Source organism: Emys orbicularis, chromosome 3 (genome assembly GCF_028017835.1).
Source record: "Emys orbicularis isolate rEmyOrb1 chromosome 3, rEmyOrb1.hap1, whole genome shotgun sequence".
NCBI lineage: Eukaryota > Metazoa > Chordata > Testudines > Emydidae > Emys > Emys orbicularis.
This window is the reverse complement of record NC_088685.1, coordinates 70,730,809-70,802,897: the sequence shown is the minus strand read 5'-3', so window position 1 is coordinate 70,802,897 and position 72,089 is coordinate 70,730,809. Positions and strand designations below refer to the sequence as shown.

The 72,089-nt window shown below is 42.1% G+C and overlaps 2 protein-coding genes across 2 annotated transcripts; one reads left to right on the top strand and one right to left on the bottom strand.

The window, feature by feature from the left end:
- Positions 1 to 3,766: 3,766 nt before the first annotated feature.
- Positions 3,767 to 5,188, top strand: CNR1 (cannabinoid receptor 1). Its single transcript, XM_065401972.1, has 2 exons — positions 3,767 to 3,852; positions 3,928 to 5,188. The coding sequence occupies exons 1-2, from the start codon at positions 3,767 to 3,769 to the stop codon at positions 5,186 to 5,188; spliced, it is 1,347 nt and encodes a 448-aa protein (XP_065258044.1).
- A 36,761-nt stretch (positions 5,189 to 41,949) lies between these two features.
- Positions 41,950 to 69,579, bottom strand: SPACA1 (sperm acrosome associated 1). Its single transcript, XM_065400330.1, has 7 exons — positions 69,423 to 69,579; positions 63,535 to 63,591; positions 59,335 to 59,436; positions 58,834 to 58,940; positions 57,284 to 57,419; positions 42,531 to 42,651; positions 41,950 to 42,232 (listed from the first exon to the last, which is right to left on the bottom strand). The coding sequence occupies exons 1-7, from the start codon at positions 69,577 to 69,579 to the stop codon at positions 41,950 to 41,952; spliced, it is 963 nt and encodes a 320-aa protein (XP_065256402.1).
- Between the last annotated feature and the right edge of the window lie 2,510 nt (positions 69,580 to 72,089).

Genomic DNA, 72,089 nt, shown 5'->3' with positions numbered 1-72,089 from the left:
GCTGAGCTCGCCACGATGTCCAAACAGGAAATGAGATTCAAACTGCCCAGACAGGAAAAGGAATTCAAATTTTCGCGGGGCTTTTCCTGTGTGGCTGGTCAGAGCATCCGAGCTCGGACTGCTGTCCAGAGCGTCAAGAGAGTGGTGCACTGTGGGATAGCTCCCGGAGCTATTAGCGTCGATTTCCATCCACACCTAGCCTAATTCGACATGGCCATGTAGAATTTAGCGCTACTCCCCTCGTTGGGGAGGAGTACAGAAGTCAAATTTAAGAGACCTCTATGTCGAACTAAATAGCTTTGTTGTGTGGACGGGTGCAGGGTTAATTCGATTTAACGCTGCTAAATTCGACATAACTTCCTAGTGTAGACCAGGCCTAGGATTTGCCTCTCATGCTTCCATTAACCATCTTGTTAGCTTAGTGTCTGCATACATAGTGGTATTGTAACATACTCCTTCTAAAACCTTGAATGCGCCCACACAAATTCATGTTTTTCATTTGTATTTTAAACAAAGGTAGGATTTGAACCAGGGCTCGTACTTCATTAAGAGAAAATACATACTTAATGTGACTCTAGCAGAAACTATCTCCTTCCCAGTAATTTGTCTTTCTAGTAGATGTACTCAGTTGCATAACAATTTGCAGTCTTGATTCAAATACAGTCTTCTTGACATTGAGTTATAGCTTTAATGATTAAAACAGCTGTCTTTCCTATGGCAGAAGTAAGTTCTAAGACACTTGAATATTTAAATACTACCATCATCTTTATATGTGTATAGAGTTAATTGATTTTTTTGTAGTTTGAAATTAATGAAGTGTTTTTCACATACTGCTATAAGCTGTGTTCTGTTAGAAAGTTGCCCAATTCACCTTAGAGTTGGTTACAAGTCAGTTGACAGCAAAATCATTGTTATAATGTATACAATCTATAAAATCCACTATAAACATTTATAAAGTACCTTCTGGATGAAAAGTGCATTAAATGTAAGATTATTATAATCCATTTTCAATATGTTCTTCAGGAAAGTTGTCTTTCATCACCATTCAGACTGTAAGAATTAAATTACCTAATCCATTTTAAGACTGTCTGTCTGTTTTATAATGAAGATTTTGTTGCTTTGCCCGTTATGAACCCTATACACGATGACAAAACTCACACAGCCATTCTGTTACATATTAGACTCTCCGGTTATTACATATACTTTTTCACCATTTTTTACAACATTGATGTTGCAGTGTCCTCTTGAGGTATAGCTTTATATCCTACCTTTAACGCTAGCTGTCTAGGAGCTTTATCCAAAATGCATTGAAGTCAGAGGGAAAGCCTCTGATTGATATCAATGGATTTTAGACAAGAGCATAGGTGCTCAGATACCAAAGCATAAGTACAGTATAAATATCTAGCTAGACAGATAATCTCTGCTTCTTTCTGGAAATACCGATGATAGCCTCCATTTTGAAATGTTTCTGTTGTCATGAGAGAGGAAACTAATACTTTTTACTATATATTTTTTTATATTCAGTAATACTGAGCAGATGTATTTTCTTATAAATGTGGAACTCCTCTCTTTACTCCAAGGATTGGGGCAGTCAGGTTCTCTGGATTTTGCCAGCTAATCTCTTGTGTGTTCTCTAACATTTATAGCCAGCTATACCAACTGATCAGGTGAAGTCAGTATGTGGTTTTATGCAATACTAGTACCGTATATACTCAATCATAAGCCAGTTCGTTTATAAGCTGACCCCTTCCCCCCCCCCCCCAAGATGGATAAGTAAAAATGGAAAAATGTTCTGACCCATTCATAAATCGACCCTATAATTCAGGGGTCAGCAAACTTTGGTTCCCGGGCCATGAGGATAAGCCGCTGGTGGGCCGAGATGGTTTGTTTACCTCGAGCGTCTGCAGGCACGGAGGTAAACCTAAGTAAACAAAGTGTCCCAGCGCGCCAGCTGCTTACCCTGATGGGCCGGGACAGCAACTGGTGAGGAAATTTTTTGGGGAGGAGAAGTTGGGGGTCAGGGGAGTAACCCCTGTAACCATCCCCCACATGACCCCACCCCTAGCCGGGGACCCCCACACTCTCCCCTTCCCATCCCTTCCCACCTTATCTGGGGAGCATGTCTCTGGCCTGGCTGGAGCTGCTCCGGCAGGCTGGGCAGTGCGGCCGCAGCCTGCTCCGGCGGGCCAGACCAGGCGGCGCAGCCGCAGCATGTTCCAGCGGGCTGGGCCGCGTGCTCCAGCATCTGGGCGGCACAGCCACAGCCTGCTCTGGGGGGTGGGGCCAAGCGGCATGGCTTCGGAGGCTGGGGGAAGAGCAGCGTGGCCAGAAGCGGAGAGACTCTGGCCCTGCCTCTTCCCTTCTGACTGTGCTGCCTCTCCTTGCTCCCTCTGTTTGGGAGAGGGGTTGTGTCCCACCTCTCCCTCTCTATACCCGTTCATAAGCCGACCCCCTTCTCTGGTGCTTCCCTTTTTTACTAAAAAAATTTGGCTTATGAACAAGTATATACGGTAATTTGCTGGTGACCCCATCAGTTTCTCCAGAGTTTAAGCTTCCATTTTAACACAAACAAAACAAACAAAATAATTTTCTAGCACTTATAGTTGCTGATATAACCTTCTGAATGTCTGATTAAGGCTTAATATAAACAGAAACAATGGGTCTGCTTCTCACTTGCACTATGACCCTTTTACACCACTCTGGCAATATAAAGTGGCTTTAAGGTAGATATTTAAGGTCCTTTTATACTGCCAGAGTAGTGTAAAGAGGCCTTAGTGCAGATGAGAATCAGGCCTGATAGGTTTAGAGCAAAAATGAACTGCCCCTATTCATCTCTATGGGGTGTTAACTCTGAAGTTTATTGATCCAAATTAAAATGTCAATATTGACTATTTCACTACTGTTTATTTTATCAGAAACATTCTGGAATTGTGGGCACAGCTTGAGTAGAATACCACCACTTTTCCCTTGCATTCTGCTATACCAATTTCCTTGGTGCACTTAGCAGAAGTAATTAACAGAATAAGGATGCTCATTATCCTCCAAATGCATATAAAACAATTTAATAATTAATTTTCAATAATTATTATATATCCAGTATCCTCGTACTAGGCCTTTGATATGTAGCTCAGATTACTGCAACACAGAGCTAGACACACATACAGGAATACGGACAGGGTGAAGAGAGAAATCTATGTTTGTATATCAGTCTCTGTTGATAGGCTCCTTCAGTGTTCTTTCCTTGCAGTTAGATTTACAACACCCTCAATACCTTTCAAAATACAAACAATGATTGTTCACTTTAAAGTGATCTCTGCACTGGCAATTGTTTCTAAATGGAAAAAGTCAGAAAATGTTGTTCCACAAGGTTCTTTGAAATCAGACATCTCAGTTCAATTCTAGAGTAATTGTAATATCTTTCTGGTGGAGCTGCTCAGAAAATTTTGATGAAAAATGAAAACAATTTTCTATGCAATATCTTTCCCCATTTTCCAGCTTTTTTCTTGTGGGTAGCCATTTAATAGATTTCAGATGTTTTGCTTCTAAATTGATCAACTCTTCTGACTATAGCAGGTGACAAAGGCTAGACCTATAGTTCAGTATAAGGAAAGATGGAATGTTATTTGACATGACTGAGCTAAGTTGTTTGTAAACTTTATCTCCCCATTTATCTTAATTATTTGATCTTTTTCCCCCTTCCCAGGATTTCCTCACATGTATTTTTTCCCAAGTCTCTTTGAATCCTACATAATACAAGACTGGGGTTATGAAGTCAATCCTAGATGGCCTCGCAGACACAACTTTCCGAACAATTACAACAGATCTTCTTTACATGGGTTCCAACGATATCCAGTACGAAGATATTAAAAGTGACATGGCCTCCAAACTAGGATACTACCCACAGAAATTCCCATTATCTTCCTTCAGGGGTGATCCTTTCCAAGAAAAAATGACTGCAGGAGATGATCCCCTATTAAGTATCATTCCATCGGATCAGATCAATATTACAGATTTTTACAACAAGTCCCTATCCACTTTCAAGGATAATGAGGAGAATCTACAATGTGGGGAGAACTTCATGGATATGGAGTGCTTTATGATTCTAAACCCCACCCAGCAGCTGGCCATTGCAGTGCTGTCCCTTACCCTGGGCACCTTCACCGTTCTGGAGAACCTTCTAGTGCTGTGTGTTATCCTGCACTCTCGAAGCCTCCGGTGCAGGCCTTCCTACCATTTCATTGGCAGCTTGGCAGTGGCTGACCTCCTGGGCAGTGTAATTTTCGTCTACAGTTTTGTTGATTTCCATGTTTTCCATCGGAAAGACAGTCCTAATGTGTTTCTGTTCAAGTTGGGTGGAGTTACAGCCTCATTCACTGCCTCAGTAGGCAGCCTTTTCCTTACTGCAATAGACAGGTACATATCTATACACAGGCCACTAGCTTACAAAAGAATTGTTACCAGGCCAAAGGCTGTCGTAGCATTCTGTGTGATGTGGACCATAGCTATCGTAATAGCTGTTCTTCCTCTGCTCGGCTGGAACTGCAAAAAACTCAATTCTGTTTGTTCAGACATCTTCCCTCTCATTGATGAGACCTATCTAATGTTCTGGATTGGGGTCACCACTGTACTCCTGCTGTTTATTGTATATGCCTATATGTACATATTGTGGAAAGCTCATAGTCATGCTGTTAGAATGATTCAGCGTGGCACTCAAAAAAGCATAATAATTCATACCACCGAGGATGGTAAAGTACATATTACTAGACCTGATCAAACTCGTATGGACATCAGGTTAGCCAAAACCTTGGTCCTTATTCTGGTGGTTTTAATCATATGCTGGGGCCCTCTACTTGCAATTATGGTGTATGATGTCTTTGGGAAAATGAACAAGCTCATCAAGACTGTCTTTGCATTCTGTAGCATGCTCTGTTTGATGAATTCAACAGTGAATCCCATCATCTATGCTCTAAGAAGCAAGGACTTGAGACATGCTTTTCGGAGCATGTTTCCAACCTGTGAAGGGACTACGCAGCCTCTTGATAACAGTATGGAGTCTGACTGCCAGCACAAACATGCTAACAATGCAGGTAATGTTCACAGGGCAGCTGAAAGCTGTATTAAGAGCACAGTTAAGATCGCCAAAGTGACCATGTCTGTCTCCACAGACACAACTGCAGAGGCATTGTAAATCAAAGCCCTCTCAACATTGTGAGAATAGAAGTTAGTTTAAAACAAACAAAAAATACATGACCTAAAGCTTTTGTTCCCTCACCTGTAACATTTTTAAGTTTGTCATAATAAGCTATACAATGATTGTTTTAAGAATCATTGCCATCAGCCAATCCTCCAAGTTTAACAATTAGGGATTCAAACTATTTTAAAAAAGAAAAGTTTTCAATTAAAGAAAGTGCTCATTGAATAATAAAGTATAAAACTCTGGCAGAATGTACAGAAAATGTCAAACTAGCAACAATTCCTTCAGAAGTTACTGGGGATGGAGTGGAGGGGAATCTGAAAACTTGTGAAACCTAATTGAAAACTAAAACATCATAAAGCCATGTCATCAAATAAGAAAGCCTTGTAATCATAATGTTCATTCCATTGTGAAATGTATTAAATGTCTATAAGTCATAGAAGTTTTCATTTCTTTCCAAAAAGCGGCAGTACTAAGTTTTAGAGGTTCTGTAAAATGTGTTGTGTCCTGTGAAATGTATACTGTTTTATTACTTGTTACTGATATTTGTCTAACTAAACCAAGTGATAACGTAAACTTGTGTGGAAATAATGTGAAATATGTGTTATGTAAACCCCATTGAAAATACCTTCTGTATTTGAAGAACTCCTATGAGCTATTTTGGAAATTTTACACGTTTAGTAGGCTTCTGTGGATTTAGAGGAAAGGCATTGTATTTCTTCAACTAAAATTATTTGACATTTGAAATCCCCATTAATTTTAACTTTCATCTGTGTACAAGAATAACAGCAACAAGGGAATATAGACTAGCACTGCAGAGAAAGGAATGCACTGGTTCAGACTTTTAAATACCACTGCGTTTATACATAAGGACATTTATTGCCTTACGGACTATGCCTTTCTGGTGGGCATTATGTAAATATGAACAGTAAAAAGAAAAGGTACTGGATACTGGCTTCTTTAATTGGCAACTGCTAGCACTGGACCTCTGAAAACAGCATGTGTCAGATTCAGTGTATAATGTTATCACTGTGGCGTTGATATATACTTGAACTGTGCTGCATTCCTATATCCCAGGATTAAACAGATTTAAAGCCTGAGATGCCAAACTCCAGTCTTCACTAAACAAGGAGCAAGTATTGTCAAAATTAGACATTTTTTATGTTTGAGCGTGTATATAAATAAATATCTGTGTGTGTGTGTGCTCACGCGTGTGTGTACGTATACTAAGTAAACGTGGGTCACAGTAATATTACTAAGATAGGAAACTGTGACCAAATGTAAACTATTTCCTGTTGCACTCTTTGCACATGAATTCTGTTCCTAAAATTGAGTTCTTCCAGCTGACGTGATGAACATACTAATTGTAAGATTCAGAACATACTTGTAGATCCACACTGAGAGACTTATCCATGTATTAGAGAAACTAACCTTTTAGTTTTACTTGAGAACAAGGCAAAAAAACAATCAGGAGGAAAGGGCAGGAGGCAAAATATGCTGTGAACAAAAATAGACAACAGAAAATCAGTATTTACAGTGTTAAAAAAATTGAGAATGTTGGAGATAAGACTTTTTTTCCCCCCAAAAAAGTCCTTGAGTATTAAATCTATTTGCTTGAAATCAGATGTGTCTCACTGTAAAAACAGGGTATCAATGATGATAGAAACCAGAAACCATCATTATTAAGGCAAAGAAAGAGTTTTTAGATCCAAAGGTGCCATTCCATTTTATAATGGAAATTTTTAAAACCTTGGATTTTTTTTTAGTAAAGAATGTAATTAAATCGCCTTCCTGACATGGATATTCTCTAAATCTCATTCTGAATAAGAGCCATTGAGCCTTATTCTCCACTGCCTGGTACATTAGGTTATATTCTGTCTCCTGCTCTGGCTGCTTTATGCTAAAGCAGCTTCAAAGCCAAGCTAGCCAACTAGCTAGCCAAGGATTCCCCCAAGACAGGGGAATCCCTCAGTGGCACAGGGCTTGTGTAGCCAACTCGACACCACCTCTTCATGCTCTATGGGGAGTGGCTTAGGGAAAGGAAGCATGGCTGGATCACTGATGATCCATGGCTGCCAGAATGACCTCTTGGGCACTGTGGTAGCTGCTCACAAGTCAGAGCAGCCGGTAGCACCAAACACCAGACAGCACCAGGATTGCGGGGAGGGAGCAAAGGAGTGTCATATAGTCATCTTTGCTCCCCACCCTATCTAGGGTACTGTGCTGAGCAGAACTTGACTGGATCTAGCTCCATGTTTAGTCATTTACATCTGTGCTATCTGAGTCCAAATCAGAGCAGTTGCATTTTACTGCTACTGTGCACTGGTGTAAATGATTCCACAAGTTACAAAGTAGTGAAGATTCAGGTCCATTGCCTAAAGACTGGTCATAGCACGGTGCTTTGTAAGAGCCCAGTCCTGCAAGGTTCTTAGTAATTCCTGACAGATACTGAGTTCCTGCCACTCATGCTTACTTGGGTGGGAGGGCAGGGTGCCTAGAACCCTGCGAGGAGGTACACTGTACCTTGTAAGAGTAGGCCCATGGGATGAGTAAAGGATGAGGTTTCTCAGAGTATTGCTCTACTGCTGGTGAAATCTAACAATGAAAGAGCTTTCTTTCCTTTCAAATATACATTGTTTTTCATGCAGCAGTCTGGGAGGAAAGAACACAGTGTCAAATGAAAAGATATTTTAAGAGCCATTTTTTGAAACTGTCTTCTTGTGAATTCAATGCAAATTTTATAGATTTGTTGTTGCGGATTCAAGTTCTAAATTTTATGTGATAAATCATGGGACAATGGGGCTGTCATGGCACTAAACTTGGTGCTTATTGATATAAGAAATCACATCCTGTGAAATATTCATATATCAAGATCTTCATTTACATATGAGTTTTTAAAAAGGTTTGTGGATTATATTTCATCTTAACATCATTTCTCAACTGAGGTGGCAAAAAAGTCCCTACAAAATGTAAACTAAATAATTATTATTTAATTAGAAAATCAATTCCTGTTCCTAGATTAGCTGAATTTAAACTTCTGCTTGAGGTAATCCTATTTTGCAATTGCCCACCTTCCTTTGGTGATGGCACAACTAACCTAAATAGCATTCCACAACCACCCCCACTCTCATAAAATGAATAACTCTGTAGTTACAGTTCAGTGTATTTATCAACTTTAAGTGTTGTATATCTATAAAAGAGACCATCTGTATCATGTGCAAAGTTAGATTCTCAACAATCTAATTGTATATTTGTATAATATTGTATCTCCTCGATGCTGTGCAATCACTGTCAACATTTTTTTGCACTGGCCTTCTGATGAAAATGTTAAGATGCCTATTGTAAGATAAGCAGAACATTTTACCTGCTGTCATTGGGCTGAATGTATGTAAATAAAGTCATCTGTACAAGCAGTGGCCTAAAAAGTCTGTAATTTTAGGATAGGACAATTATTGAAGTTGCTGTGACATCTGAAAAGCTACCTATGAATAAACTATTTACATGGCCTCTTGGGATGCAGTGTCATAGAGAAAGGAAAGTCTTTCTTTGTGACAATATGACTTAGAGAAATTGGATTACCAGAGCTTTTATTTCCAATGTTTCAAAGTGGAGCACATAACTCTTTATTGTCTGTAAATCTAACATTATTACTTCCTCTTAGAAGAATATTGTATTGTTAGATGTTTGTTTGAGCTGGTAACATCCTTGCAACTGCTGCAATATCTTTCTGTTAGCAACCTGTATGATACTTTGTACACAAGTACTGGTAAGATTGTCATTAACAGTAGCTTCGACCATTTAACTACCTATAGCAGAATAGTATTTCTGTAATATTTCCAATGTATTACTACCATGCCATATTTTATTTCTATAATGTAATTAAACTGTTATTTATTCAAAGAGAAAGTATTCCATTATGTTTGTTTTCCAAAAGTCAAAGTTACTGAGTGTATTCCAGAAGATGCCACTTCATCCCACAATCTGGGGCTGTAGATTTTATTTATAAGGGTTTTTTTCCCTTGTCAAATGTGTAAACTGGTTATATACAACAGTTATCAAGCTTCATGGGTCTTCATTGTATTTGCGTTTCTTTGAGGGTCGAGGGTAGATATATATACTGTGATGGAGACAAAGGTGTGATGACATGGATAAGACTGAATCCCTTATGTCATTATATAGCCAAATGTTTCCCTTCCTCGAACTGCAAAAGCGTAACTAAGGAACCTGGTATGCCAATATTCAGAAGACTCTCTCAAAGTGGAGTTTTTCTGGAAAGTTTGAGGGAAATCAGACACAGCATTTCCAAGAGTTATTTAAAATCCAAGGAAATTCTTATACAAGAAAATTGATTAAGATGAGGTTAAGGATGAAAATCAACTTTGATACCAACACACAACCTTTGAAATTTCACTAGCATTATCTTACGCCTGAGGCAGACTTTTTCTGAAAAGTGTGTTGCAAATCAGATGAAGGCTTTGTATTTTCTAATTAATTTTCCTATGTTTTCTTTTGAGTGTAACTTTGACTTAGAATTTCCAGCCTTACTAATGTTTGTTCTTTTCAGAAAAGAACAATTTTATTTTAAGGATTTCCCCCCCTAAGTATTTAGTTGCCAGCCAAGCTCCAGCACAAGGAAGTTATGAAATACTATTATTAGTTTTAATTTTTTGCCTCTGTCAGAAGCTTATGTATGCATGAAGATGTAATCATATTAAGAAAGAAACTGTACCGTACAATAAAGATAAACAAAAAATAAAAGGTCAGAAGAGGGGAATAAATGTCTCATCTGCCAAGTGCATCAAAAAACAAAGCCCTGAATTAGTTACTGGTAAGTATAAAAATAATAAGAGCAGCGAGTTAAACATGATGGGTTAGACTGTCCCCAGGTTTGGCCACTATTAACTAGTACACAGGGCCATTAGAGGAGGAAACTCTATAAAAGGAGAGGGTGTAATGGCACAAGGCTGTGGCAACCTATTTGCTGCTCAGGACTCACAGGAGCTAGTGCAACCCAAAAAGTGGCTAGTGCTTATCAGTGAAGAAGTATAGACAGGACGTTTAGACGACATGCTGATAAAAAATATCCTGAAGCACACACTAGTAGTGGGGCTTTTTTATGGTGCTTCCAGCAAAAACTAAAACTCCTGCCCTAACACCTGATGAGGATGAAATTCCTCTTAGGGCACAAGAGAAATATTGCTGGCTGGCACAAGAAAAACGCAATTTGTGTCTCTCTGCACCATTCAGGGTGACCTAACCCACTAACTGTGGTATTCACACTGAAGTAGGGCCTAGTCTCCCACACCCTCACTCCTGTGTGTAAACCCATTAACTCCAATGGGACTATTTAAGAATGTGCAGGTTAGGAACCTACATGAAGAAATATTCTCAATGGCATTTAAGTAAAATTGTAACCTTATAAAATGGCAACAAGGAGAACTTGAAAGCTATCCCACTTGTTTAGACTAGATTTATTCACAGATGTTTTCCACTTTTCAGTTGAATACCCAAAATACCAGTGGGACCCAAGCATCTTAATGAAGTGCAGCCACAGTGGAGTGAAACTTGACTAAAGTTTGATACAAAGCCATTAATAGTACTTGGTACTAAGCACTTTTACAAAGGTGGTCAGTATGATTATCCCTATTTTACAGATGGGGAAATGAGGCGCAGAGCGTTAAAGTGACTTGTCCAGTGTCACCCAGCAAAACAGCGGCAGAGCCAAGAGTAGAACCCCGATCTCCTGGTCCAGTGTCTTCTGTTAGGGGGAAATCAGTCACACTGGGAAAGTTCATGGTAGGAGCTGATATATTATTTGACCAAATAAATGGGTTCCATAGTCATAAATAAACCTCCATTTATGCTTACATCCTTTCCATTACCAGATAAAACAAATCAAAGTCTTGTTTATCTAATCTAATCTCTGTTGTTTATAATTCCACAAAGGTCTGATCCAAAGAATCCCATTGACTTCAGTCACCTTAGGATTAGGTCTCTATAGGAACTGGTAGTATATCTTAGATCCAAGGAAGTTGAGCAACTTTCTCTTTCCACCTTTAAGCTTCCAAGGCTACTAAGATCTTCATATTGAGGTCACCCCTGGACTGAGCAGGGGACAGGGACTTGTTGTTGATTTGTTGTTGTTGCTTTGATAAATTATTTATATTTTAGAAAATATTAGATCATTAATCATTGAGAAATAATTGACAAGATGAAAGCAAAGAAAAATTAAGATCTGAGTATCTCAGGCAAAAACTGTCACTATCAAGACAACTAGGAAAATATTCACATTTTGTTAGCATGCCATATAATGTTTCATTGGTAAATACTAGCCATACTGCCACAAATCAACAACATTTCCTCTTGAAAATACTACATAACCAAATTGTATGTCTGTTTTTAACAAAACAAGAGGAAATAATGACAAATACCCAAGCAACTGTATTTCCAAACTATTCTTATTCAGGAAATATGCAGTCAGATATACCATCATCATTTGGGCCATTCAAGTTAACATCAAACCCATCATCATTCCTATTCTTCTGATGTTCTTTTTAACAAGTCACAGCATCATCCCACTCACAATAATACATATTTTTCATCTCCAGTGAAAACAGAATTTGACCAGATTAAGTGCTGAAGTCTTGATACCCAATGAAAGAATGATAAGTGCAGAAACAAAAAATATATTTTCCAGCATAATTAAATAAGATTTGGCCCAGTAAAAAAAATGGATTTTTCCCTTCAGATGTTAGAATACCTTTCCACCTCCCCATTGCTAGCATACCTCAACCTCTTTCAGAAATGGACATAAAAGGTCTACTTAAAACAGCAGAGCTGGGTATGGCAATAGGTGGTTGTTCTTTAATGGGATTTTACCAACCTTAATCTGGAATAAATTCATTATCTTTTATTGTGATGCTTCTCTTGGGATACCCAGAACTGAGAGCCACTCTGTTACCCCTCTCAGCCTCAGCAAGTGCGAGTTTTGCTGCCGCTAAGCTATGTGTCAGCTCCCTGTCACATCAACTTCTCTGCCTTGTCAGCAAATTCGACAGGACTCTGCCAGACCAAACCTTGCCTTCCAGGCAACAACCAGTGAACCCCAATTCCTAAAAGCCCTCGCTCTGCAGTATCCAGTCCCTCTCACTGGACACTCATAGAAGTTATGAAGTTTGCTACCTCCAAAGAGACAGTATGCACCACAGCCTGTTGGGTTAGCTCAGGACTCGCTTGCCAGTTTAATACGCAGCACTGAGATGGTTTTGTAATAAAACATGAATATGTTTATTAACAAAGAAAGAGACTTAAGTGAGAATAAGTAAGAATGAAAGTGATGGGTATGGCAGAGTAAAACAAAACAAAGCGCGTCCTAGCAACTAAAACGTAATTTCAGCAAGTTACAATCTTTGTCTAAGCAGCTTTCGCACCTACAGTCAGTTTCCAGGTACTCTTGCCTCCCAGGTCAAGAGGATCCACTTTTCATGAACTCAAAGGGTGCTGTACCCCTTTGTCTCCTGGGTGATGGTTGACTACAATGTCTCTTTTCCCCCCTTATATTATCTCAAAGTTCATTGTTGCTGTTTCAGGAGCCAGGAAGGCTTCCGTGGGGGAGGGGGACAATGCAGACTTTATTCCCCATTGTGATCGTTAAGTGGGCATCTCTTCTACTTGCTAGCTTGATGGCTTTGTTGTACTTTTCATTGTCCTCTGCAATCAAATTTGGCAAACAGCACATAAAGCCTAGCCTGCCCTAGACAAAGGAATGTGTATTTGCTTGTCTGACCAACACTCTAAGAAGGAGGAGGGATAGCTCAGTGGTTTGAGCATTGGCCTGCTAAACCCAGGGTTGTGTGTTCAATCCTTGAGGGGGCCATTTAGGGATCTAGGGCAAAAAAAATAGTTGGGGATTGGTCCTGTTTTGAGCAGCGGATTGGATTAGATGACCTCCTGAGGTCCCTTCCAACCCTAATATTAAAACAAAAAACAAAAAACCACATTTCCAGCATACCTTTATAGGGAGGAAAAAAGGATTGTCAATAAAAGATATTGACCCAGATCCTTAGCTGGTGTAAATCAGGACACTGCCACTGAAATCAATGGAACTATGCCAATTTACACACGCTGAGCCTCTGGTCCATTACTGGAGTAACACTATACATGACTTGCATGCCATGGAACAATTCCAAACTATTAAGCACTAGTCGGGGCAAGGGCTTAAAATCATAATTTTATCTAAAAATGCATAGCAGAATAGGATTAGTGAGTATCAATTCAGTCTAATCAGACAATTATAGAGAAGGATGCATTAACTCACACACCATATTATATGTAGTCAAATCAGGAAATGCCAGTCCATCCTCTGTGCAACCTTTTTTATTTTTAGTTTAGCCCACTTTGTTTTTAGGCTTTCTACTAAGTGAATAGCAACAAAAATCTCAACCTCGTGCAGTCTTTAATTTACAGAAATCTGGGCAAAGGGATTATTTTGCACAGAAAACCATACAAATAACAACAGAAAATAAATGCCCCACTTCCAACAACCCCACAATATTCTCCAATTAGTGGGGTTAAAGGAGACCTTTATGGGACCTCTAAGTACAGGGGGATAAACTAAATCTCCAGTAGGTACAACCTTGTTGCCCTCCTTCTTCCACAGGAAAGTCCAGGAAGCACTTAGTAGAAAAACTGAAAGGATTAAGTAAACACTGGGATTTTACTAAATTAATACTGAATTCTGTGTAAAAAGAAGCAAATTAATATAGAATCAAAGTTATTAAAGGGACAGAGCCTTGGGTTAAGATATAAAACATAGCAGACAGTTTCTGTATAATACTGTTTTAATAACAATAATAGACCCCAGTGTAATTCTAGAAAAATCCCAGTGGTCCCTCAGTACATTAGCTAAGGATAGCAATTAAAAAAGCAAAGCAAAATGGAGCCTGTGAACATCCCTGATGTGTCCTGTTTTCTATCTTAAAGAATGAGGATTAGGGTGTATTATTAATAACAGAGGCACACAGAGAATCATACAGGGTTATCCACTCAGCAAATACTTCTTCCAGACCAAACCTTCTCAAACAATAAAATTGACAATCTGATCCTATAAAATGCCTCATCATCAGTCCAAGAAGCAATGCAGTCATTGCCTCCAGAGCTCATAGCACATAATCTAATATGCCATAATTGTCACATTATATACGTAACACCTACCTGCTACAAATCCAGTTTGATCAGGCAAAAACTAATAATAGAGGCATTTTCTCTAAATCTTTAAAGCTTTAACCAGAATTTTAATATGTAGCTTGAGTAACACAGTCAGCCTATGAGCATTACAATGATCTGCCTCCTCCTCTTTTCATATTTATTTTGCATTATTTTAGTGCTTTCAAAAGATGCTGACAGAATTCAACCCAGGGAGTGGGAAAGGACTCTGGGAAAGAGGACGACTATTTTTTTCAAAGAAGGATTATTATTATCGTGCTCTGGGGAGACCTCACCAAAGACCACAGCCTGATTGTGCTAGACCCCACACAAACACATATTAAGAAATGCAAGTGAAGTGACTGGCACAAGTTTAAACAGCAGGTCGGTAATAGAGCTGGAAAAAAAGAAATTGGCTCTCCTGATTTGCATTCCAGTTTGACCATGCTGCCTCTCAGCTAAGCACAGCCAAGACATAGGTTGGATTGGTGTCTGCCTTCATTGCCAGTTTTGGGAAAGGAGGTCTGGGACATCTTGACTCTGGGAGGAATTCCACTGCAGGAAGAAGACATCTAGTCAGAAAATCCACCTCTGTAAGTAGTGAGGAGATGGAGGCAGGCTGACCAGAAGACAAAGTCCCCACCCTAGTGAGGAGGAGTCAAGGAGAGATGGAGCGGTAAGGGGGGTAAAAAAGACATGAAAAGTCTGGGGTGAAAGAGAGGGGGAGTTGAATGATGAAAGGGAAAGAGATGAGTGGACATCCGTCGGTTGACTCTGTGCTTGGAAGGCACATTCAAGAGGGGAAGGATTCTCCTGTGGTTAGGGCACTAGCCGAGGACTCAGGAGACCTGGGGTGAGATCTGCCATAGACTTTCTGTGCACCATTTGGCAAGTCACTTAGCCTCTCTATGCCTCAGTTCCCCATCTATAATATGGGGATCATAGTATTTCCCTACCTCACGGACATGGTGTGAGGTTAAATACATTCAGGACTGTGTAGTGCTCATGTAATCCACTCCTTGATTTGTGTTATCTGTCCCTCTGTGTCTGATCTACAGAGGATCTAGGTCATTTATACCTTGCAAGCCTAGGTCTTTAGCTCATGCTGTAGCAACTCATCCTCTTAACTATGGAGGGCTCTAGTTCAAGCCCTATAATGACAGTGGCCACAATCAGAGGTTACAATAATAGGAGCATGTGCTGGCCATTTAAGAGAACTGTAGACACAGCAAGGTATGCTGGGAAAGTTAGTTACCAGGGGGGCAGAAGCAGCTTTCCCTGAGAGCAGTGAGAAACTGGTGTTGGGTATCTCAACGGGAATTTTGGAAGAGTCCTAGAGAAATAACCAAGAGGCTGAGGAAAGGGTGGTGGTTGGGCCAGAGCCTAGAGGAGACCTGAAGAGAGTCTCTGCCAAAAGGCTGTGGAAGAGTCCCAGTGCAAAAGGATGGCTTATGAGTCCTGGACTCAAGGAGAGATTAGGCCTCAACTGGAGTATTGTGTCCAGTTCTGGGTGCCACATTTCAGGAAGGATGTGGACAAATTGGAGAAAGTCCAGAGAAGAGCAACCAAAATGATTAAAAAACATGACCTATGAGGGAAGATTGAAAAAATTGGGTATGTTTAGTCTGGAGAAGAGAAGACTGAGGGGGGACATGATAACAGTTTTCAAGTACATAAAAGGTTTTTACAAGGAGGAGGAAGAAAAATTGTTCTTAACCTCTGAGGAGAGGAAAAGAAGCAATGGGCTTAAATTGCAGCAAGGGCGGTTTAGGTTGGACATTAGGAAAAACTTCCTAACTGTCTGAGTGGTTAAACACTGGAATAAATTGCCTAGGGAGGTGGTGGAATCTCCATCATTGGGGATTTTTAAGAGCAGGTTGGACAAACACCTGTCAGGGATGGTCTAGATAATACTTAGTCCTGCTTTGAGTGCAAGGGACTGGACTAGATGACCTCCCGAGGTCCCTTCCAGTTCTATGATTCTATGATTTCTATGAAAGGAGGCCTGAGGAGGGAAGATGTGGAATGTTTTGTTTGACTTTCCTGGCCCCTGGAAAGGGGAGGAATCTTTGAGTTTAGCTGGAGGGCTAAATTACCCTAGTAAGAAGAGGGAAATGGAGGCAACGACTGCACTTGGTGCTGGAGAGGTAAGTTACTGCCACAGACCCCTATAGGTGCCTCCTTTAAAAAAAAAAAAACAAAAACACAAAGGGTGGGACCCATGAAGGGACTTAGGTGTTCCAATGCTGAGCATCACAGCACCTGGATTCACAGATTCTAAGGCTAAAAGGGAGCAATGTGATTATCTAGACTGACTTCCTGTCTAGCACTGGCCATAGAACTTCCCCAAAATAACTCCTAAATAGGGTGACCAGACAGCAAATGTGAAAAATCAGGACAGGGGGTGGGGGGTAATCGGAGCCTAGATAAGAAAAAGACGCAAAAATCGGGACTGTCCCTATAAAATCAGGACATCTGGTCACCCTACTCCTAAAGCACATCTTTTAGAAAAGATCCAATCACAGGAACAGCACTGCGATTCACGAAGACCCATGCTCAGGGTGACCCTAAACTTCTGACTATCAGAAGCAGAAAATAGGGGTGGATCACTCCATAACTACTTTGTTCTGTAGATTCTCCCTGAAGCTCTGGTATGGGCCACTGTCAGAGACAGGATACTGGGCAAGCAGAACCATGGTCTGACAGTATGACAGCTTTTATGTTAGAACTCCTGGTATAGTGAAAGGGGATAGAGACGCACTTTAGACTGCAGTCCACAAAATCCAGCATGCAAGGTGGGCCTAAACTAGCCAATGGGAGATGCTGAGGTGAGGGTGTGTGTGCTGAACCTTGCCCCTCTCACAGAGATAGGTGCCAAAGTCTGGGCTGCAGTGAGGTGCCTATTGCTGCTTGTGATCCACAAATGGGACTTCACTGCCTGGAATCAAGTGCCTTAGGCACCTAAGCTGCTGCTTGTGGGAATGAGTTAGGTGCCTGCCTTGCGCCAACCAAAACAGCCAGAGGAGGAGGTGGTGCTGCTACTGCCATCCACCTTATCACTTTTAGTCTGAGCACTTGCCTGGGAGGTGGGAAACCCAGGTTCAATCTCCCACTCTCTGCCAGAATGGGGGGGAAAGGATTTGAAAAAGGATCTTCCACCTGTTAGTAGAGTGCTCCAAACACTGAGCTATGGGCTATTCTGATGTGGGCCTTTCCTGTTGAACCTGTTCCACCATGGATAAATAATGAAAGAGTAGTTGGAGCAGGGGGACTAGACCTGGAGGGTCTCCCAAGCATTAGGCTGCAGAATCATTCTCTCGCTCTCTGGCCCAATTACTGTTGAAGTATTTATCCACAGTAGAACAGTCATGATGGGAGTGGGGGAATGGGAAAACAGCCCATATCTGAGTGAGTGGCATTGCACCCTGGTGCCATTCAGGTTTGATACCTGCCATTGATATTATGGGTAGCAACCTACCCATCCTGACTAGGCCCAGAACATACCAGTGCCACTGCAGTCATCAGCATGCCAGGTCTGAGGTGACCCACCAGGCCAAGAGCCCAGAAGTAGGCGTAGGGTTGGGTGTCAGGAATATCACTTCCACTGGCAGCTGGGCCTGGCGCTCAGGGAGAAGCAGGACTGAGAGCAGGGCCCTGTCCATATGTAGGGCAAATCCCCTAATCCCTAAGCAGAAGGCAGCAATTCCACAGGCCTGGAGCCTGTGACCTCCATCCCCATTCCCAAGGAGGACAGCAACCCCACAGGCTTGGGCTCTCTCTGTCTAGTTTAAGGAAGGTGCGGGGCACCCAATTTCCATAGTGCACTGGCTCCCAAATTCTTTAATCCAGCACTGACAGAAATAATGAAACTGATTTTTTTTTGAGACTTCATTGCTAGGTATGCATGTGTGCAACTTCCTGTTATGATTGTATGGGTGTGAGCTTTGATAGCCTGGAATTGGGGGGGGGGGAAATCCCTTCCATAACTGTCAAGTTTAGTATAGTCCTCCCATTGGATCGGGAGGCTACCTCCGCCCCTGCTTAGGCTCCAAACTCTGGAGTTTAGGTGCCTAAATTGCTTCATGTATTACACGGTAAATCCTTTTGGGTTCTATCCTTCAAGATGGTGGGGAATGACTTGAACTGAGGGTCTTGGCACTTGGCAAGACTGGGCCTTTGTTTGTTCTTAACCGCATGTAAAATACTGCTGCAGTTTCTTCTCCCTATGAATCAGAGTAACAGTGTCTCCTTATTTATTCCATGCATGATAAAACCTCTGATTATAATAAGAAAGGGCAGAATCAGCTTTCACATTCAGTGCAGACTCATATGTTGTTCTTACTAATTCCCAATCTGCCCTATCTTGCTGATTACAAGAGGTTTTTATGTAGTTGCTTGTGATAGCTAATCTTAGACTATAAATTAGCTGGCCTCTGCTTAAAACTTTAGCCTTCCTGCTGACTGTGAAATTATAGGTTCAAGTCACTGGAAATACCTTTGCTGACCCGGTATATTCCCTACTGTTGGGACCTTGTCCCAAAAAGGAAACAAACATCTCTATTTCAGAAAGCAGAATATGAGAGCATGATTAAATAGTAAAATACTTATCATGGGGAACGGATGGCAAGACCCTAGGAAGAACTGAAGCTGGGCACTCCCAGGGGCTTTGTTGAAATGAGTGCTGCAGTAGGTCAGTTAATATGATCACATTCTGTGTTCGGTACCAGAACTGAACTAGGGTGATGGTATCCATCAACAGAACAACCACAAACTGCGCTTTGTCTCCGCGTTTGGAGTTCTTTCCTATCTGCTCCCCTCATTGCCCTGCTAACGGGCATCCCTGGCTCTGCTCAGCTGTGTCAGGACAGCACCTCTGAGTCACAGATCCAACCCAGGATATGACTACACTGCAGCTGGGAGGTGTGATTCCTAGTATGGGCAGACAGATTGGTGCTAGCTCAGCCTGAGCTAATGCACTTTATACAGTAGTGTGGATATTGTGACATGGGTAGCCGCATGGTCTAGCCACCCAAGCCCAGACCCAGGACTACAAGCGGGCTTGGACTAATCACCCAAGATGCCACCATGGTGCAACATCCACGCTGCTATATGTAGTATGATAGCTCAAGCAGAGCTAGCGGGACTCTCTACCTGCACTGGCAGTCACAGGTAACTGCAGTTTAGATATACCTCCAGACTCCTTTGCACTGGCTGCAGCAGTTCCTTCTTGGATACTGCCACAGCTGACTCAAGGGTTCTGGGGATTTACAGGGTCTGGTTTCACGTACTGCAGCCAGAACTGGATGTGTTTTGGAGGAGGAACTGGCATGGCCAATAGGGATATCAGAGCAGCAAAGCCAGAGGAATATCAAATTCCTGCTGCACCTAGGGCACCATGGTCAAACAGCAGCCATCAAAGTGCCCTAGGTACCAAAAGCCCTCAGTGATTCTTATCTTCTCAAATCCTATTAAAATCCCTATCTCCAATAACATGAGAATTGGAAAAATGAGCACTCTTCGAAAACTCTGATTTTAAAACAAATGTTTGGAGGCACTCGGGGCACATATAGTTAAAAAAAAAAGAAAACATGTTTCTTCCATACCTAGTCCTGTATCAAAATCCATGTTCCCTGGTTACCAGACTTGGTAAATAAATCTGACAGGGAAGCTCTTGTGAATTAGAACAACTCCACCACGTTTACAAGCAGACTCGTGAGCTAGCTCAGCCCACCCAGTCACATTTTAATTGCATCAATGACAAACGTGTTTCCTGCACAGATTTAACTTGGCCTGTAATCCTATTTAAGTACTGTTTTTTCCTCTGAAGGGAAAAATAACAACAAGTGACAAATGTTGAGCCATGTTCTTGGCTTGTAGCAGCAGAATTTTATAGCACATCTGGGGGGGCGGTTGAGGAGTAGGCTGGCTTTCCTGGAAATGCCTTTGTGAAGTAAGCTGTGGTCAGTGGTTCCTTCCTGTAGATGCACTTCTGGCAAATCTGTTCAAATCTAACCCATAAATCCTTAAGATGGGGCATTCTTTAAAATTCCTCTCCATCTGATGGCAATGATGGGGAAGCCCAGATGAATAGTATTCATGGTAAGGGATTACTCCAAAGCCCCTTAAAGTCAATAGGTGACTTCCTTGTTGACTTAAGATGCTGTAAACTATGCTCAGAACCAAACCAGAGCCCAGGAGCAGGAGACACCACCAGCTCATTTGTGGCTCTCCGACATTTTCTATGACCAAAGTTGACTGGGTCCCATATAGTCTTCCTCTCAGATCACTGTCTGTGTGGCCTTGCTGTACATATTGCTGGGAGCGTCTGGCAGTGCTGCTAAAAGAGGTTAGTAGTCGCACAAAAAAATAAACAGACTTCCCCAAACTGCTCTTATGAGAAACACTAGCACTGCCTATGAGTTCCAGGGTCTCCTTTGTATTGTGAGTCAACCCATGTCACAGTCTGTATTCCATTAGTGTGAAATTCAACCCCGAGCTGAGGGACCACCCAAGGCCCTATTCGCTAGCTAAGCCCTTATCAAGGGATTTAATTGGGGCCTATTAAGGCCTAAAGGGTATATATTCTACAGGCCCTTTGCACTGGGGAGCATACTACAGTGCAGTTGGTGCACTGACTTTATTTATATTATTCTTTCAAGCTGTAGAAAAGATATTGCTCCAACTAACAGGAGCCCATCCTGTACCCTGGGCAAGCTGACCAATTAAAATTAACCCTCTCAAATAATGTAACCACTAAAACAAATAACAGACTGCTAATTCCAGCAAAAGTAATTGACCCTTTCTCCCCACTCAATGTTTCAACAGTAAATAAAGCTCTTCCCTTACCTTGCCTCTCCCTGATCAACATTTCTGGGCAAAGTGATCGTGTAGCATGACCAGAAGGCTAACAAATCCAGATTCTGGCAACCCCAGTGGGAATCAACCTCCAGAGATGAGGGCTTTCATGAAGATCCTCTTTCCAGCAGCTTCCTACCATTTGTAGTGAGGGTGTTGCTGCACCAGCATCTCAACTGAGTTCAGCAGCAGTAGGATGGCATGCGGAGAGAGGCAGGTAACTGGGTCCCAAACCGCTAAGAGGCCTAAAGGTTAAAACCACTCCCTAGAATTCAATCTGTAAATTCACCAGTAGCCAGTGCATATTGCTAAAATGGTGCTCCAATTAGCAAAGGAGCTGCCTTATTTTGCAGCATCTTCAGTTTCCGAGTGTCTCAGGATGCATTTCCTGGCAGTGCACATTGCAGCATCCAATCTTGCAGAGAGATGAACTGAAAGTTTGAATTTAATATACTGTCTTTTGGGGGTTGTGTGTGCTGAGCCTGCTTATATGGGTGCATGAAGCTCGAACAGCAGATTCAATGCATTTTCACTGGGTGGTTGCCAAAGGAATGGCGATTGAGTTCATGGCAGAACAGAACTCCACAAGGCACCGTGGAGGGAGGGTGTACATATAGGGGCATGGCCAGTAGGTGCCTGCACAGGGCAAACCTGCCTGGCGTCTCATTCCCTTTATGTTCTGCCCCAGCAGAAGCTGTTGAAGACTCTGGAGCAGGGCCAAGGTATTGCACAGCCCACTGGTAGGACAAGATGCTTCCAACCTTCTCTCCACCTCTGGGTTCTGCAAGTGGTCAAATCATCAATGCATCCCAATGCAGCTGTGCTGTCGCTAGAGCATGTGTACCCTGGGTGCCTTAGATTTTGCTCCTGCATGATTCCCTGAAAGCACTTGCCATGCAATAGGCATTATTCTTCCTTTCAAATATCAGTCTGGATTTTCTATCGCATCAGCTCCCTCCCCAACCTTGTTTCTGTAAATAACGTTATTTGAAGTACAGTTATCTTTCTATGGAAAGAACAGTTTCTCAGTGATGGATCCATGATGGAGCATCAACATACACCATCTCACAATAAGGCCATACAGCTCATAGGCTGGACTTTCTATCAAGTCATGTTTTGTGTCACTAAGAAGTTAGCTTCTGAAAGAAAGTATCAAAGGACTGGAGCATATCATGTCATGTAGAATGTGTGCTGCAACTTTTTTCACAACTTAGATATGTAGTTTCCATTCTGCCGTGTTCTGTCAAACATGGGAACATATCCTAGCATTGCTTTTTATGAAAAACTCCCATTGACTTCAATGGGAGCTCTATGTATGGAACAATGACAGCAGATAGGGCCTTGATTCTGCAAGGTTCTGAGCACTGTGGCCCATTCCAGCAAGAAAAGGCTTCACTTTAAGTTCATGAGGTCCACTGGGGACTTAAGTGCTTTGCTGGATTGGGCCCCAGTGTTCATCATCCTGCAGAGCTGTGTCCATAGCATGGTATTATGAAGCATACTGGTAGAAAGCATCACTGGTTTCTCTGATATTTGAGCTAGTTAATAAACAGGTAAGGTGGAAGGAGGTATTTTAAAAAAAATCAAAATTAGGTATTTGCAAGATTAGGCTTCCCCATATATGTAACAATAAAGCATTGACTCTTGCCTTCAGATGCATGCATGTGAACCCCACTGGTAAAACATTGGATAGGATGCAGAAAAGAACTACAATCATGATTTGGAAGCTGGAGAAAATGCCTCCTTAAGAGTGCCATATGTTTAGCTTATCAAAAAGAAGACCGAGAGGTGACTTGATTAAAGCATGTGTACGTTCACAGGGAGAAAATACTGAGTATTAAAGGCTCTTTAATCTAGCAGAGAAAAGCATAGCAAGCACCAATGGCTGGACTCTGAAGTCAGACAAATTCTAATTAGAAATAAGGCACACATTTTTAACAGCGCGTGTGAGTTAACCATTTGGAACAAAATACCAAAGGAAGTGGTAGATTCTGTCGCTTGATGGCTTCACATTAAGACTGGATGTATTTCTAGATGCCATGCTCACGTTAATCACAAGTTATTAGGCTTACCATAGGGGTAACTGGATAAAACTTAATGGCCTGTGACATTAGGAGGTAAGTCTAGATGATCTAATGGTTCCTTCTGGCCTTAAACTTATGAATCTATTCAACTAAATGGGAGCTGGGAATATGTAATAGAGGGTAGACCTAGATCCAGCCTCCATTTTAACTTCTATAAAGCTGAGAAGACTTGGTATGTAAACGTTCAGAAGACAGTTGGATCAAGTGATGAGTCAGAAGCTAGTCAGTAAGAAGAAATGTATCAAATTAGCCATTTCTTTTCTCATAGATTCTATTGGAGGACCGAATGCCTGTAGAAACTGGGACCATAAAGCAGTAATTTACAGTGAAGATGTTCAAATGGAATTGGGAAATATAAATGTATGTTTGGAGACTGTCAGACTTGTGTGATAAAAGTGCTTTTTTAATTAATAATCTTACTGAAAATAGAGCCATCATCTGCTACCCTGTGTCTATTAGCAGATAAATCCAAAGTGAAAGATATCCCCTGTGGGACTACTTGATGGATTATATTAAATTTAATGGTAATGGAAAGAATACTGTAATTGTAAGTTGCTGGAGGAAAAGATATTGGGGGAGGAAAGAAAGAGACACTGCTGATATGATAGACCCATTTATATAGAAATTGGCTCAGTTCCTGCCATGCTGCACAAAGGGAGTAGAGGAAGCTTTCTCTTTTCACACAAGCAGCAGAAGTGCACTAGGTGAGTCCAGCTAATATGGCATCCTGCTGACAGCATCCCTATGGGAGTTTTGTTCTGCAGCTTGGGGTGAGTCCAGATCCCCCAACCAACTGGCACTTATACAGCCACCAATGGCACACACTAGCCAGTAGACCAAGGGTGTGCACAATACTCCTGCTCAAAGAAGCAGTGAAGTGATCTTTTTGTGCCACAGCCAGCCCATCCAGTGGGATGCTACCTTGGCTAGCAGAATTCCTTTGGCAGTGGCATCACCTCACTGTATCATTTTCACATCATTGCACTGAGTAGGCTGGATTTGGTCTTATGTGTAAACATTTAGTATGGCCTGGAAGACAAAATATTTAATTGCAGTGTGGACACATCCTCAAAGGACTGCCGTGGCTCCTGTACATCTAGAGTGAGTATGGGCCATGTTCCAGTTGACCTACGTCTGATTCAAGTGAACCTTGGCCAAGTTTCAAGCAAACCTTTTGTTCCCTCCCCATGTATTCTTAGGAAGGGATTGGAAACCAAGTGAACTCCAACCTTTGGTTTCAGTTCTAGGTCTTGTCTACAGTGGGGATCTGCCCCAATTCCAGCCATCAGCATAGGTGCCTTGGGCTAACCCCTAGTTATAGGTAGACTGGCACTACTTGCTATGATTTGCATTATTGCAATTTACTTCTGCTTGAAACCAGGATAATCTCCACCAATGCAAATATCAGCTTTGTTTGCCTACACTGGGATTTGGTGCCAGTGCATCTACATTGATGGCTGTCACCAATGGCTATAATCCAGCCAAATCCCCAGTGTAGACGAGGCCTTAATTCCTTGTTAAGTTTCAGGTTTCTTTTAATCTAAACTTGCAAGTAAGATTGAGGGGTGAAAACCTATGGGGACTAAAACCAAATAAAGGTTGACAAATCACTAACCCTCAGCAAATAAACTGCTGAGCACCTCCCCAATGAGATTGTAGTGGTGTAAATGACAGCGGAGTTTGGTCTCATCTGTGCTGCAACACCATGAGAAAAGGGACTGAGTTAAGCTTGTTCTTATCTTGTGTTATAATGCTAACGTTATCTGAGTGCATTCTTCATATGTTAATAGGTTTGTACATTGTTAAACAGAATCTGATTATGTTTTGTTTGCTAGAAGCAACAAATCATGCTCACAATCCCATTTTCATAAAAACCGCTATTATTCTATGTAAAGATTTCATTAAGATGTTAATTGCTCACTCTGAATTATATGCACATAAATAATAAACAAGAATATCTACCCATTATTAGAAAATAATTTCAACACATACTGAGTCACTTACCTTATTTTGTTTTTGATTTCAGTGGAAGGGGGTAAACATGGTTGAAAATTAATCGAAACACTTTTGTTGTAAAATGCAATTTTATTTGATTCTATAAGGAATCTGATTATGTAGACCATGTGAGGAGAGAGGTGATGTCATATTTGCATAACTAAAAAGGGCTTGTACATAAAAAACTCCAATAATGAAGAATAATGCACAGATTACATTGAAGATGTGTTCAAGGAAGCAACCTAATAAACAACTATGGTGTGAATATGTTTCTGTCATGATGTGTGACCCAAACTCCCAAGGACAACAAAAGCATTGTCATCCATGACACCACATGTTAACTATTTAAGGACTAAGTTCTTGATCCTGCAATGAACTCTGTGTGGGCAAACCATGCTCTGGTGCGGAGCCCCATTGAAGTTAGTGGGACTGCTTGTGGGCACAGTTCTCCAGTCACACAACTCATCATAAGATTGGGGCCTAACTCTTATGCATAGGAAGGGAGAACAGCAAAACTGGAGTCTTTGATAAAGTAGAAGCTGGAAACCTCAGAGGTAAGCTTGTCAAGGCCGCAGCAAAGGGCTTGTGCTGGGCCATGTTGGTCTGAGAGGGTAATGACACTGTGCAAAGAGGTCTTAATTGTTGCTTCTGTGCAGAGGGCTTCTCTTCTCTGTTTCAGGGTGTATTGGGCAGAGGAATCAGAGATGCTCCTACCAGAGGTATGCTGATGTGTCCTGTTGGGAAGTGGAAAGCTTCAGTAGGCTGGGGATAAGGAAGGGCATAAGGAAAATTTCAGATTTTTCAAGGGTACCTAGTATATCCTCACTTCTCTGCTTTCAAACAAGTGGTTCAAACTAGCCATATGTGTGGGAATTGAGACCTTTCACTGGAAAAAAAAGTTAAAAAGGAAGAATTGTAAATTCATAGTGTAAATAATCAGAGAACGTAGGTGAGAGAGAGATGAATAGCAAGCAGCCTGAGATGCAAGAGAATACACATAACAGAAGCTTGACAGTCAAAGCAACAGGAACATGGAAATAAGAAGGAAATTAAATTTTTAAAGACACAATGTTTAGAGAATGTTATCTCTGAGACACCACACGGCCAGGGCCAGGATATTCAGAATTAAGTCTAACACTCGTCTTATTTCCTGACTTTTGTGAAGAATAACAAACACAGTCAGATTCATGAGTTAATGTTTAAGTATCAAGTTAACTTTACATTTCCTGACATGTCACCATTTGGGCACTATTTAAACCTAGATTTTTGCTGCTATACATCTGTGGACTGACACATAAAGAAATATTTATTTTTATATATTAAGTGCAATAAAACTATGATGCACTAATATTAATATCTTAAGCCCCCAGAAGTCATGACTTTCAGAATCATGGTTCATGTAGCCCTTAACTTGACACCCCACCCCTCTCCTCTGTTTGTATATGATATAGGTCTAATCTTGATCCTAGGTAGGGTAAAACTCCCATTGATTGAACAAAAGCATAGGCCCTATACTAGAGTCTCTTTATTATAAGATCACATAATAGCGGTCAGTGTGAACCTATTTGGCAAATATTTTTCTTTTTAGAGGCCAGATCCTGTAGCTCTTAGTTCTTACTAAGATAAAACTCCCATTGACTTCAACTTGTTAGGCTTTTACCCACTGCATTAACTAGGTGAAGTACAGAAATATTTAACAGCTTGACACCTGCTCCTGCAACTCCTGAGCACCCATTGATTTTCATGGGATCTTTGGGTACACAAAGAGACCAGGATTGGGCTCCAGTTGTAGGAAGTAGTCACATGGAGATAATATGACAAATGGGAGGTTCCCAGAATAGCGGGCAATTATCACAGCCGCTACTAACCCTGCACTGAAAAGAATCTGAAGCTGAAGATTTTTTTCTCAAACAGTTCTTCACCCAGAACACCACAAAACAAACAAAGCTACACTCGTATCTGACTACTTATTCAGATACAAAGAAGGGGCTACATTATCCCTTGAGATACTCAGCTGCCGGCTCTTGTTACCAAGGGTGAAGAATCCCCAGTAGAAGAAAACCTGCCCAGGCACTGGGGGGGGGGTGGGGGTGTAGGGGAGGAGGTAGTGACAACACAACACATCTCCTTTCCCTTCGCTAGAGGAGCACACAGCCAGCCAAAGCAGTTGGTGGCACTGGCTGTGGAGGAAGCATGAGTAAGGGAGGTGGGGAATGTGCTGATTCAGTTCATTCCTTTGGGAGTTTCTGCCAGCTGGCTGCTATGAAACCTCAACCATGGTCTACAGCTGCCCTCTCCCAGCTGGGGGGCAGTGGTACCAACCACTGTGTTTATTCTCTTTCCTTGTGGGTGTCCTCCAGGACACAGCAGCACTTACTGGGGCAGGAAGGTTTCACTTGCACATACCTAGCATATGTAGGAGTGAATCAGACTTGGAGAATGGCAGAAACAATCAGACAGACAAAGTCTGTAAGGTCTTGCATAGAGGCTCATTTTAACATCATTGGCTGAGCTTGCAAGGCCTTACACTCAACTTGACAGCATTTATTGTTGTAATGTGATAACTTTGAACGCCACATCCAATCAATTCCAAAAAGTCAAGAAATATTTTAGGCATGAATGGTCAGAACCCAGAGCCGGCACAACCCATTAGGCGACCTAGGCGGTAGCCTAGGGCACTACAATTTGGGGGGCGGCGACCGCGGCAGTATTTCGGCGGCGGGACCTTCCGCCGCCTCTGGGGGGGGGCGGCATTTCGGGGTGGGACCTTCCGCTGTCTAGGGCGGCAGAAAAGCTGGCGGCGCTCCTGTCAGAACCCTATTGATTTTGATAAAATTCAGAAAACTAGAAGAGGGAAATGGGGGGCCCTCAGAGTCCCTGGCATCTTGTTAGCGCACACATTGGTTTTATCCAGCTCTGAAATTCACTATAGCTCAAAGAACCAGTCAACAGCATCTTCCAGCCTAATAATACGCCATCCCAGTCCTGCCCATCCTCCCAATACTGTTTAAAAATGTTGACACTCTGAATAATTTCTCTCCCATACTGGAGGGGAGGAAGATTGGAGGAGAAGAGGGGAAATGGGGGGCACACAAAGCCCCTGAGATGGGGGCACATAGAATACTGGGTGCGAGGAAGGGGGGACCCTGGAATGGAGACAGGGGGGGAAATTGGAAGAGCCCATAGAGCATGTAGTGGAGGGGAAATAGGGGGCACACAGATCACCACGGATCCTAGAAATCCGTTTGCCACGGAAAAACACAGAAAAATGTAGAATTTGCATTTTTACTGAGAATCTTTAGTTTTTACATTTTGTGAAAAAATAAAAACACACATTAACTATGAACTACATTTTACTGAAAGTACCAGTGTTATTTATTCAATGCGCGCAACCTCCCCTTCTTGTGGTTGGTTTTTGAATGCGCTGTAAATGTGCGTAGTTAAACATTCGCCAATAAACTGCTTCCAACGTATAGCGGTTACTCAATGGTGTATAGGGGTTCGTGTTTTAATGCATCTCAAATTTCACTTCAGCCTCCAGACATGAGTAATTAAAGTTATGAAAAGATGCTGAAATCTAAAAATCACCCCTAAAGACCGTGTCACTGAGTTTGGCAAGGACAAACTTCACATTGATGGTAATGTGCTGTTCTGTATTGTATGCAGCAAGGCTGTAGGTTATGTTCGAAGGCAGACAATTGTAGAACACATGGAAAGTGCTAAACATAAGCTGAATGACAAGAAACGAAAACAAGAGGCTGAAACAGCAGGGCCATCGATAACAGCAAAGAAACAATGCATTGTGACTAGATCATTCCAGCATTTTACAACGTAAATATATCGATAAAGCAGTGTTCTACTGATACCTACATATTTTGTGGCTAAGGGAACCAAAGTTCAGTGTTTCATTTTAATAGCTGAAAAATGTGGATTTTTATGTTTTTATAGGATAATTTTGGGTTTTTTATCATGGAAAACTAAGATCCCTGCTGATCAGCAATCAGACTATACAGTGGTAATAACTAGTAGCAAATGCACACAGTGCACACAATTATATATTCTAACTGGTAGGCTGAAATATGTTTCCAGGCTCCCAAGTCACTCAGGCACTTTTGTAAGGTTTATCCTAAATCTACTTAAGCCTACTATAAGAATCTTTTATTCATGTGGCATACTGTCCTTAGAATATCATTATTGGTGTCTCACAGACCGTTCTTCTATTGCTAAACCGTATGAAGGCTTTTCCCCTTCCCGCTGATGTAAAGCTGGCTTTTTTTGTCTGTTAGTTACACACACTCTTTGATTATTAATTTGTTAATTTTTAATGCTTAAATATTATATGCGAACATATTCCAACCTATAGGATCTGTGTTTATTGTGTGGTTTTGTGCATTTAAAAAAACCAATTTTCTAAAAATATAGAATGCAGACATTGAAGGGTTTGGTAGATGTAAGAAATACAAATTGCAATTCTATTAATTTTATATTATTATAATGATTGATGGAACTGGTAGGCTTAGAACTTGCTTAAAAATTTTAACTATATCAATAAAACATTATGTTCAACTGATATATATATTGTGGCTGGGGAAACTAAAGTTCAGCCTTTCATTTTAATCACAGAAAAACACAGATTTTTTATGTTTTTTTATCAAAGAATTTTAGGCGGTTTTATCATGGAATACTAGAATCCCTGTAGATCACGTACCATGGTGGGAAAGGGGAAACTGGTAGAAGGGAAGAATGAGGGGGCACACATATACCCTCGGATGGGGAAGGAGGAGGGGGACAATGGTATGGGGAGGGGGGCCATACATAGATGCTGGCATGTGATGAAGGAGGAATTTGGGCGTATGCAAAGCCCCTGCTATGGGGAGACTGGGAGGGATGCAAGGTGTCCCTAAAATAGAGGGGGATGGGAGGATGGCACACAGAGTTTGTAGGGAACCATGAAGAAATGTAAGAAGTCTCTGGTGTGAACAATGAACTTGGCCTACCAAAGCGACAAAGTATGCGACTCTCTAGTGCAGTGGTTCCCAAACTTTAACAACCTGTGAACCACTTTCACCAAAATGTCAAGTCTCGCGAACCCCCTCCAAAAAATGAATATTTCCAGGGATTTTCTCCTTTACCTGATTATAAAAGCAGTGATCTTGGAAATATAAAATTTGTTTTTATGAAATGCTTATTACACACTATTTAGTATTAATTATTATTTATCATTACAGTATTTTTATTACATTATGAAAATGGCAATACTCTTCCTAGATCTCACTTTCGTAGCTTGTATCGCTCTGAATAAGCCTGTTATAAAACAAGGTTCCTATGTTTCATCAAGGAGTATCAGATGTGAAACAGCATGAAGGTATTTAAGAAGCCAATTCAAAGCGTTCCTCCTATACAAGCATTCAGGTCTTGAGCAGTCCAGGCAAACAATGCACGTTACAACAAAGCTTAAACTTGTTCATCAAAATAATTTTAAAATCAATCCTAGCTGCCTATTTAATTTTAAAAACAGCAAATAAAATCCACCTCCCTTTCCATTTCTTAAAAGGAGTCTTGAAGTTTAAATCTCCTCAGTGTGATAGATAGGCTTGCTTTGATCTGCTTAGCTCTTGGAAGTCCAGGGGCTGCGGGCTGCTGGCCCCGTGCTGCCTGGGGTCCCTAGGGACAGGTCTGTCCGCCATTAGGGAATTTTTTCCTGAGAACCCCCTGTAACATTGCACGAACCCCAGTTTGGGAACCACTGCTCTAGTGTATAATCCTTGCTAGCACTGCTATTATGCAAGTACACAACACACACTCAGACAGACAGCCTCAGGCCTGGTCTATACTATGGGGTTAGGTCAAATTTAGCCGCATTAGGTCAATTTAAAAATGAATGAGTTCCACACAACCAACCCCGTTCTGTCGACCTAAATGGCTCTTAAAATCGACTTCTGTACTCCTCCCCGGTGAGGGGAGTAGCGCTAAAATCGACTTTGCTGGGTCGAATTTGGGGTAGTGCAGATGCAAATCGATGGTATTGGCCTCCGGGAGCTATCCCAGAATGCTCCATTGTGACTGTTCTGGACAGCACTTTGAACTCTGATGCACTAGCCAGGTACACAGGAAAAGCCCCGGGAACTTTTAAATTTCATTTCCTGTTTGGTCAGCGTGGCGAACTCAGCAGCACAGGTGACCATGCAGTCCCCCCAGAATCGTAGAGCATAGAATGTTTCTACGCTCCCCCTATCATCTCTGTCTCTGAGGTTATCGCAGATTAGAAGGCGAAAAAAATGCACTCGCGATGACATGTTTTCCAAGCTCATGCAGTCCTCCCGCACTGATAGGGCACGGCTTAATGCATGGAGGCATTCAGTGGCAGAGGCCAGGAAAGAATTAAGTTAGTGCAAAGAGCGGAGGCAGGGCGCAATGCTGAGGCTAATGGGGGAGCAAACGGACATGATGAAGCATCTGTTGGTGCTGCAGGAATGCCAACAAGAGCACGGACATCCACTGTATAACCGCCTACCCTCCTCCCCATGTTCCATAGCCTCCTCACCCAGATGCCCAAGAATGTGGGGGAGGCAGGCTCTGGGTACCCAGCCACTCCACTCCAGAGGATGGCCCAAGCAACAGAAGGCTGTCATTCAAACAGTTTGATTTTTAGTGTGGCTACAATAAGCAAAGTAGCCTTGTCCTCCCCCACCCCACCTGGGCTACCTTGTCCGTTATCTATAAATAATAATGTATGGAAATATACGTATCCTTCTCTAGCAGGACCAACTACTGATTTTGGCCCAGATCCCTAAGTGGCCCCTTCAAGGATTGAACTCACAACCCTGGGTTTAGCAGGCCAATGCTCAAACCACTGAGCTATCCCTCTCCCCTCATTGTTTTTTAATTAATAAAGAAAGAATGCATGGTTTCAAAACAATAGTTACTTTATTTCGAAGGGGGGAGGGTGGTTGGCTTACAGGGAATTAAAATCAACAAAGGGGGCGGGTTTGCATCAAGGAGAAACACACTCAACTTTCACACCAAAGCCTGGCCAGTCATGAAACTGGTTTTCAAAGCCTCTCTGATGCGTAGCGTGCCTTGCTGTACTCTTCTAATCGACCTGGTGTCTGGTGCGAAATGATTGTCTGCCGTTGCTTTCACGGAGGGAGGGGCGACTGATGACATGTACCCCAAACCACCCGCGACAATGTTTTTGCCCCATCAGGCATTGGGAGCTTAACCCAGAATTCCAATGGGCAGTGGAGACTGCGGGAACTGTGGGATAGCTACCCACAGTGCACCACTCCGTAAGTCAATGCTAGCCATGGTAGTGAGGACGCACTCCGCCGACTTAATGCGCTTAGTGGGGACATACGCAATCGACTGTATAAAATCGATTTCTAAAAATCAACTTCTTTAAAATTGACCTAATTTCATCGTGTAAACATACCCTCAGCCTTGCCACAGCTGCATAACTGGCTGATGAAGGATTCCACTAGTAAAAGGAAATGCCTGGGTGGCATAGAGCTGTTGTAATGGCACCCAAGCCACCCTCACTTATTCTGGACCTCAGGATAAGGGACCTGGCTAATGGAACATGAGCACAGCTGGGCCATCTCTATGTCCTGGCAATACTCAACTGAGAGAACAGCACTTTGGGGCCAAAGGCAGCTGGGTGTAGGTTAGAGACAGCATCACAGTTAGGTGGATTATACTTGCATTTACAAGAGACAACTGAAAAGAAGTGTTCTTCACTCTGTTCCAGTACTTGCATGTGGCATCCCACTTACGTGCTTTCATTCACAGTTAAAAATTCTGCCAATACAATTCACATCTCAAGTGCCCCTGTGATCAGTCTTCCAGAGTAGGATGTGTCTTCTGAGAGGTGAGGAGTGATAGATATAATTCATTCTCCTGGTAACATTTTGACATGTCACACTGATGAACCAATCTCACAGAATGCGAGTTGAAATTACAAGATATTACAGAGTCACATGCCAGGTCCCTTCCAGGATTCTGTGGGACTGATTTGGCCCTGTTACACTGGAGTAAATCTACAGAAATTGCTCTGAAGGCAATGGAGTTACACAAGTGTAAAGCAAGCCTAAGATTTGCTTAAGAAAAGAGGTACTAGCTTTTATCAAGGATAAAAATAACCCAAAATAGATAAACATAGAGTCTATACCACCAATCACTGAGTGATAATGATCTCCTATTTATACAGTGGCTTTCAGACCCAAGGACCCCCAAAGCACTTCAGAAACCTAAACACACATTAAAACCCAGCAATTGCTTCACCCACCTCTGAAATGCAGCAACCTCTAGGGTGTAATGCAGCAAGTTTTTAACATCTCACCGCAATACTACATAGCAGCTTAGGACATTTACATTTATACATAGCTATTGCTTGGCTTTAGGATGCAATTTGACTAAATTAAAGAGGGATCCAGTCTATTTAATGAAGAAACCCATATAAAAATGGCTGTTGCTACCTTATATATTCACTTGTTTAATATATCGATTTGTAAATGTCATGAATATTCCTGTTTTGAGTGAGCCTTGTGGGTGCTTCCCAAGTAACAACATTGTTGTCACACCAGCCAACACTGCAGTTTTGTAGAGAGGAGGAAAAAAATCCAAGGTGATTCACTTGCATCCCGAGTAGGAGAGCTGATTAATTAGCCTGCATAACTTTGAGTGTAAAGAAATTCGTGGACGTGACCAGGGCAGTGGCAGCAGGCACTCTAATGAAGAGCTCCCCTCCCCCACTTCTTTTTTCAATAGAAAGTACAATCAAAAGAAAAAGCATGTCTATGGTGTGTTCTCAATAGTTAAAGCTCCTGATTGCAGTCACCAGGATTGCTACTTTTATTCACTGTGAAAGTGAAACCTACCACAGAGGATTCCAAACTACTACTATGCTTCATTCTCACAAACAGCGAAAGTCACCCACTGGTAGAGCTGGCTGAAATTTTGTGACTGAAAACTTTTCTTGCTGAAAAATGGGGTTTTGTTGAAAATGAATTTTTTTGAAGTGAAAATGTTATTTTAAATGTTGTAATGTTATTGCATTTTGTTATAATGTTATTTTACATTTATTTACAATATTTATTTACAAATAAATTATTAAAATAATGGAAAAGCTGATAGGGGATTCAACTGATAAAGAATTAACAGCCAGAAATATACTTGATACCAATCAACAGGTTTTATGGTTTTAGGTCTTGTCAAATACACCTGATTTCATTCCTTGAGGACATTAAAAGTTTGGTGGATAAAGGTAAGTGCATAGATATAATATACTCTCTCGCCGACAAAGTGCTGTCCACATTGGCGCTTTTTGTTGGTAAAACTTTTGTCAGTCAGAGGTGTGTTTTTTCACATCCTTCACCAACAAAAGTTTCACCGACAAAAGTGCAGTGTAGACATAGCCCTAGTTAGCCAGTGCACTCTACTGACACTGTATAATGCTAATTTTTAATCAGAATGTCATGCTGCAATGACAGATCTCAAAGAGTAGTTGTCAGTGAAGAATCATCACCAAATGGGCGTGTTTCTAATGGGTTTCCATAGGGATCAGTACCAGGCTGACCCATTTCAACATTTTCATCAGAGATCTGGAAGTGAAAATAAAATCACTGCTGATGAAATTTGTGGAGGACACAAAGATTGGCAGAGTGGTAAATAATGAGGACAGGGCAATCATACACAGCCAACTGGATGGCTTGGTAAGCTGGGCCCATTCAAATAAAATGTGTTTTAATATGGCTAAATGTAAAGTTATACATCTAGGGGAAAGGAATTCAGGCCATTCCTAAGGAACAGGGGACTGTGCTGGAAAGCAGTGACTGAAAAGGATTGAGGGGTCATCGTGGACAGGCAACTGAACATGCGCTCTCAGTGTGATGCTGTGGCAAAAAGGACTAATGCAATCCTTGGATGTGCAAACGAGTGTAGGAGTAGGGAGGAGATTTGTCCTCTGTATATGGCATTGGTAAGATCGAGACTGGAATATCGCTTACAATTCTGGTGTCCACATTTTTAAAAGGATTTTGATAAATTGGTGAGGGTGCAGAAAATGAGCCACAGAAAAGATTCAAGGGCTGGAGAAAATGCCTTACAGTTAGAGATTTGAAGAGCTCAATCTCTTTGGTTTATAAAGAAAAATGAGAGATGACTTGATTACAGTGTATAAATACCTTAATGGGGAGAAAATACTGGGTATTAAGGGGCTCTTTAATCTAGTAGAGAAAGGCAGAACAAGAACTAATGGCTGGAAGCTGAAACTAGACACATTCAAATTAGAAATTAGGTACAAATTTTTAACCGTGAGGGTGATTAGCCATTGGAACAAACTACCAAGGGAAATGGTGGATTCTCCCTCTCTTTGATGTTTTCAAATTAAGACTGGATGCCTTTTTGGAAGATATGCTTTAGCCAGCCACAGGTTATTAGGCTCAGGATAGGGGTACCTGGATGAAATTTAATGGTCTATGGTATACAGGAGGTCAGATTAGATGATCTAATAATCCCTTTGGGCTTTACACTTCATGAACTTTGATTTTTCATGCTTTCTGTGGAAATAAAAAATGTCTTCCCCTGAGACTAGTAAGTGCTGTCTGTGCAAAACACAGGCAGCCTGAATAAAACACACAGAAATAAATCAACACTGGAAAAATATTAAAATAAGAGATTTAATTATATATGACTTGCCTTTCGAATATTCAAAGAGAGCTGACATTTTGACTTCCGCTGGCTGGAGAACTGCTGCGAGGATCACTTGGACCAGGAAGACTGATGGCATTTTGAAAGAACTACATAACTCACCTAATGAACATTTCATGAGACAAGGGATTTACCTTATTTTTTGTAATTGTAAAAGTTTGCAGGTTTTAAAACTTTGAAAAGGTTGTGTTTTATATGTATTTACAAGGAAGTACACACTTGTCTATATGTAAATGTGTCTGTGTGTATTCTCTCCATCACATCATATTCAAGATTTTAGGGTGAAATACTAACCCCACTGCAGCTAATGGCAAAATTCCCATTGACTTAAATGGCACCAGGATTTTTGTTCTGAGGCTTTACCTTTGAAGCCCTTCTCCACTTATTTGCTTGTGTACCCCATCCCATTGCCCTGCTTCCTCTGATCTGTCAATCATATCACATTTGATTGCTTTTTTATCCACCTCTCTCATAAGAGCCTTCAAACTTTCTCCTTTGCTGCCTTTTCTGCAGGGAGTGTCTTCCATTAATCTTCCAAACTAATCCATAAGCCAGTGTGACATAATGCATATGCACAAGGAGGTCGAAATAAGGTTGCACAGGTAACTTTAAGTCTGGCATTTCCTAACTTTTGAATGCTTGGCTTTTTTACCTTCATAATGTATTTTAACATAGTTTTTATGCATAATTTCCTAGGTTTTTAATAGGTTTTTAAACTGAAAAAACAGAAATTCCATCATGTGGCATCATGTTGATATCCGCATGGATCATCAGCAGGATTGGTACCTTGAGAGCTACCATGCAGACCTCTGCCATTTGAGCTAACAGAATTAGCAATAGTAGGTTGTCACCTCTATGTGGACCAGCATTAGAAGGGTAAGACTCTCATTTTATTAGTGAGCTTCACAGATATTTGTGGACAGCAGAGGAAAGAAGAGACTCGGGAATCTTGGGTTCCATTCTAGACTCTGGAGGGGAAGGCACTCTAATGAGCACAGACTCTTGCCCATTACCCCTAAGCTTGATCCCTTTTGCCCCATGCCTTCTGAACTCTCCCTGTCCAGGCATAGCTCTTCTACAATCCCAATCTCCTCGCCTACCCAGTCCCAGCATCTAGTTCTCAGGTTTCTCATCCCAGTCCCAGTCTCCTCGCCCAGTCAGTCCTCGTCTCCTCCCTCGGGTTCACTGGCCAATTTCCCTCCCATGTGACTCCCAGTCTCTCCTTGTTCCTATGCTACTTTCCCAGATAGTCTCACTTCCCCACCACTACCCCAACTCCTTGTCCCAGGCTCCTTGCCCAGCCAGTCCCTGTTTCCCCCTACTGCCTCCTTGTCTCTCCCCAACCCCATCCCAGCTCCCACTCTAACTTCCTGGGCTCCTCATCCATTCTCAGCCTCCTTGTCCCAGTCTCTTTGCTCAGCCAGTCACAGTTTGCCCCCTGTACTCCAGATCCTTGTCAGATCTCGTTCTCCTCCCCTACTTGTGCCTAGTCTTTTCCTTTACCAGCCAATCCTAGTCTTCCCCCTCCCTCCAGCTCCTCATCCTATCACAATGATCCTCCCCCTTCCCAATCACTCCCCCCCATTTCCCTCAGAGATCCCAATCTCATCGCCACCATCCACCATCCAGTCTCCTTGCTCAATCACTCCCAGCCTTTCCTCTTTGCCCCAGCTCCCTGTCCCAGCCTCCTGTCCCTCACATTTCCAGCCTCTCCCCCCACCCTATGGCTCCCACTCTGAGCCTTCCCATCCAGCTAGTCTCAGTCTGGCCTCCACACCACAACTCCCAGTTTTCTTGCCCAGCCAGTCCCACTCTCCTCCTCCCAGTCCCAGTCTCCTTGATCAACCATTCCCAGTCTCTCTCACTTTAACTCCCTGTCACGGTGTCTCTCCTCTTACTCCCACCAGTCCCAATTTCATCAGACTCCTCATCCCAATCTACTTCTTTCCCTCCTCCTCATCTGTGTTTTGTTCTCTCTGCATTTGAATCAGGCAGCTTCCTCCTCCACACTGCCTGGGTGTCAGCAGGGGGGATCAGTAAAGAGACAGGCTCCGTTCTCTCAGTTCCAATGCCTGGCCCCATCCCAGTCCAGAGACTTCAGCGTTAATTTTTCTGAGCCCCCAGAGCACTGGGCTGGAGCATGCTCAGTTGCAGTCGGGATGGGACATGTTCAGTCCAGTCACATAGGAGCTACAAGGGGAAGGTGCATGCATAGTCTGGTCAGCAGCACTTGGAGCGGTGGGGGCATGGAGCATGATCAGTTGTTCTGTGGGGATGGAGCATGTACACTTTGATCAGCACTAAGATTTGTGAGAGGTTCAAGCACGTTCAGTGAGGACAGAATCTTCAGCGATTTTAGTTAAATTCTAGTAAATCTCTACTGAGCATGTGTGAACTATGATTTTGTTTGGGTGGGATTTTCATCGGAATGGCAAAAGACACATCCTTTTCACAAATGCCATACCTGGCCTAATTTCAAGTTCCTGATCCAAAGCATGGGCGTGCTACAGCTATTCAACAAAAAGATCTCAAGAATTTTTTAATGTGGGCAAAACTAGATATTTTCCCTAGCTTCATTCTCGGAAATGGTTGAAGCATTTGGCTAACATTTTTCTCAAAAATTCAGCCAAGGCAGACAGCCAGCATAGAAAACTTCAGCTCCAACAGTCAAAGTTTAGCAATGTTATAAGAATCTGAAAGCAGGGGCTTACAATGGAAAGTGTTGGGCACCCTAAACAGCAGCCAGTACTACCAGCCCTGCATATAATAAGATTGTTAACTTTCCATGTATAGTACAGTGTATAGTTTATATACACTGTTTATAGTTTAGCTCAAGGGCTTAATTGTTTCTTGTGTACAGTAAGTAGATGTTAATATTTAACATCCAGGAGCCCCAGACTGGATCGGGGCCCCTTTGTGCAAATATGTAATAAGACACTGTCAGTCCTGCAAAAAGTTTGCAATCTACCCTTAAGAATTCATTGGTTACAGCCCAGCTCTCTTCAAAATGGTCATTAGATTGCCTGGTCTGAGCTGTGGTCGGTTCCACATCTTTAGGGTAGATACAGTACAAAACACATATTGCTTAAGAATTTCCAATAATCAGTTTCTCACAAATGAGTTGAATTTTGATTCTAATTGCTTCAGGCATGCATGCATTTTTCCAGCTATCTTTTCACAGCACATGAACACAATCTCCTGCTAAAGTAGTGTTATGCTGAACTACTATAAGGAATTTTCCAGTCTGTGCACCCTGATCCAATTATTCACTCAAAATTATTTCTAGACATCTAATGTGAAACTTAGTAGTGAAACACAAGTGCACAGAATTGGCCCAATTTAAAGAGTTGCCCATAATGAAGTGAGCGGAAGCTGAGGGTGCTCAGTACCACTGAAAAATAGTCCATATATTTTAAATAAATACGTAAATTGCAGAACTCAAGCTTTCTACTATTTCTAAAAAAATAATTGCATAGCCAGCATAAACTACTTTGTATTTGACTTAACATTTAGCTGATATACAAATCAAATGATTTGCCTCCTGTACCTTCAGAACACTGCTGAAAATATCACTGCTAATCATAGAGAACTAAATCTGTTTTCAACTCATGTTTTTTTAATTTCATTTTATGGAGCATCTGGTTAAAAAATGACCTTTATTTATGCTGCTAACTTATCCACTATGCATAACACCAGAGAAAAAGCTTTGAGTGCCTAGTGTTTTGTTAAATGTGTTTGACTAAATAAAGTGATAAAATATAATGAAAATCTTTGCGATTCAACATAAAAAATTCATTTCCAACAAGGACCAGTAAAGCTGTCAAAGAAAAACTGATTTCCATCATATATAGTATTAGATCAGACATAAATGAAACATACATCAAGACCTAAATAACTATATAAATGTATCCTAAATTTTCTGAGACAGATGGTGGATCACATACAGACGAGTTATGAATTCCAAAAGGATCATCCTAGAAAAGAAAAGAAAAGAAAAGAAAAGAAAAGAAAAGAAAAGAAAAGAAAAGATTTTAAATCCTGTCAAATTAAAACAAAAATAGCAAGGTGATTAATCAAATCTAGATAATGCAAGGTAAATGAGATAATGAAGATGACATAAACAATTTGGCCCCCATTCAGGAAATCACTTCACAGAACTTAAGTAGATGTTTAACTTTAAATGTAGGTGAGATTCTCACCCCTGTTCCTGCCCCTTTATGCTGGGTAACAGCATTGTAAAGGGGCTCTAAAAGCCCTGGATCCAGCTACGGGAGAATTCACCCAGTGCAGGAGCTGAGGTTGACAGCTATGGCTGTCCTCTGAGGACCACCTCATGTGAGTGACTGGCAGTGAGGACATGATGGAATAGGTTTCAGCCTGGGCTGGCCACCCCAAAACAAACCCACAAGGAACCCTGGGGGCATACTTGGGTGGCTGCCCACGCTGGGATCCATGCCACCACATCTTCTCAGTTATTACCCAAGCTAGCTAGATTAAAGCTAGAGTGGGTACATCTGCATGTTCTGCAATGACTCCTTCATTTGCAGTGTAGACGTATTAGACAGGCCCAGATCTGTCTAAACTACTCTGAGAGCTGCTCTGGCCCCCCAGGGAGCTCAGAATCAGGAGGGCTGAGCTCTGTGCTTCTCCTGCTAGGGCATGTCTACATTTCGAACTGGGGGTATGATTCCCAGCTCCAGGAGACATATTCGTGCTGGCTTTCATCAAGCTAGCATGCTAAAAATACGAGGTAGCCACAGCAACATGAGCGGTTGGAGGAACTAGCTGTCCTATGTATATACTCTCGGATGGGAATGCCCTTGGGCTGGCTAGACCCTCCCAGTGCTCATCCTGCTGTGTCTACTCTCTATTTTTAGTATGTTCACTCAATGGGAGCTTGTGCAAGTGTGTCTCCTAAAGCTGGGAATCATACCCACAGAAGAGCCCAATATGCTTAAAGCCCATTGACTTCAGTAGGACTTACACACATGCTTAAGCGGTCCTGAATATAGATGCTTTCCTGACTTGAGGCCATTGTGAATTTAACATTAATATTTCCATTACATATGGCTAACAGGAGGAAATGCAAATATTGTGCATACATCCTGCAGAAAGCAAAACTTTGGTTTGGTGCTTTGAATTAATTCAGCTATCAAAACATAACAACAGTTGAGTGTAAATTTCCTGGATCTGCACCTATATGGCTATGTAGCTCATATATGCAGATTTGTCCAGTAGTTTGTAAATGCTATATTCAGTATATACTCTTCTTGTGCTTCTGTTTTTAAACAATATATTGTTTGTTTATTGAGAACCAATTTTGTCCATTCTTGAGTATCTGAAATGAGTCTTTAAATTTTTTTTTAAAAAGTCACTATGATGTAAAATACCAAAACTGTTATTTCCTAGGGCCCCTTTTCAGAGATTTCACTTATCCAAGGAATTTGGTCATAACATTTATTTTAATTTTTAATTATTTGGGGGACAAATTTTTAAAGGGCCCCTGTGGTAGTGTATGCACACCCTGGCCCGAAAGGAGGATGGCGGGGGTACGTGGACACCACCAGTAAGTCCACTTGTCCGTCTCTGATCTCTCCACCCAGGGGTCTAAGGACCAGTGAAAAGTTAATAGCCCTGGTGCCCAGGGCAGTGTGGCCTAGCGGCTAGAGTTAATAGTGCTGCCTTTCAATACAGGACAGTGTGGCCTAGCGGCCAGCGTCAATAGCGCGGCCCTTTGGTGCAGGGAAGCAGGGCCTAGTATTTTTACCACACCATCTTTAAGGTTCAGCTCTATATACCCAATGTATGTTAAAAAAAATCTTAAAACTAGTAATGTGAGTATTTTAAACATGCTTTATTATAATCTCTTTTTAGATAATCTTTAAATATAGTCTGTCCTTATTTTTCTTTCTAATTCTCTTCTTCATTGTTCCATTCATGGAAAGACACCTGTTCTTGTCCAGTAGTATCTAAATGTGATGCTGCTGGTGTTGGTGTTGGTACTGACACTGTTGCTGAGGCTAATCCAGCTCCTGATGCTAATCTTGATCCTGACGCTAATCTTGATCCTGATGCAAATACAGATCCTGATCCTGGTGCTTCTTCTATGGTTCTCATTGAACCTTGAGCGCTTGATTGTTCTTCTTTGGAGCTCTTACCAACTTTTGATGCCCAGAATGCTTTTACAGCTGCCCTGATATGGAAATAATAATTGAACAAAAATGTAAATTTAAGTAGATTTACATTCCCTTACACAGAATATACTATATCATGTCCCTTCCCATCAATAATCTATGGTACTGCTTTGCAGACTACTTCTTTTGAAGCTACTCTAGTAGAAAGAGAAGCTGTCATATATACTGACCAATAGCAACATAAATATCCCAGTGTAGAAAAATTAAATTATCTCATCTGAGTGTCAGGTTTGCAGTTAGTAGTACTATACTCTGATCAAAGAACATAAAAATCACATTTGTACGCTGTCCACCTACCAGTGAAGAATTATGAAGATTAATGCAAAGATCACACCAATACAAACAATAACTCCAGTTATCAGGACAAACACCAGAACTACATCTGTGTCTGGTCTCCTTAATCTTCTTGTTTCCAATTCTAAAGAGAAGGAATACCTTGATTATTATTGCTCAAACATCTTGTTGATCAGGATGTAAAATGGAAGGAAAATAACTCAAAAGAAATAGGGTCTGATTCTCCATTGCCTTAAACCTTGTGTAACCAGTTAGACCTGTGAAAAAATGAGTCCAAATCAGAATAGTAGTATTTTACACCCACTTTGCACAGGTGTAAGTATAGAAGATGTAAGGCAATGGAAAACCAGACACATAATGCCTTTAAAAAGCCTAGGAGTAGTAAGGGACAGCAAATTACATTAGAGCTTGCAATGCAATACGGTGGAAGGAAATCAGAACCCAAATCAATTATGAGCTGTATCCAAAGAGGCATCCCATCACAAGCAGATTAGATATATGGTAGTCCTTCTCTATACAGCCCTAGTAAGATTACACATAGTTTCGCACACATCAATATCAGAAAGATGGTAACAAACTGGAGGGAATTAGGAGCAGCACAAATTATTAAAGTTATTAAAAGCCTGAGATTAGGAAAAAATCTAGTGTTATGAAAAGAATTAGTAAAATAGTCATATTTTGCTTTTTAGAATTTTTTTTATAACATTTGAATAGATTAAAGTAAAGGTAGGTGTACTGTATAAATTTAACAAATTAAAAAATAAATAAATTAAATCATTTGCTGAGATTGTAAATTCTTCAGGGCATAGATTGTCTCTTTGTTCTGTGTTTGTGCAATGCCTAGTACAATGAGCCCTGATCCATGGCTGGGGCTCCTATGAGCATACAAATAAATAATAATAATAATTAAACAATAATAAAACAGAGGATGCTAACTGTATTGTATTTGAAGCATGAAGCATGCAGAGGAATTGTTTTGGGTTGACCAAAGAGGTATAACTAGACGTAATAGGATGAAATTGAGCAAGGGAAAACTTAGGACATCAGAAAATATTTCTTAACAATGCATTGTAAAACTCCAGAACAATCTTCTAAGGGAAGTATTGGCAACCCCATTACCTGAGACATTTTATATGATACCAGACAAAACACTTGAGAACAAACTATAAGAAACAATCCAACATTGGTAGAAGACATGCAAGATAACCTAGTAAGTCTTTTCCATCTAATTTATGAGATTCAATTGTCACAGTGTGAAGAAAAATGTTTGGTGGACAAACACGATCAGCTCTATTCAGAAATGTTGATAAGTGTCCAATAACAATCCAAGTTCCTGAAATGTAATACACCCGCCTCTGATCACTCCAGATTCAACAATCTATATACACTGTGTTTCCTCTCAGGTGTGCACCTGCGCGACCGCACACAAGGCCATCAAGGGGCACGCAGAAGCGACACAGGTGCGCATACAAGTGAGCGGGGAGAATGTGGAGGGTGAGGGCAGTGGGGTGAGGTGATGGTGGGTTGGGGGAGCTTAGGGTGTGCAGAGCGAGGGGAGGAGAGATGCCTCTCTCCCCCAGCCGGGGTTGCGGCGGGGACGGAAAAGGCGCCTCTCTTCCCTGGCCCCAGCTCTGGCCGGGGCTGTGGCGGGGATGAGAGATGCGCCTCTCCCCCGGCCAGGGCTGCGGAGGTGAGAGATGCGTGTGTGTGACTCTCTCTCTCTCACACACACACATACACACTTTTTCTGTGTCTCACACACATACAGTCTTTCACACTCACCTCCCAACACATACTTGTATTATTGTTGTTGTTGTTACTTCTTGATACTTCCTGCAATGCACATATATTCTCTGTAATTTTATTCTTTCAGAGTGCTATTTTATTTTTTTGATTAGTCTATGCATTTCATAATTTTTATTTCTCTCTTATGCTTAAATTTAATTCTTTGAGTAGTGAGTTCTAAAATGCCTAACCTGTCGTAGCTGGAGTAATTATCCCTATGGTAACTTTTTAAAAATATATATTATATCTAGATTTTTTGTTTCTACTGGTGGCGCACATCCACACATTACCTTGATATCGGTGCACATAAAAAAATTCATTCCGCCCATGCGTGGAAAAAATTAGAGGAAACATTGTACATATAGAAGCAAATTTTAATTTCAGATTGATTTCTATCTGGCAACATCTATGTTAAAAGCACAGGGTGTGATCCTGACATTTACTGCTACGCAAAATTCCCACGGTGATTGCAGGAATTCCATAGCATCACTTGAGTATTAATGGGCCCTCCAGTCCATTTTCTTGCATCACAGCAGTAATGATTTCATTATTCCTAAATCATAGATCATTCTTATAATCCCCATGGTCTTTCTGCATGATACAGGGTTGACAGGGATGATCACTAGACTGGTTGAAAATTCCAAAACTAACTGTTCTGCATATAGGAATTGTCAGATAAGGTTAAACTAACTAACTGCTTTTAGGCAGTTTCATTTTAAATGCTGGACTGTGACATTTTAGAATGATATAGGGGGGAATATTAATTTAAAATAACTTCAATTTTGCTATTTAATTAATTTAGATTTTTTATTTTACTGCTTAGTAATAAGTGATTATGATGCTCTAAGGATATCTCTATTTGCAGGCTGCAACAGGGGAGTCTGCTAATGAGAAGTAGGAAGTATCTCATAGTTCATCCAGTATTGATCCATTCACCTTTGCTTTGTATGGCAGATCCATATAATCCAGAACGAGAGTAGTCTATGAGACAACCTTATAACACAAGCAGAGATGCCTTTAAGGCTATCACATATGATTAAAATAAAAGCAGAGCAGAGAGAAAAGTGAATGTCCAATCAAGCATTTTACTCTGAAGAAATACTGATTCAGGCATCACAAAAAGCACTTTAAAAGTATTTTAAAGCCATACAACTGGCTTGATTCTATACTCATCACTCAGACAAAACTTCAATTACAATCAGTGAGAGTTTTGCCAGAATGAGCAGTGCAGGACATGGCTCAGTATGTCTTTGATCCACTGATTCAGCCAGTGTAATATTTATTCCAGTCATTCTGAAAAAAATGAATTTGTTTATTAAAAGTAGAGATAGGAGAATAGTCTTTAAAATGCTCTAATAGCAATACTCTAGTAAAACATCTTAGAAGCTGACTGTTAGTGTCAAATAGCGCCACTCCTGTCAATTTATATTTCATAAGTCTCCAACCTTTACACAGCCACATGTTTTCAATGTAGCTGTTGATTCTTTGATCATGCTTTTCTGGACTGAAAGAGGAATGTGTGGTAAATTTAAGTGAAACTTCTTGTTTTGTTTGTTTGTATTAAATAAGAAAGTGAGTTGTGCACAAGTCAGTGTAGCCCCAAACCAATACAAACGTTTTTGGAAGCTATTTTAGGAATTTCTGTAAAAATCAGATTCTGTACAAATTAACCAACACATTAATTTTATTTGCAGTATGAAAGAGCAACATATTATGAGTAACTGAATACTCAGGGCCAAACACTTCTGTGATCCAAAGTTCATTGAAGTCCATGGGAGTCTTTCCATTCACCTCAAAGGGATTTGGATTAGGCCCTTAGTTAGACCAGTGCAACCGTCATTCCATTGAAAAGGAGTCACACCCATATAGCTGAGAGGAATCTGGTATCTAGGGGACAGACCATGGCTTGCCTCTGTACAGATATGTAGGGGGAGGGAAGGACAGGAACGATCCTTCTATTGTTCCATGAGGTGCAAACCACTCCAAAAGGAAAGGGGACGAGGAAGGGATATGGCCCATCCTCCCTTCATACCAACTATCAGAGCCAGACAGCCACAAAGGGGAGTGCACTCTGCACCCTGTTGAGGTGTGACATGAGGGTGTACTCCCAGTGTGCACTGAGGAGCTCTGGGAGTACCTGAACAATGCCTCTCTGGGCTCCTAGTAGTACAATGCTTCTCTGGACTGCCCACCATGTGCATCTGTGCATTAATAGCACAATCTGCCTCTTAATCTATTAAAAATTAAATAGGCTACACCCAAAAATATGTTGTCACTGCTAGTTTTTCTCTCCAGAAAATATCAGCGATATAAAGTTTTATCCATACACTTTTAAATGATGTAATTTATTCAGTCACTTCTTTTTAAAAAATAGATTAATAATTACATAAATTACATACATCAACCCTGGAGCACTTGCTCTTCCACCCCAACTTCTAGCCAAAGAAAATCCATCAAATGAGAATGTTACTCACCCTGTGTAGTAACTGAGGTTCTTCAAGATGTGTGTCCCTATGAGTGCTCCACTTGTAGGTGTGGCAGCAGCCCCTGCTCCTGGGTTCGGAATTCTTCATCAGCAGTGCCCATCGGACCGCACCTGCGCATACACCCCCCCTCACACTATGAGCAGGACATATTTATAGCGCTGTGCGGTCTGACCACTCCCACTTCCTTCTCTGCCACAGAGCGTATATTTTTTTGGCTCCAAATCAGAGAGGAGGAGGGCAAGTAATGAAGCACCCACAGGGACACACATCTCGAAGAACCTCGAAGAACAGGTTAAGTAACCTTATCTTCTTCTTGGAGTGATGTCCCTGTGGGTGCTCCACTTATAAGTGACTAGAAAGCAGGGCCCCTAATTGGAAGGCTGGGGCTTCAGAGCAACATTTACTGTCGATGATAGGACCTCATATCCTAGGAAAATGTCTGCTGTGGCATCGTGCGTAATAGCATAGTGATGGGCAAACGTGTGTTTGATGCCCATGTGGTTGCTTTGCAAATTTCAGCAATGGGGATATTATTGAGAAAGGCTATCAAGGTGGATAATGAATGTGTGGAATGTGCTCTGATTGTGGTAGGATGTTGTCTATTGTGGAGTTCATAAGATAAAGGTATACACTGCGAAATCCATTTTGAAAGGCGTTGCTTAGATATGGCTGTGCCTCTAACTCTTTTGGTGGTGGAGAGGAATAATCATGGTGATTTTCGGAAAGGTTTAGTCCAGTCCAAGTAAAACACTAATGCTCGTCTCACGTCCAGTCTGTGTAGAGCTGCCTCCTGTTGATTACTGTGAGGCTTCGGGAAGAAGCAAGGAAGGTGTATAGGTTGGTTGAGATGGATAGATGTTGGAACCTTAGGTAGAAATCTCGGGTGTGGGAGTAGTGTAACTTTGTCCTTGTAGAATAGTGTGTATGGTGGTGTCGCGGGGTGGTCATCCCGCTCCAGCCCTGAAGGGGTTAAAGCAGCCCTGGAGTGGGCTGTGGCTGGAAAAAGCTGGGCTGATTGGAGAAGCACCAACAGCTGGGGCCACACCCCAATCAGGCAATGGCTGGCCCTATAAGAGGGCTGAGGGCCAGAGGCTGAAGACACACTCTCTCTCTAGCCTTTTGAGAGAGAAGGACTTGGCTGCCTGGGAGCTGAGAAGGGTACCTGAGGTGGAGCAGTGCTGCAGAAGGGCAGAAGGAGCTGGGGAGCTCCAGCCTAGTAAAACCCCAGGCTGCAGGCCTTGTTAAAGGCCTACAAGAGGTACCGGGGCTGCAGAGGTGCAGCCCAGAGATAGGCAGAGGCAGCTGGTCCAACCCCCCTTGCCGATGATGAGTGGTTTATAGACTGCACTCTGCCCCAGGGAGCGGGAGCTAGATGATGACTGGCAGTAGCCACTGAGGCAAGGTGGGGATAGGAGGTTGGGCGTTCCCCTGGAAGGGGAGACCCAGAGTGAGGGGGTACTGTGGTGGGCAGAACCCCTGGGCAAAGGGCACCGGGGTCTAGAAAGGACATGGGGCCAGTGGCAGGCGAGACACCAGCCTGCAGAGGGCGCTCCAGAGGCTGGAGAGCTAATTCCCTGGACAACCAGCAGGGAGCGCCGCAGCGGTGAGTCATCGCCCCGCCACAGGTGGACATGCCATAAGGGCCGTAATTTCACCAACTCGTCAGGTGGAAGTGATGGTGACAAGGAAGGTCATTTTCATTGATAGATGCACATAAGAATAGGTTGCCATTGGTTCATATAGGGGTCTAGTCAGAGAAGGTAGGACAAGGACAAGATCCCAGGCAGGGGTCGGGTCTCCTATGTGGGGATAGAAGTTATAGAGACCCTTCAGAGGCGTTTGGTGAGCAGATGTGACATGGATAAGAACTTGTGGAGGTTGTGTTTGTGGGGGAGATATACTGTACAGAGCCATGCCTGAAGAGATCACACATGGAGTCTTGTGTGCCTGACCCTGAAATTGGCCACTGCTATGTAGCCTAGAAGTTGCAGGAAGGTTCTGGCAGAGATCTGGGGGCAGACCCATACATTGGATACCAGATCTACAGTAGCCAAGAATCTGTGAGGTGGTAGGAAGGCTCTAGCTTGTGTGGCATCCCCAACTGTGAGCCGAAGAATTCCAGTTATTGCACCAGCATTAAAGTGGACTTTTCTAAGTTCACAAGGAGGCCTAGCTTCATGAACAGGCCAATTGTTACGTGGACAGCTCAGAGAACGTCGGTCTTGGATGGGGCCTTGAGGAGATAGTCATCCAAGTATGGAAAGATGTTTCCTTGTTTCCTCAGGTAAGTAGCGACTACTGCAAGGACCTTGGAGAACACCCAAGATGCCGTGAATATGAAATATTAATATGAAAGTATACGTCTTGGAGGTCGAGGGCCAAGAACTAGTCCCTCTGTTCCAGTGCTAGGATAATAGTGGAGAAGGGAACCATCTTGAAGCATTGCAGTTTGACTAACTTGTTTAGATTGCGAAGGTCTAGGATGGGTCACCAGCTGCCGGATTTCTTCTGGATCAGGAAATAGTGTGAGTAGAAACCCTGTCCCATGTGCTGGGAAGGGACCAGTTCTATGGGTCCCAGTTGCAGATGATTTATTTCCCCCCAAAAAATGGAATCGTGAGAGGGGTCCCTGAAGAGGGATAGCGTATGGGGTGGTGGGGCAGGATGGATAGAAAAGGGATGGAGTATCCTTCCTTGATTATCTCTAGAACCAACTTGTCCGATGTGATTAATTTCCAAGATGGGAAAAACTGAGTTAGTTGATTGCCAAACTGGTGGACTATTGAAGATGGTGGGAATGACCGGAAGAGGGGCAGGCTTCTTGGGGCCTTGACCACACCTTCACAATTGTTGCTTCGGTGGGGGTGTGCAACAGGTAGCCCCTTGAGGAGTGGGCTATCTATGTTTAGTAGGAGGCCTTTGTCTTCGGTGCTAGGTGTCATAGTGCTGTTGAGGGATGTACTGCGTGGTCGGGATTGCGGGGGGAGATGATACTTCCCCGAGCGTCTCTTTGGTGGTGTTGTATAAATGCCGAGAGGTTGGAGTGTAGCTCGGGAGTCTTTAAGGGAGGGCAGAGAATTCTCCATGCATTCCGAGAATAGTTTCTGGCCCTCAAAAGGTAAGTCCTCTACTGTGGTTTGTACCTCCTTAGGAAAACTTGAGAGGTGAAGCCATGATGCATGCCTCATTACCATAGCAGTCGCAATGGATCAGGCAGCAGTGTCTGCAGAGTCTAACGAGGCTTGTAGAGTTGTACGGGCTAGAAGGTGTCCTTCCGATATTAAGGACTGGAATTGCTCTTCCTTAGCGTAGTTTAGGTAATTGTATTTAGCCATGAGAGCTTCATAGATAGAGAATCAAAATTGGAGCATGGCTGACAAATATGCTTTGAGTCCAAATAAGTTTAAGTGTATCCAGTCCCTGTCTGGATGACTAGAATGGGATTGGTATTGATGGCCTTTCTCTTGCACAGCACTGACCACCAAAGAATTTGGGATGGGGTGCAAGACTAGAAATTCCACATCCTTCACCAGAACATAATATTTTTTGTTCGTGTGTTTGCAGGTCGGAGGGATGGACACCAGGGTCTGCCAGAGCACCTTCACAGGGTGGAGAAGAACCTCATTGATCGGTAGTGCGATCTTGGAGAAAGAGGATGTGTGAAGCATATCAAGCAGCTTATGCTGCTGATCCTTGACTTCCTCCAAAGGGATCTGTAGGGAGTCTGCAATCCTGTGGAATAAGTCCTGAAAAATTTCCTGAAGTCGTTGGCAGATGTAGAAGTTTGAGGCATAATAACCTCGTCGGGAGAGGACAAGGAAAAATGTAGTGTTGGTGTGGCCTCCTCCTCCTGTTCTTCCGCTTCAGTTGGTACCAGCATGGTTTCAACCTCCAGAGGGCAAGAGACTGATGGTGAAGGGAGAGCTATAGGTCTCGGGCTTTGCTTTTTAGGAGGTTCCCAAACCGTGCCTTGCACATGGCCCAAGAGTCCCAATATGGCCAGTATGGAGGGAGTGGAACATGTGGCTGCATCCACGGTGGTCCATGCCAAGATTGTGGACCAGATGTGAATTGTGGATAGTGAGGATGAGCCGGTGTGATTTGCCTGGTAGACGAGGGAGCAATTGAGCCCTCCTCTTCCTCCTCCTCATCACAGTGGAAGGGAGGTGCCATCCTTGGCAGAGAAAGATAGGAGTGTTGTGAGTCCGGAAAGGAGGGTGGAAGTGGGGGGAGGTCAAAGGAGTGGAGACTCAGGAGTGTCAGATACCAGCAGGTCTTTAGGGTATATAAAGTCTTGTGGAGGGGGAAAAAGCATCATTAGTGCCGGCGTGACTCAATGCTGAAGAAAGAGTGTATCCCCTGAAGTGTCCATAGATGGCGCCAATGATTTGGCCGATGCTGGTGACTTGGCTGGTGCTTTGGCCAGTGCAGACGATTTCAGTAGTGCCGAGGGCTTGCTCGGTATTGACTGTCTTGTCGGTGTCCAAAAGGATGCCAGTGCCATCATTTTTGTTGGTGCTATAGCTCCTGAAGTCGGCCTGTCTCGTTCCCCAGAGCTGGGAAACAGTGCCAAGGGCTGTAGGTCTGCTCGGTTAGGGTCTTTAGACCATTTCTTTGCATCAGTACCAGAGGTACTCGGATGGGGGCCTTGGAATTGTGTCCCCTGCCAAACGATGTTGAGGCAACAAACCTTGCCGGGGAGGATGTGCCTCAAGGTGTGAGGAGGGAGCCCATTTCTTTTCATCTGAGTGAAAAACAAAAGACTTTCTTTTCAAGGGACATGGGAGTGAGTATCGGCAAACAACCTGGCAGAGAGTGAGGGCCTCTCCGGAGAAAAGTCTGGGCCCGGGTCTGATGCCAGTTGCAGCAATTTCTCCATGAGGACAAGTTTTAATCTAATGTCCCGGTCTTTTCTGGCTCCGGGTTTCAGGCCAAGGCAGCAGGAACACTTTTGTGGGATGTGTCCCTCTTCCAGATAGCGAATGTACTGCAGATGTCCATCCATTACTGAGAAGGTAGCCTCACAAGAAAAGCACCTCTTAAACCCAGGGGATTTGGGCACAAAGGTGAAGGAAAAAGGCTTCCCAGTTGGAAAGGGCGGGAAGTGGGGAAATGGAAACCTAAGCTATGAAATAACTGTGAAGGTAAACTTAAAACAAAAAATATATTTTTTTTAGATAGAAGAAAGAAAGGAGAAGAAGAAAATACTAACTATATTACACTAACAGGTGAGGCACTATCTAGTGAGGAAAATAGGAGAAGCAGGCTCTGCTGCGGATTCCGTCCCAGACCAAAGGCGATAGAGATGGAACTGGGCAGTCAGACTGCACAGCGCTATATATACGTCCCTCTCACAGCATGGGGTGGGCATGTGAAGTCCAACAGGCACTGCTGATGAAGATCTCTGATCCCAGGCGCAGGAGGGGCTGCCACACCTACAAGTGGAGCACCCATAGGAACATCACTCTAAGAACTGCCATGGCACTTTTTTCCCCAAAAAATTTTTCAGTGAGTTGGAGCTGTTCCTAGAGCATGATGTTGTAGATGAAGATGATAAAACAGTATTCTCTCTATAAACAGAATGCTTGACCATTTGTTTACACACTTCAGCAGCATATATGCATTATTTTCACTTAATTTCAGACCCAGCTTTCTAAGTATATATTGTTTGTTTTGAGAAAGTTACATTAGATAGGAATGCACTTTTTACTCCCTAGTCAGACTTTTTTGTACGTATGTACTACTGGTGCACATATCTTTGTTCCCCTTGTGGATCATCTTCAAGACTCTTCACATATTAAAAATGCATGTGCATGTCCAGATGTGGGAACAGACTCTCTCTCTCTCTCACACACACACACACAAAGACCAGGAATTCCAAATATGGTCACTGGGATTCCCTATTTCATTACTATATAATGCAAAAAAAAAATCATAATATGTAATATGTCCTTTGTAGAGTAGTCTGTTAGAAAGAGGCAGCCTCTGCCCGAATAGGAAGTGAACTGAACTCATGAGAAATGGTCTACAGAAGTGCCTCAGCACAACCTACTGTCCACGTGGGTGATGTGCCATTTCTGATGCCTGACAAGCTGCTGCCTCCACCTCCTCCACTGCTGGTGCCAATAAACACACTCACTAGGGTGATGGAACAAGGGGCACAGTCTGGATCTTGGCAGACTGGCTCCCTTCACATGGCACCATGAGGAGAATCATTCTCTATCTTCACCCCTTCCCCCGCAAAATCCTCCCTCCCTACAGAACTATAATTAGAAAACATGAATAAACTGCCTTATGGCACTGGAGTCTTCAAAAGCAACTTAACAACATAACAGGAAGGAGTATGAACAAAATGCTTTACTGTATCTCACGGTAGTGATTTGGTAAGAGGGACATATGGAAAATTCATCTACTAATGGGTGGGTTTTTTCTTGCAATGGACATAATAATGTTTACTGAAGGAAAAACAAGTAATGGTTTTCTTTCCCCAGGATGCTACAAAAGAAGAACAGCACCAATCCGTCTGGAACTGTGTTGAAAATAAAGGAGAAAAGCCCATTTGTGATGACAGCTCATTGTGAAAAAGCATTATTATTGTTCAATAGAAGGTCAGTGAGAAGTATAAAGCAACAGAGGGTCCTGTGGCACCTTTAAGACTAACAGAAGTATTGGGAGCATAAGCTTTCGTGGGTAAGAACCTCACTTCTTCAGATGCAAGAATTGGGAGCATAAGCTTTCGTGGGTAAGAACCTCACTTCTTCAGATGCAAATTCTTGCATCTGAAGAAGTGAGGTTCTTACCCACGAAAGCTTATGCTCCCAATACTTCTGTTAGTCTTAAAGGTGCCACAGGACCCTCTGTTGCTTTTTACAGATTCAGACTAACACGGCTACCCCTCTGATAAGTGAGAAGTATGGTAATCTGCTGAGTAAGTGCAAATGAAAGCTCTCTATAGGCAGCTTTACATTACACCAGGTTCTTCCACATAGCCACTTGGAATATGTGTGTGAACAGCTCCTACAGGTCTCTTCCTGCACTTTTGCAAAATGTATACAGTACTTCTTCCACCTTCCTAAGACATATCCTAAAATTTGAAGTGGAAAACATCATGCTGCATGTTTTAAACAAGAAAATTCTTATACCTGTATGGGGCCAAATTCTCAGCTGGTGTAAATCAGTGTTCTCTCTGTGTCTTCCAATAGAGCTATGCCTATTTACACTAGCTGAGAATTTGGCTGTAATGTTCAAATTACACAAGCATACAAGTCAAAAAGAGGGAAAAGAGAGTGAAGTGAGGGAGTGAGGCCAGAACAAACAAGTTTTCCTCTTACCTGTTCGTTTTGTTTTTTATACCTGTTGATCAGCACAAGGTTTTCCTTTCCCTGGCAGCAACAAGAAGGAAACCCAACCAACCAAGCTGAAGCATTTCCACTCCCCTTCCCCAGCCTTGCAGCTCATTCTCCATTTCTCTAGAGGAAGTGGAAGGAATTGGAAAACACCCATTATGATCCTATTCACTTCTCTCCAAGAATACATCTGGATCCTCTCGGGGAAAAGCCACTCTGAGTACCCACTGAACAAAGTTGTGTCGGTCAAAACCAGACCCTTCAGTTGGCAGTGCTTCTGATAAGTGTGCACAGATCACCAGAAAGCCACATGACACAGATCATCTACTTAGGCTTCACCTCCTTCTACCTAAAAAAAGGTGACGACCTGGGTAGAATGTGCTCTGATCCTAGCCACACAAGGCACTTCTGGTATTCTGTATGATTCCTGATCTACTTTGCAATAGCAATCCCTGCTTGGGGCCCTTGAAAAGAACAAAGGGCCCAATCCAGTGCCCTCTAAAGTTTATGGGAACCAAGGACACCCATTGATTTTAATGGGAATTGGCTCAGGCCCAAAGAAAGTCAGCTTTCTAAAGGGTTCTGTTTTCAACGCAAGCCTTAAGAGTGCTCTGTAGATATAGGGTATGCCAAATGTTCCCTTTCCTAGTCTTACATTGCTGACAAAAACTGGGCAAGAAAATATCTTGATTGATGTGAAAAGGCAAAAGCATTGTGGGAAGAAAACTAGGGAAGGTGCAAAGTACCCTGTATCTGTGGAACAGCATATAAGGTAACAATCTAGAAGGTGTTGAAATCACCCTACTAGAGGCCATTACCACAGCAAGGAAGACTACATAGAAACTTAAATTCTATGGATTCAAATGCCTTGAAGGGAAGGTGAGAAATCATAGGAAGTAACTCTAGGAGATACCGAACAAGGCCCACTGTGATCCTAAGTAAAACTGATCCACTGGGACAAAATCAGCCTGAGACCCTTCCCCTAGTGCCAATTCCATTCTGGTCTGAAACCCTTATAGTTAAATATGGATGCTGAAAAGAAGGGTTTGGCCTTGTAACTGGCCTTGAAAAATGACCAATTCTGCCCCTTGTACCTCCTCATTCCCCATCCCCTCCAAAAAAATTGCTTTTAAGGCTCTACCTCACTGGAGATTAACAGATGGCAAAGGAAAGGATCCACTCTGAGGAGAAAGGTTTAGATTTTCTGGAATAGGCAGAGATACCTTCTTGTTCAAGGGGTCTGGTAAAGTAATGCCTAAACTCTCTGCAAAATATGTTTTCAACTTTGGAGTGGGAGGGCTAGCATTCTAAGATGTGAAGTAACATTCCCCCCCTCCAGAGTCTGAGCAACAGAGCTCTGTAAACTATCAGAGAAGAGCTAAGAATGTCTGCATTTAAACACAGGGAATCCTGTGGCGTATCTCTACAGCTTTTAACAGCAAAAGGGACCTTTCAAAAGTTCTGATGCCCCTGGAGAGGTACATGAAGAAATCCTGATCTTGCTGGATCTCAGAAAGCCAACCATCAGCAGATCTGGACACACAAGAAAAAGGTCTCCGTAGAACTGTATAACTCACAATCAATTATTTTACTGATGATCTCTTCCACCTTCAGTTTTTTAGGTCTGCATGCACATTAGGGGAAGTAAGCCACTCATCTGAAAATCCGCTGGCAGTCTGTATAGCTTTAGAGCAGATCTAGAGGAAACCAGTTTGGCACTGAGCATGACACAGGCTTTTTCCATTGTCTTCCGAAGAGTGGAACTGGATTCTTTTTCTCCAAGGAACAGAGGTAGTAGATCTTGGAGACAAGCTTTGCTGAGAGTCTTATAATTGCATAGCCAAACCAATAATTTCTGAATAGATACTCGTAATCCTTGTGAGACATTCTGCTGGATGGACCTCAGCCTAGCCCTCATTCAGTAAACAACTTAATCACGTGTTTAAGTTCAAGCATGACTCCAAGTCAATGGGACTACTTGAGTGCTTAAACCCAAACACACGATTAAGTGCTGTGTTGATCAGGGTCAAAGGAAACCACTCCTTCCTACAAACAGATTTCAGAGTTTGAATACTGATAGAGAGAATATAACCTGACAAAGCCAGAGCTCTGGAAGTTTTGCAGGAGCCAGATGGATTTAAGAATTCAAAAACAAATTCCTGGACACTCTGCAGAAGAAAAGAGAAGAGACCTTACCTATGTGAGCAGAGTTCCTTCCTGAATTAAATGTTGCTTCAGATGGACATGAAACCATGGGAGAGTAGAAAAATAAGGGACTTCCAGTCCCATGCCTTCTCCTCTACAGTGTTTATTTGGATAATTCAATCTTGCTGGCAGCACACTTTTAAACCAGACTCTTTTCATTCTCCTCAATAAAATAGTCCTCCATGGCTCTAGGTCCATCTGAATCCATATTTTTTTCAGGCAGGGACTCTGTCCACATAAGGTCCCTTCTCTTTTCTACTGATTGGGAAGGCTGGAGTCTCCAGCAGGCCTCTCAGAATCTGAAAGGCAAACGGGACCACTGTTTTCTCTCCTGACAATGCAAGCAAAAATTACCTGCGGTAGAAGAGGGAAGAAAGCTGTTGCAGATGAACCATTTTATGAAATCTTCTTTTTAATTTTAAGCTTTTCTAAATCCAGCATGCATAATAAAATTCAAGATGGCAGCTAAATGTGTTAAATTTCAAAAGGTTGCCTTCCTACTTCTGCACTGCACTGGGGAATTTAACAGGGGAGCTGAGAAGCAGAGAACAAGGTGCCACCAACTGGAGTAGAGCTGCTTCCATTTAACTGGTTGCCTTTCCTGCTTTTTTGCTAGCAGTGAGAGAAGACACCTGTGATCTGTGCAGATTGACCAAGCCCTAGTAACAAATTAACAGGACAAAGAGAAATAATTTATTTTAGCCTATAAATTTAAGAAATTACTTATTGCTACCATCAAAACCTCATAGTTTCCATAGCCGTGTTTTCTTTTATATTCATCTTTTATTGATAAGCATTTCTATGGCACTCATCATTATAGTATGTAAGCACCTGCTCTGATACTAAGGTGAGGTACAGTCCTATGAAGGCTTATAGCTACTCATTAAACACAAGCAATATCTTGTAAAAGGTTTAAAAGCTACTATGGACTTACCAGCTGTTGTATATACTGTATATTTTACAGAGGCAACTAGCTCATTATTTTCTTTTGTGTCACACTGGAAAGCTACTGGATGGGTATCCCTGTGTACCTCCAGAATAGCCGAATCATTAGGAAGAATCAGTGATTGCTATCCATATTAAAAAAAAAAGACAAAATGGATTTTTTTTTTCAAATAGCTTTATAAGGGGGAAATGCTCTATATCAAAGTCACATAGAAAACTGGTTATTCTACTCGAGCACTTCTCAATCAGTTCCATACCAGAGTCCCTCCCTCACTATCCAAAACCCCATCACATCTAGGCAGGACACCTCTCCTATTCACCAAAGGAGTAGGGCAGTGTGGTTATGTCCCACTGACACTTGTTCACATCCTCCAGGTTGACAACCCAAGTTCTAAGAACATAAGAATGGCCATACTGGGTCAGGCCAATAGTCCATCTAGACCGGTAACCTGTCTTCTGACAGTGGCCAATGCCAATGAACAGAACAGGACAATTAACGAAGGATCCATCCCGTCCTCCACTCCCAGCTTCTGGCAATTAGAGGCTAGGGACACTCAGAGCATGGGGTTGCATCCCTGACCATCATGGGTATTAGCTATTGAAGCATCTATCCTTCACGAACTTATCTAATTCTTTTTTGACCCCCATTACAGTTCTGATCTTTACAACACCCCCTGGCAACAAGTTCCACAGGTTGACTGTGCGCTATGTGTTTGTTTTAAACCTGCTGCCTATTAATTTCACTGGGTGACTCCTGGTTCTCATGTTATGTGAAGGCATAAATAACACTTCCTTATCCACTTTCTCCACAACAGTCGAGATTTTATTGACCTCTATGATATCCCCTCTTAGTCATTTCTTTTCCAAACTGAGAAGTCCCAGTCTTTTTAATCTCTCCTCATATGGAAGCTGTTCCATACCCTTAATAATTTCTGTTGCCCTTCTCTGTACTTTCTCTGCTTCTAATATATCTTTTTTGAGATGGGTGCCCAGAACTGCACGCAGTATACAAGGTGTGGGCGTATCATGGATTTCTATACTTGCACTATGATATTTTCTGTTTTATTATTTATCCTTTTCCTAATGGTTCCACACATTCTGTTCACTTTTTTGACTGCTGCTGCACATTGAGCAGATGTTTTCAGAGCACTATCCACAATGACTCCAAGATCTCTTTGTTGAGTGGTAGCAGCTAATTTAGAGCCTATCATTTGTATGTATAGTTGGGATTATGTTTTCTAATGTGCATTACTTTGCACTTATTTACTCAAGTAAGAACAAAAAAGGTTACCTTCTAAAATACATTACAGAACGTATTGCTTACTTTAAACAAATGAAGGAAAATTGGAGCTCTACAAAGTAGTGGGGCACACAAGCTCTTGTGCCATCTGACTGTCAAAGAAAAACTGTAGAGATCTCATTTGTATTATGATAGCAAAGAAAAGAATTAAACCAGGAGTTTGTATGAGATTGTTGAAGCAGCTGGTAAAAGTACTGAATATATCATTCTCCTGCACAAGGTGAGGTTCAGTTGCTCACCTGGTCTGGAATTAACATTTTCCAAAGGTATGTAAATCGATTCTCTGGAGGTATAAAAATACATGGGATCTTCACAGTTGCAAGGCTTTCAGAAATTGGTCTACCCCCTGTGGAAGAAAATTTTAATAGATACATCAAAAACTGTCTAAAATACCTCTGTATGTACCATACATTTCATAATTTACCTAATCAAGGAATGTTATTTTGAAATTGTTCTTTCAATTAAAACCATTTAAAACATCTGCAGTTTGGCTTAACATTTAGAACTACATACATATCTACAAAATAGAAAATAAGTGCAGAAAAATGTACTTTACAGCCACTTAAAATCAAACACACATCAGTACAGAAATGAGTTTTGAAATGTTACTAGATTGCCTAACAGGGTAATTGGAGAATGGAATGCAATAATTTCATTCCACTTCCACCACACAGAATAAGGATGTTTCCCTTGAATAAACACATTCACTCTAAATTCCTATATCATAGTATTCTACTTACATCCACAATCTACTGGTCCTCTGCATTCCTCTACACGAACAATACACTTTGTTTCGCTTCCAGGGCACCCGTTGGTTAATAAAACTTCTCGAATGCCAATACCTTTGCAAAAAAAATTTAAAAATATGTTTTAGTTTCCATTTCTTCTTTTTCTTCCAACATTTTTTGCCTTCTCCCTCTTTATATTGGATGCTAAACTAATTTATCTACCATACATCCAGAGAAACAGATCCTCTCAGAGCTTCTGCCAAGGCTATCCCATATTTGTGCTTAAGATTTGGCTGACAACACTTACTTCTGCCCACTTTCATCACCTAAGGTCCTGTAAAGCACACAGATCCTCAGAGTCAATATGTCACATTCTTAAAAAGTCATTCTTAATATACTCCTTTTAGAAGAATTCAAAATACAATTAAATTTTATACGGTATACTCCAGATTATCCAAACAGCATGTGGGACACGGCTTTTGTTTGGATAATCAAGAGCCATCCAGGCACCAGTAGCGGGGTGGCCTCCCCTGAGTCTGAGGGGTCGGCCTCCTTCTTCTCTTTGCAGTCTTGGCTGGGGGTCTCTGCTCTGTCCCATCAGGACTACAGGTTCCCCGCCCACCCATCTCACACCTTGTGCCTGCAGGGATTGGGTTTCACTGGGCCTGCAGCAGCAAAGGGACCTCTCTCCGCAGCACTGCTGTCACAGCCCTACTCACTCACTCTCATGACAGTGGGGTTGCAAAGGACTCCCTGTGCTGCCGCAGGAGTCATTCACCAGCAGAGTTGCCTCCCCTGTAGACAGGAGCTAGTCCTACTACACCTCCTAATAGTCCTGGCTGGGGTCTCTACTCTATTATATGAACCTCCACATTACTGAACCCCTTTCTCATCCCCTGCATAAGATACATGCTACAGAGGGCATGTATTTCCTGTATCTCATGCTGGGGGACAAGGAAGGGATTCAGATAATGCAAAGGTTTGGATAATCGGGTTTTGGATAAACAGAAATATACTGTATACTGCTAAAAAACAAAACAGCGAATCAAACATCAAAGCTGACTAGCAGTATTCATGAACATGGCCTTTCAGTGCCCAAGTCAGCTGGTGCTGGGAGCATGGTAGAGATAGCCTTCCCACTCTGACCCTGGCCCTGCAGTGTACCGGGCACCTTTAATTCCCACTGATGTCAACAGGGATTGAGTGTGCTAAGCACCTTATAGAATAGGATCCTCTTAGAAGAAGGAGAGCCTTGAATCACTTAAAAGTAACCAGTATTGGCTGGCTAAGGAACAACACTGACAGGCTCTGAAGTGGATCCCATTCAGACCTCCTCATTTTGACCCTCATAACTCCACCTATGACATGGAGGGTCCTACTGAAGATAAGGAGGGGAAGTAGGCAATCATAAATATTGAAGGTTAAGGGAAATGTCTGTATAAAATTCAATTAAATAAAACGTATTTACTCTCAAACATCAGTATTTCAATGGGAACACTGCCTCATTTTAACCATTACAAATTCAAAACAAATGCTATATTTATTTTTGCCAAACAATGTGTACACAGTTCACTGAAATGACATAGGGTGTGGGGGTGGAGGGAATAGTATGTTTAGGCCCAGTAAACACTGAAGTAATTGCCATTATTCTAGCAGCATGTTGTTTACTAAACTGCAGGGGCATGGGAAAAGGGGAGTTAAAACCCTCCTGCAGTATGATAAATGGGAAATTGATTTGAATGCTGAATTAACCCCACTGATGTGAAGAATAATTTGTTGTGATGTATCTGCTTCCTTTAAATGTGTATGATACACACTGATAGATATTAGAATATTTCACAGATGACATATAGCTCATGAAACAATACTTCAAGTGACAGAGAGAGACAACAACACTTACTGAAGCTGTCAGAAAACAGGGATCATTCTCCACTGCTGAGAATGTCTCATCTCAAGGATGCAGAGACAGAGGTGTAAATGACAATGAACTGACACTTTTATTAAAGACATTCCTCTTACTTTAGAACTAGGTCTTTTTGTTGTCTGGCTGTCTGGGAAAACAGGGGCGGGGGGGGGGGGGTGAGCAGAAAACCTATGAACATCAAAATGGCTGGTTTGAAAAAATCCGGATGCTGAGCTAACTGTGGTCACGTTTAGTAGGAAAGAACATGCCTGTTTTAACTACCTGAATATTAAAACTGTGGCACCCTATCAAAGTCAAAGAGTTGACTAAAAGAACCCCATCCTGAGACCCGTAGGGCATTTCAGTACTCCCGCCTCTCCATTTTGACCAGTTTTGTCTTCTATTCCCAGAAAACTTGTTTCCCTTTTCCCCTCCCTATTAGCAGCTGCCAACTCTGCAGAAGTTAATCTACTGCAATACTCTGTCAAATGAAGTCTTATTTTAAAGAGTTATTCAAATTAACTCGGACGGAAACGTGGTCATGTTAAATTAGAAAGATTAGAAACATGGAGCTTGGAAAAATGCAAGTTAATAATACAGCTGGGAAAAATAATACAAAAAGTAAATATCAATGGGAAGGAAAATACAAATGATGAAAGAGACCTAGAGGTAATAGTAGACAGAAAAATTAGACATCAATTTATTGGGACACGGCAGCAAAAAAGACTAATGCAGAATTGACCAAAATATTAACGAGCATCATTATTATGAAGAAATAAGGCTTTATGATTTCTCTATAAGCTGTGGTATAACCACATCAGGAATATTGAATTCTGGCCACAACATTACCAGAAAGATATTGAGAAACTGGAGGCAGTTCAAACAGCAACCAAAATTACTGAGGGATGTAGGGATGAATTTATAAATAAAGATTAAGAAAGTTAAATGTGTATAGTTTGGTTGGATGGACTGGAGGGAATACCTTTCAACCTGCCAACATCCAACTATTGGATCTAATGAGTGACCGAGACCCAAAATGAGGGACACAAAATAATATCCAAATTCAAAATGATGGGGAATGGCCTTTATTGTAAATAATCCTTCGTCCAACCTCTAACTGATGATTATTTATTTAAGATTTAAATAATTGACATCAATAAAAGTGAAGGGACATCACATTTGTTGGGAACACAGGTAACTTTGGGACTAAACTGAGTTAAGTCCCTCAAATGGAGGGACATCTGAGAGGTCCACTGAAGAGGTGGGCCATGATAACAGTCTCTAAATATCTTAAGGGTGCAAGCATGAAAGAAAATTAGATTATTTAGGATGGCTCATAATGAGGGGAAGTGAGGTGTATAACCAGCAGTAAATGACAAAATTAAGAAAGGGAATAATTAAACTGAATGTCAGAAAAAAAGACATTTTGAGATCAAGATGTATTAGCGTGTGGAATAGTTTCCCAAGGATAGTAGTGGAAGCCCCATCATTTGCAACATTCAGAACTAGTCAGGAAAAAAATACTAGAGAATGTAATGTATGAAATAATACCATATTGGCTGGGGAATAGACTAATTGATTTGAAAGTTGCTGGTTCCCCTCCTCCCTTCTTGTTTCCAGGTACTATGATACTATGAGAGACAGATTCTGTTCAAAACAATTTCAATACTATTTCTGAAACTTCTGCTAAATGGGTGTTTTCTAAGCAATGCAGTGCCACTCCATTCCGGCCCCTATTACCACCCTAATACCACAGATGTCTTCTTTGCAATATGTCAAGTTTTCACCAGATGGGTGAAGCAAAAATTCTGAGATTCTATGTGCTGAATTTTCATCCTATCTTTCTCCAGGATACCTCTTCTTTCCATGACATCGTTTATAAATTATATAAATGTGGAATATAGAATAGACTACTGCAGATGAGCAATGTTTTGATAGAGCTGGCAATACTGTATGTGGGAAGACATCTGTGAGATGCATCAGAAGATCTTTCATCTTCTGAACATCTCACAGATGTTCACAAATAGAGAAAATTGTTACTTTGGTGAAGGCAGCTCATGTGCCAATAAATGTAGGGAACTGGTTTAAAATAGGAGCTTGCAGGCTGTGAAATTAATAAAACAACAGATCTGACCTAAACTTCTAATGACAATCAGCTTGATTGTTTTTGTTAATTATAGTTATTGGAAATTGAAATCAATGAGAGGTGAAGGAGAGCAAGCAAATTACACCTGCTAAATTGCTACAGCTAGCACTTTTTCCCCAAAAACAAATTACAATATGCTTTATTCATCTGCTTTGCTACTTACCACACGTCACTGTGCACATTCCAAATTCTACTTCCTTGGATACTGTAGCATTCAAACCTAAACACAAAGTCTGAAGTTACATTTCTAATATGACACCTTCTTGGAGGGTGTGTGGGGGAGCGGGGAGGAATACCCAATTACCAGGAAATTCACTTCTTGAAGTCTTCCCTAGTCCTTTTCAGAAAACCAAGAGCAAATAACTAATATTTAAATCTTAATCTCATTTTTGAGAAAATATTATGCATTTTCCTTATAAGTCAACCTACTATGTTAAATTAGTTTACTGAAGTGGTTCTCAAACTTTTGGATTGGTGACCCCTTTCACACAGCAAGCCTTTGAGTGTGACCCCCCTTATAAATTAAAAACACTTTTTTTATATTTAGCACTATTATAAATGCTGGAGGTGAAGCGGGGTTTAGGGTGGAGGCTGACAGCTCGCAACTCCCCCACATAATAACCTGTGATCCCCTGAGGGGTCAAGACCCCCAGTTTGAGAACCACTGATTTACTGAATACCTTGAGAAGTACAAAGTACCTATGCACAATATAGGTCTTCCCTTAAAAGAGTTAAGCAAAATTCTCTATAAACAATATTTCAATCAACTCATTTCCTAGTTCTTTCTGGCAAATGCAAGCCTTCCCACATGATTTTTTTTCCCCCATCACACTTTAAGGTCAGCTTTAGACAGCTAGCACAAGCAATGAATCAACCAGGTACAGTCTTCTAATTAACTATTGTGGTTTTAACCACTATGATTTGGCTTCTTCCATTTTTCTGGTACTTCTCAGGCTAGGAAATGGGTTTCGCAAATTATGCAGAAGCAAAAGGTTCACATCTCCATCTGGGATTCAAATATGGATGATATATTTTATTAATATTAGCATGCAAGTTGAATGTGTATAAGGATGCTAAGAAAAAGTAACTGATCAATAGAGGAATTAAACAACTTTATGCAGTGTCTTTGAAAACGATTCATTAAACAGGCAATAAGTCTTTTTAATCTTCTAAAATGCAAAGGGACAAAGACGATTTATTATGGCTGTTTTTACAAGTCTACATAATCAGTCTATCCTACTCCAAATATGTTGTTATGATAATAAATACCATAAATGCAAAGTTTACTTTTTCTATTCCTCATTTTTTTGTTTTGGAATCTCTTCTACACAAAATGTTATGTTAATTCAGTAATGCGAGTTTATATTTCTCTTCTTTTAAGCTGTTAAAACTTTACATAACATTTCTGTGGTTGAAAAATGAGTGGGTCCTTTCCACTAGCAGTCAGTGATACACAAATATAAAATAGCCTTCCTTACTCTACAGTAAGGGATTAACACTACAGTGGTAGTAGGCATAAATTGATATCAAACTCTTATAACCTCTTTTCCAACATTATTCATGAAACTTCATAATTCTACACTTGTGCTATTCCTGTCACTATGACTTTGTGATTTATTTCAATATATAAGCTGTACTAATCAGAACACCCTTTTAGTACATGTACAACAATATTTAAAGAATAATTTCACAATTTAGTTCATTATTATTAACTCTCTCCAACCAGAAAGGGAGGAATTTACAAAAAAATAGATTCTGTCAGTATCACCTCATGCAAAATCATGTGAAAACAGAGAGATGGTCCATAACTTAAGACACCATGCCTTCAGTGCCTTCCCTCCCCCCACCTCATTTAAATCTGTGGGATATTAACTCAAGAGCTTTGGCTAATCTCAGCCACCACAGCATAATAGAAAGGGAGAGGAGATTTCCAAGATCCCATCTATAATACTAATGTAAACATGTTTAAATGTGGCTGTGATCAACCTATATTATAAAATGGTTTCTTCTCGTTCATAGGGACAGAAATAAAACATGTTAGAGAACTGGGAAAACTGGAGGGCAGATCCTCGGCTGGTGTACATTGTCATAGTTCTATTGATTTCAATGGAGCCATGACAATTTACACTAGCTGAGGAACCGCCACAAGGGGTAAAAGACTCGCGGCACACTTGCGGCTGGCCAGGTCAGCTGACTCAGGCTTGCAGGGCTCAGGCTGTGGGGCTAAAAATGCTCTGTAGATGCTCAAGCTCAGGCTGGAGCCCAAGCTCTGGGCCCCTCCACCCTCACCCACAGTGTGAGCTAGAGTCAGCTGACTGGGGCCAGATGCAGGTTTTTTACCCAAGGTGTCTACCCCAGAGTCTACGTATTACAGTCGTCCAATCTAGAGATGACCAGATCTGGCAACTGTGGCAAGGTGAGGTCACATCTGAAAGGAGAGGTTGCAATCTCCCATCCAAATACAAATGAAAAAATGGATTTTGGTCACTGCTACTACTTGGTTTAAGAGCAGCCAGGGACCCAACAGATTCAGAGATTACTAACAAAAGGTGAGCAACCTTACTACCCAAAGCAAGCAAACTTCCTTTAACTATGGGGCAGATATCAACTATGCTATCCTCTCAAGAGGCTTCCCTCAATCCAGTAGCATCATTATAAAATATATTATGACTCTTTTGTCACAAACTTAAGCAAGCTAAGCAGTCATGGGATAAGAGGGAAGGTCCTCTCGTGGATCAGTAACTGGTTAAAAGATAGGAAACAAAGGGTAGAAAGCGATGGTCAGTTTTCACAATGGAGAGAGGTAAACAGTGGGGTCCCCCAAGGATCTGTCCTGGGACCAGTACTATTCAACATATTCATAAATTATCTGGACAAGGCAATGAACAGAAATGTGGCAAAATTTGCAATGGATACAAAATTACTCAAGATAGTTAAGTCCAAAGATGACTGCGAAGATTTACAAAGGGATCTCACTAAACTGGGTGACCGTGCAAGAAAATGGCAGACAAAATTCAATGCTGATAAATGCAAAGTAATTCACATTGGAAAACAATCCCAATTATACATACAAAATGATGGGATCTAAATTAGCTGTTACCACTCAAGAAAGATCATGGAGTCATAGTGGACAGTTTTCTGAAAACATCTGCTGAATGTGCAGCAGCAGTCAAAAAAGCTAACAGAATGTTAGGAACCATTAGGAACGGGATAGATAATAAAACAGAAAATACGAGAATGCCACTACAGAAATCCATGATACACCCACACCTTGAATACTGCATGCAGTTCTGGTCACCCCAGCTCAAAAAAGATATATTAGAATCAGAAAAAATACACAGAAGGGCAATAAAAAGGATTAGGGGGATGAAACAGCTTCCATACGAGGAGAAATTAAAAAAACTGGGATTGTTCAGTTCAGAAAAGAGATGACTAAAGGGGGGTATAATAGAGGTCTATAAAATCATGAATGGCATGGAGAAAGTGAATAGCGAAGTGTTATTTACCCCTTCACATAACACATAACACAGGAACTAGGGGTCATTCGATGAAATGAATAAGCAGAAGGTTCAAAACAAAAATAGGAAGTACATCTTCACACAACACACAGTCAACCTGTGGAACTTGTTGCCATTGTCTGTTGTGAAGGCCAAAAGTATACCTGCGTTCAAAAAAGAATTAGATAAGTTCATGGAGGATGGGTTCATCAATAGCTATTAATCAAGATGGTCAGGGATGCAATCCCATGCACTGGGCATCCCTAAACCTTCAATTGCCAGAAGCTTGGACTGGACAATTGGGGATGGATCACTCAAAATTGCCATGTTCTGTTCATTCCCTCTGAAGCATCTGGCACTGGCCACTGTCTGAAGACAGGATACTGGGCTAAATGAACCTTTGGTCCGACTTGAAATGGTCATTCTTATGTTTTTAAACTTACAATGGTGATTTGTTCATAAGAGATGAATAACCCTAAATCAAAAAAAGGATTTTTTTATTTTCAAATACTATTCCAACTAAACTTTTAAACATATTTAGACACTGAAAACTGATTGATTCTAAATTAGCATGCCAATCAGAAATAACTGACAATGGACTCAATCCTGCTGTCAGTGAATTTGAAAAAAAAAAAAAAAAGCCAAGAAAAACAAAAACAAATAACAAAATCTTTAAGGGGAACAGGAGCAGACGTAATGATATAATACTGTACATATCATTGTTATGATGCAATCTCACCTCTTTTTTTCTTGAATTTCCTCCCTAGATTTTTTAAACCAATCTAAAATTTGAGAAATCTCCCCAGAAAAAAACCCTATTGATCCGTACATTTATGTATGCCTTTTTCATTTTGTATCAGACACTGATAAAAAGGTATAGCATCATCCCTATGCAAAGAGATTTATGTATATAACTTCCACTAGCATTAATAGGAGTTATATATGTAAATCTCACACAAACTGAGATGAGACTATGCTAAAATAATATATATATTTACATTCCAGTCATAGGGCTGAAATTAGTACCAGCAAAGCAAAGACATCTCAGGTTCTTCTCTACATCTGGAATCTGGTAAAAACCATGCAGAGCAGAAACTGTTTCCATTATTTTCTCTTTTCATTACAAGTCACGTCACAGGATGCACATAGTACATTTTGATAAATACTTAAAAATCCTATTTGAGAATGTCAATAGAGGTTGTTCCAAGTCATGCCTGTGAAGTGAACTAATAGAGAAAGTCACTCATTCGTGTTTTAAATGTTTTACTCTTATTGTGGCTTATTAGCAGTATTTTCCTCTACACTGCATGAGGCCTGAGCATCCAGGGGGTAACCTTAACACTCTCATTCCTAGTTCCAGGACTGCTGGAACTCAGGTTTTGTAGTCAAAGCAGCTGGCTGCATTGATCCCTCATGATCCCTGATAGGCAATTTCTGTAATGACACTGAGAGTGGTTACATCTGAGCAGGGAAATGGGATAAACACAGTATGAAAAATGATGTGGTAGGGAAAAATAAGATAACCCTATCTGGACAAGGAGACAGATGAAATTCTGTAAAAGGAAAAGTCCACTTTTAGATGGCTGAAGGAAGGAATACAATTCATTACGTAGTTGGCCTTGTGCCTAATGACACACTAGGTGTGAACTTAGGTGTCTCATTGCTCAATGAACTAACAGACTGTGAGGGAGTTTACGTGTACCCAACACATTCCTTTAGCCCACACTGTTCAGCTACAAGAATCACAAGTAAATCTACAATTTCCCTTGCTCCCCCTTTAGGAGGGCCCCTTAGAAACTCTGTGACTTGATAAATCATGAATGAACAAGGACATCTTCCCACTGTTGGCATATGATATGAACTACTCTCCATGCACCAGGGGAGCCAGGCTCCCTCCTGGTGAAGGTAAAGGGGGCCAGGGAGCCTTTCTGCACTTCCCCACTCCTAGCGTGCTCAGGGAAATCCTGCTTGTCCTCAGCACCCAGGGACCATCCCCGCTGCATGGCACCCCCTCACCCTGGTGACCCCCTCACCCTGCCTGCCACCCCACAGTCACCCCGGTACCCCACTGACACCCCCCCTCACCTGCCTGGCACCCCATAGACACTCCCCCCTCATCCTCTCTAACACACCCCTTGACATCCCCTCACCCTGCCTGGCACCCCACAGACCCCATCACCCTGCCTGGCACCCCACAGACACTCCCCCCTCATCCTCTCTAGCACCCCCTGACATCCTCTCACCCTGCCTGGCACCCCACAGATCCCATCACCCTGCCTGGCACCCCACAGACACTCCCCCCTCATCCTCTCTAGCACCCCCTGACATCCTCTCACCCTGCCCGGCACCCCACAGACCCCATCACCCTGCCTGGCACCCCACAGACACTCCCCCCTCATCCTCTCTAGCACCCCCTGACATCCTCTCACCCTGCCTGGCACCCCCTGACATCCTCTCACCCTGCCTGGCACCCCCTGACATCCTCTCACCCTGCCTGGCACCCCGCTGCCCACCCCACCCTGCAGGAACCCGTCGGTCCGGCCCCTCCCCTCACCCGGCTCTAACAGCTGCACTATCGGCTCCACCACGGCTTGCTCCAGGGCAGAGCCGCTGTCGTTCTTGGCGCTCGCGGGCTGCTGGGCCAGCAGGCTCAGGAGCAGCCCCAGGCGCAGGGCGAGACGCCCCGCGTCCCCGGCCGCCCGCAGCCCCATCCTCCGCCGCGCTCCGAGTGGCCGTCCCCGAGTCCTGAGCCCAGCGCCGAGCCGCCCCGGTGCAACCCGCCGCCGCAGCCCGGCAACCCCTGAGGCGTCACAAAGGGCCGGCTCAGCGTTCGGAGCTGCCGCCAAGCCAGGCGGGCGGGGGGGGCGAGCTCTGCGCGCCTGCCTCTGCATGATGGTGCCAGGAGTCACCCCCGCCCCCCGCCGCCCACTGTGTGGTCCCCCCGATCCTCTTTCCCTCCTCCATGTCCTCAGTCCCCTCCCCCTCCCCCACAGATTCCCTTCCCCTGTCCCTTGTTCTCCACCTGGCACCCCAAAAACATCCCCACCCTTCTCTACCCTTCCCTCCTGGCTGGGCACCCCCCACCAGAACCTCCTTCTCTGCCTCCTTTCCATTGCACCTCACTCACAGACATCTCTTCCATCTCACAGCACCCAGGCAATGCCACCTTTGCTGCCCCTTCTCCCCAGGCAGCCGCCCAGATCCGCTGGCCATCGGACTGTCACAGCATCCGGAGCAGCCCTCCTTCTCAGTCCCACCCTAACATGTAGGGGGCAGGGTCTACTCAGATTTAAATTAGTCCAAATGAGAGCAGACTCTGGCTCATGATGCCCAAATACTAATTTGTGTGTACATCTGTGGCATCAATCCTGTATTTGTGTGCATGGACCTCAAAGCCCTGCTTTCTGAAAATGTGGACCACAAACTTTGTGCTGCCTGAATGTTGAGGACACTCATTACAGATAGGCCTCAGTAACACAATCTGTATATGGAATTATTCCCATAGAGCACTTCCCCAAACTTCAATGAATACAAACTCTTTTCCTCCTGTTCTGCTTCAGGCCTATTCCTAATAGAAATACTTACAATAGTATCTTACCTTTCGATAGCACCTGTCAACCCAAAGTATCCCAAAGCCCTTTACAAGCTACATACATGCAGCCCTGCTGAAATGCAGTCACATCTGGGGTAGAAAGATGACAGCTATATAGATAGCAGGTGGGCAAAACAACAGTTCTGAAGGAGAACGGGGATTTTGGCCAACTAGTACCCAATGCATCTTAACATCACAGGCCACAATGAACACGTGTCCCTAGTGCTCTGGTCTTAACACTGAATAGAGTCCAGCTCAAGGTCTCTGTCCTGATGCTCAAAACCTTGTCTGGAATTGGCCCAAGCTACTTTTAAAAAAGAGTGTCTCCCTCAGCAACCAGGACCTCCATTGACATGTGTGTTCCGCTGGAATGATGAAACTCAAACGATAGGAGGCTTGTGAGTGCAGGAGATAGAACTCTCAAAGAAGCTGGACCAAGACTATGGTATTAACTCTTGCAAGAGACAAGAATGAGCAGAGATCACATCCCTTTCAGAATTAAATGCAAATCTTATTTCAATTTAGCTTTCCCGCAATAATTTCTTCCCACACATATAGATACACAAAACACCCACTCACTCACACGCACAAACATAAACAAGCAAACAAACAAAATTCCTGTGAACTGATGAAGCTATTTATCCTATGGGCTGGGAAGGAAGGAAGGAAGGAAGAGAGCTTATTACTTTTTAAAAATACATGGTAGGCTCTCATTTACTATAGTGATGGGGACAGGAATTTCACTCTGGGGAGTTTAGAGCACTGCAAGATTTTGATTTGATGAGTGGAGCGGCATTGCCTATTCCACCAAATGCATAAGATTGTCAAAGTTTATATTAGAGAGATAAAGTGGGTAGGTAACATATTTTATTGGACCAACTTCTGTTGGTGAGAGAGATAAAGTTTCGAGCCACACAGAGTTCTTCTTCAGGTCGGGGAAAGAGTAGAGTGGTCCCTTAGAATATGCACTAACTACTTATGCTAAACAATCTGTTCCACCTTACATTTAGCTGTGACGCTCGGAGTACTTTTCCCAGACCTGAAGAAGAGCTCCGAGTGGCTCAGAAGCTGTCTCTCTCACCTATAGAAGTTGGTGCAATAAAAGATATTACCTCATCCACCTTGTCTTTCTAATATACTGGGACCAACACGGCTACAACAACGCTGCATACAAAGTTTATATTGTCAGAATGATAAGGATATATTCTATAGCTTCAAGTCCCACCCAGTGGAACTTTTAAAACTAGATTGGGAAAACATAACTAAATGTGAAATAAGGAATAATCCTCTGGAGGCAGTGAAATGATAAATTAGATGAATTAATAGGTCATCTCCCACTCTACATTTTGATTCTTTCATCCTTTCAAAGCACTTTACAATATAGTGCCAATGCAATGCACCTCTGGTGTGGAGGACAGAAAACAACTGGTGCATAGAACAAATGACAATTTTGAGATGGTGGCAAGGAAAACCACTGCTCTCACATAAGTGGATTTTTAATGTCCACACAGAGTAAACAGGAGCTCAGTTTTTAAGATCTTACCAAAAACCCCAGATTTGTTTTAAATGGACACAGAGTAAACTGCAGAGAACTAGTGGGTGGCTAGTTAGCATGCTTTATGTCAATAT

What these genes read in the sequence shown, in the direction of transcription:
- CNR1 (XM_065401972.1), top strand. Translation starts at nt 3,767, where the DNA reads ATGAAGTCAATCCTAGATGGCCTCGCAGACACAACTTTCCGAACAATT. An exon ending in ATGGGTTCCAACGATATCCA is followed by an intron (nt 3,853 to 3,927) that starts GTACGAAGATAT and finishes ATCTTCCTTCAG; the next exon opens with GGGTGATCCTTTCCAAGAAA.
- SPACA1 (XM_065400330.1), bottom strand. Translation starts at nt 69,579, where the DNA reads ATGGGGCTGCGGGCGGCCGGGGACGCGGGGCGTCTCGCCCTGCGCCTG. An exon ending in AAATGTTAATTCCAGACCAG is followed by an intron (nt 57,420 to 58,833) that starts GTGAGCAACTGA and finishes TAATATGGATAG; the next exon opens with CAATCACTGATTCTTCCTAA. An exon ending in ATCTTCATAATTCTTCACTG is followed by an intron (nt 42,233 to 42,530) that starts GTAGGTGGACAG and finishes TTTCCATATCAG; the next exon opens with GGCAGCTGTAAAAGCATTCT.